General features: G+C 52.8%; 2 protein-coding genes and 1 long non-coding RNA gene across 3 annotated transcripts; 1 reads left to right on the top strand and 2 right to left on the bottom strand.

The window, feature by feature from the left end:
* Window positions 1–16697: 16697 nt before the first annotated feature.
* LOC119093524 (sequestosome-1) lies at window positions 16698–27132 on the bottom strand. The gene is made up of 5 exons (XM_037216482.1): window positions 27028–27132; window positions 25816–26461; window positions 25500–25746; window positions 24808–24935; window positions 16698–16754 (listed from the first exon to the last, which is right to left on the bottom strand). The coding sequence occupies exons 1-5, from the start codon at window positions 27039–27041 to the stop codon at window positions 16698–16700; spliced, it is 1092 nt and encodes a 363-aa protein (XP_037072377.1). The 5' UTR covers window positions 27042–27132.
* Window positions 27133–30001: 2869 nt separating this feature from the next.
* Window positions 30002–31678, bottom strand: LOC119093359 (uncharacterized). The gene is made up of 2 exons (XR_005093633.1): window positions 31020–31678; window positions 30002–30778 (listed from the first exon to the last, which is right to left on the bottom strand). It is a non-coding gene; the product is annotated as an uncharacterized LOC119093359 (long non-coding RNA).
* Window positions 31679–40448: 8770 nt separating this feature from the next.
* Window positions 40449–53836, top strand: LOC119093358 (putative methylmalonate-semialdehyde dehydrogenase [acylating], mitochondrial). The gene is made up of 11 exons (XM_037216315.1): window positions 40449–40587; window positions 41072–41203; window positions 46787–47015; window positions 47628–47782; window positions 49519–49614; window positions 49938–50054; window positions 50414–50660; window positions 50859–51040; window positions 52023–52202; window positions 52785–52883; window positions 53562–53836. Exons 1-11 carry the CDS (start codon window positions 40558–40560, stop codon window positions 53661–53663), a joined length of 1569 nt encoding a protein of 522 aa, XP_037072210.1. The 5' UTR covers window positions 40449–40557; the 3' UTR covers window positions 53664–53836.
* The last annotated feature ends 582 nt before the right edge of the window (window positions 53837–54418 follow it).

Genomic DNA, 54418 nt, shown 5'->3' with positions numbered 1-54418 from the left:
TTTACCAACCGTGACCTGATGTGACCTTGTGAGATTTTTTATTCACAATACTTTATCTGACCCAAAATTTTACTGCCGTCAAAATCGTTCAATGGCCCACTATCGACACCATTCAACTTTGATTTTGGTTGCGAACACGGTTCGGAAGTTATCAAGGACAGACGGAGAGGTCGTGCTTCCTCTAAGCTCCCCCCCGCTCAATGTTTTGGATTTCGTTACTTCTAACAATTGTAAGCCTGGATTTAGATCAAGGTTTTGGTTTAATCATGTCGTTTTCTATTTTTCCCTTTTAGTGCTTCAAGTGAAGAGCAGTGATGTTCCGATGACAAGCAGATAAACTGCAAACAGGGCCGAAGTTGTGGAGCGCTTTTTTGTTGTTGGTAGGTGGGTGTGCTGTACTCATGTCCAATAAACGGTCACATTCTCCACTTTGTCGTGATATGTTTCGAGACAACGAAGTGGCTTACATATCATCTTTTTCAAATACGTTCTGGTGGCAGCTTGAATAAGATGCCCTCTGGTAGTCAATCAACCCCGTGAAATACTAAAAATTAATGAACATAGCAACACCAATATGGTGGGCAAGGCCCCATGTGAACTCGTTCCTGAATATATTTTACATCTCTAGATCGTGACGTTCGGTTTCACTGATGTCACGCAATGTCAAACTTGAAACAAGTACCTGAAATGACCCTGGGTATCCCCATGTAACCAACAGCCCTGTAACCACCGTACCCCCTCCAAGAAAATCTGTAGGTATACGATTTGACCGACAGGTAACATACTGAATGCACACAAAAGCCTCCGCGACGAATGTTTAAAATCCCTTAACACCTTAGCGTCCATGGGACGTACGTCATACGGTGTTTATAGGAGTACGCTCTCACCTCCGTCGTTCCCTCATTCTTTAAAAACTTGGCTACGACTGCTTTATTTATGACGGTACAACAGACCTGCAAGCGCACTTTGAACACGGTGCACTACGTCGCACTACGCATGACCACAGGGGCTTTTCGAACGTCGTCCATGTCGTCTGGTAGAAGCGCACGAGCCCCCATTAGCATTGCGAAGCATTCACGTGAACCTTCTACTGTATTCACGCATTCTCATGAATACAGGTCAGAGGGTTTGGACGTCCATGCGTCCAAGCCTTTCACGTTCACAGCCATGTGAAATAGATCACGTGGCATAGATTGAAGCGTCTTGTGTTCGCGAGTCAGGAGAACTGATTTGGCCGCTACCGACCGTTTGTCAGTGTTCGATACAATACAATGTTGTTTAATACAACGGCAGTGCGTCCTGCCATCATTCAAAGGCGACATTTGATGCAAGGCGTAGAAATAACCGGTCACGTCCCACGATCAATCGCCAGTTCCGTGGAATAGGTTTGTCTGTTTTGCGGAAACCGCAGGCGAATATCATATAAAGTCATGATCATTCACATGATAGTCTCCTGGTAGAGGCTCAGGAGCACCCCACTAGCATTGCGAAGGCAGGTGCTGGGACTGAGCCACACGTGCAAGCTAGCGCAGTTCCCAGATTATTCCATCTACAAAGCAGTATTTTCGTGCGGCTTACGAAGGCCACTCCAACAGTCACGACAATGTGGCGGCTTCAACTTACGAGGTGTAATCAGATCTAAAGAAAGGAATTGCCCCTTGGAAGTAAGCGCCGCCAAAAGTGGACGTTCCTTATCAAACACGAAAACAACGTAACCGCGATAGAACTTGGAAACACGGCCTTAAAGTGCATGGTCTTCTTTGACGGATATTTGACGACTTACACGGATTGTGTTACGACGCATGCAGGTATAGGGAGCGCTGTTGTATGTGGCTATAAAACACGGCCATTTGCGCGGGCTACACACGCGTCAGTTTTCACTTCCGAGCTGACAGCCATCATCAAAACTTTGTTTTAAAAACTTGGCGGTAGCGATCTTCATTTGGCTCTTTCCGACGCCATGAGCAGCCTCCTGGCTGTTTGCGGCTTCTCCACGTCGAATCTACGGGTCCAGGACATTCAGACACGTCTTACCCCTCTGGTTGGAACAGGAAAAACGGTCCGCTACTGTGTTGCGTCCCAAGTCACGCGGGGATCTAAGGAAATGATCTTGCTGATGCCGCGGCAAATCGCACTACGATTGGGACACACACTCCTGTAATACCACAACCAACTCAGGACACGTACGCCGTGGTGTCGTCTTTTATGCAGGAGCGATGGCGGCGCACCACTGGGACAGCGCCAACAAGCTGAACTCAGTGAAACCCGGTATCGGAAGTTGCAGTTGCGTTTCCGCAACATTACGAGGGAGGAACTTGCCCTGTGCCAACAACGCATATGACACACATATGTTACACACCGCCATAGCATTGGCTGGCGACAGACCGCCTTGCGGTCGATGCTGTGACCTATTGACTGCGCATCACCTGCTTGTCGCTTGCCACCAACTTGCTGCAACGCAAGTGCGGATTGTCGGACACATGTCCAGAGTCGCCCATTGCACAAAACATACTCTTCTGTTGTCATGCGCAATGCGATAATCACCGAACTATTCAACGAATGCCATGCGTTGCCGTTGTTGCAGTCGTCAGCGCAGTGTTCCGTGCCGTCGTCGCGGTCTCTCCAGCGGAAACCATTTTCCTGCTACCTATTTCGTTTTGTTGCGGGAGACACCGTAGCGCGGTGTGCTGCGCAGGATGGCCCCTGAAAATAACGATCTTTGGTTCCTCAGATTACTGCTCCACAACGTGAGCGACGATGATTTTTCATATAAACAGAGTTTACTACTCAAAAGAACTGATTTTATGTTAAGTCATTTGCCGAGGTTGATAATAACGAACGCAGCTATGCCGAATAGCACTGCAGAAATGCACTACACACGCACTTGCTCGGGGTACTTGTATGGGAAACGTTTACGTAAGGCCTCTTGCATGGAGTGCTTGCCTGAAAGCAGACTTGACTTAGTCTTCATACGGTCACAATAACGACACCAAACCATCCACGGTGCCATTTATGAGATGACGGCATAATCCATAAAAAGAAATGAAGCGTTGTAGTTTAATTCACCAGGACGATGCTAGCAAGCTTATCATTGTCATGATCAGACAGACTGGAGCATAGTGGCTGTCATCGGTCGATGTGAGAATACGATATTATCTCGATAGTAATTTCTTATTCTAAAGCGGTTGGTTTCCGATCCACTTCAATCATTAAAGGGTGAGTTTGGGTCGTTTAAGGCACTCGCTGTGTGCCCCCGGAATGAATGGATTGTGGCTGATGGCAACGAAAGCAGCCAAGGACGAAAAGGTGCACTTAATAAAAATGCATGCAATAAAGAAAAAAAAACAGCAGATCCTGGCAAACACTGCCAGCCCAGTTTGAAAAAGACTGCTGTGAGAATGCTGTGTGTGAAAAAGAGTGCCAATTTCCTTTTTTATGACACAATTCGAAAACTTGGTTTGCTACTGTTGCCTGCGAAAGTGCTCAGAGAAATAAAGCAGATTTTATCTTTGCCATGCCCATCGTATGGAGTTACCAATAATCGTGGCAAGGAAATCATCGACATAGATTTTGGCAGAATTGTTCGTGAAGCACGAACTGAGCTTTACGGGCCCATATGGCACAATGCCTACTTTCCTAAAAATGATGATTCTGGAGCAGCACCAGATGACTGACAGAAGCCTCTGATTGCTGTGCCAGCTTGCTGGCAGACTTAATGCTTCCGGGCGGCCAGCAGCACTCCTCAAACAGCCATCCAGAGCAGAGTAGCTGCGTTCTCAGCAGCAGCTCATCAGTTCAACAGCGGAGCACCTCCCCAGCTAACGAAGGGCTGAAGTTGATGTCCATCCCGCTGCCATCAATATCCGCAACAGCGAGCTTCATCCTGCCGGAGAAAATACGCAAAAAGGGCCGCAAGCCGAAAACACCAACAACGCATCGTTCGCGTATTGCAAGCAAGTACATCAAAAGAAACAGGCGAGAGATATCGCAAATGTATTGTTGCACAAGAAAAAAATCACGCGGCCCAGGACCTCGTCTAAAGCCTTCTTCAATGAGGGGAGAGAGATTTCTTACCCATACATAAATAAGCCTTATATGACGCTGTACACAATGACTAGAACCGACTTTTTAATTGAGGCTCATGTTACTATAGGAGGGGTTTCCACATCACTAAGTCGGCAAGGATGCACAATATTGGAGGGCTTTTCGCTCTCCAAGCAACATGGCGCGGCCCTGCCAGTGGGCCGGTGTTATCAAAGACAACAAGTCAATATAAAAGAGTCCTGCCACACGACAGCACAATGAACGAAACGGAAATGATATTGCACAATGCACACTCACCGATACGCCCAGCACGCTCACCAAAACACTTCCAGGAGGCGTCCTCCCCACGCGCCAACTTGTCTGGGTGGGGGGGGGGGGGGGGAGCAGCCACCCCTCCGCAACGGGACGGGCCAAACAACCCCCGGCCGCCAGCCGCCAGCATAACAACCGGGAAGCCGGGGTGGGGACGATATGACCAAGCATAGGCGAGGTAACGATGGCGTTATTGGGAGGGGGGGGGGGAGGACCTTGGGGGATATATTCCACTTCCCAGCAACTGAGATAATTCAGCACTAGGCTTGCGGCGGTACATGGAAAGAAACGACTCAAATGCCTCTGACCCCCTCCCACATTCTTGACAACTTCCCTCGCTCCTGCGACCAAGAAGATTTTTAGGTGATATTTTCACGATGACATAATGCCTGGCCAAGACCAAACAAGATTTTTTTGATACTCCTGTTTAGTTTACAGCCCTGTAGAATATGATAGTTGTGGGTGCTGCATGACCACCTACAGTCGATTCGCCCAAAAAGCTCAGATAGGCATCATCATCATTTTCCAAGGAAAGGATCACTCGTGAGCATTTCAGGTTACTTACCATTACGACGGTTGGAACGACGAAATGATAAAAAGCGCTCGAAATAATTTTGTAAATGATAATATGAAGTCCGTGTCAACATCTACCATACGCGGCATGTTTTTGCGAAGCGAAACGTTAGCCAGGTTATGCTAGATCAGTGTCGTCATTCAAGTCAGTTTTCACATGCCGGTACTAGAAGTCAGGGAATAAACTTGAAAATATGTTTATGAGAAGCAACGCAGCGACGCGGAGGACACCAAGACACGCCAACAACGTTCAAGACATGCGGCATATGCTGGTCGGAATCGTATCGGGCAAAACTGCGAAAGAACACGCTGCGAACCTAGCGGCGTGTTTGCTGCGATTCGAGCTACGCAGTCGGTACAGTGTCTTGGGGAGTGTCGCATTGCACAATGCTGGCTCGAAAACCACGCCGCCGGCACGGATGTGCGAGTACCCCTTTGTGGTCGGCCGAATCGGACGCGACTCCCAGACGCATGGGGACGTCGCCTGGGTGTCTTCAAAGGGAAAGCCATTTTTCGCCGGCGTGTCATAAAAGGGTGACCCTGCGCCAGTGCGCTCGCGGCACTATCGCGCCAGTTGTGATCGCGCCATCACACGGTCCTGGTTGTGGTACGCCTTGCCCTCAAGACTATCATGGAGTATGAGGTGCGGGAAGGTAGGCGACGGGGCAGCCGCGTCTACGCATGTGCTGACGGCCATATCTACGTTTCGAAAACCAAGATTGGACTCAGCACATATCTCCAGTGAGTACCCGAATCATTCACCTTATAGCAGTGTTTTATTCGCCCGGGCGTGGCTGGGGTTGCGCATGCGCTGATGCGATGATGCGTTGCTGCGCTGTTAACATTTTCACCGCGAAGCAACGAAACATTTACTCTATTACACTTAAATTCTGCATCTAAGAGTGTGCCGATCCAATTTACTCATGCGACAACCCACGCCCGGTCGTGATGGGAAGTTGACTTCCCTTACTGTTCTTGGAGCACAGGCCAAAAAGAACGCTCGCAGCAACGCGAAGTTCTGAATACCTCTTCATCTATCAATTTGGCATTCTTTCAACAAATTTGAAATTATGATGTTCTAAGATCAGTGACGTTGGTCAGGTGAAAGAGGCCAATTGGTAATAACACGCTGGCAGACGGCCGGGAAACGACCCATTGCGGTTTTTTCCAAGCTAATATTACATACATGACACTGAAGCCTAAACGGTACGAGCCCGGGCTGTAAAAATGATACAGGCGCATAGCCCGGTTTACGGTGATCAGTGTTCACCCAATTTTTTCATTTCGCCATGGTTTGGTTGCAATTACCACAAACATCCGCCATTGCACAGGTCATGCAAATTGCCGCCAAGATTTGCCGACATATCGTCGACTGCGCATTGGCCTTGAAATCACGAGTTTCTGCCCGTCCTCCGCGCGGAAGATATTCAGGCGCATCAATGGGCATGCCGCGGTTGTAGCTAAACACGGCGAAAAGGATTCTCTGAGACAACAGGAAGCAAACGCGGTAGCGTTAATGTCCGTTTCTGTGTGCAGCCGGCTTAACGTCTTTGAACGATTAATTTGGACTGTCTACCGCACATATGCCGTATGTCACATTCAAGCGCGGAAAATATTTAGACATGCCAGTGGCCATTCGGCTGCCTGGACCATGGCGATGCGGGACGAAAACAACAGTGAGACTAAAGCACAAGAGCCTGTGCGCACACATTTCTAGTGCACACTATTCTGCAGCAGTCCGACAGCGCATGGTCAGCGCGTTCAGTTGGCGCGAGCTGTCGTTCACAATGCATAAGCCGGCTAATTTTATGAAGTGTTGTTTGTGAAAGGTGTCCCTAGGGGAACACTCAGATTTGTCGTGCGGTAGCTGACATTGAGTCATCCGGAACTCTTGGGTAAATGATGTCCTGATATATTTTAGAATATCCCAATGCAATGGGAGGGGAGGGGCCAGGCCTGAAGCAGGTGCGGGGAGAACGCTGAGATACATGCTGTTAACAATTCCTTTTGGTCATTTTGAGTAGCATTCTTTGTGCAGTAAGGCTAAGTTGGTCCTATCATTGTATCAAATTTTTGGCATGGTCAGATCCGGCCGTAAAAGTGTTTGATGTAATCAAAGGACGAGACCCCTTAGCGGTCAGATCATAAGCGACCACACCGAATAAAACGGTACACAATACGCAAATCGCGCATCGCGCAATGACGCTCCTCTGGTTCCAGTCAGGACATGTAGTAGTAATATCATTCCAATGCATGAGGTCGCAATAGGTCATGTGAGGCCATGCAAGGAAACATGAGGCCATGCTCAATCTTTTACCATGATGCTAGTAGCGTATATGCTAGATGAACGACTGTGACGCGTGTAACCACTTATTTAACGTATTTGTTTGCTTTTTTACTTTCCTTGATCTTTCCAGCCCACGACACACGAGTAGTGAACAGATTATCCCATTTTGTGTTCCAGTATGAAAGCATTATAACAGATGCCATTTTGTTTTTGTGTCTTTTACGCTCTGCTTGCCATCCATTATGAAGCACACAATGTGGCGTGTGACAGCTATCTCGTGTATGTCACCAGGTGCCACCAGCGTGAGAACACTGCAGAGAGATGCTTGGGGACGGCCGTTTTGAACGGTGGGCGCATCCGCCTAAACCGGCCGCATACTCATGCTCCACTTCACCTGGATAACGAGGTATGTGATGAGGACACCTATCCCCATTGAGGACACCCATCCAGTGCTGAGGACTCGCGCTGTATGTATGTGTGGGTACCCCTATTCGCAGGATACTGTAGATTCACGCCTGGGTGACGAAATGGATCTATGAGACACCCTCAACGTGTTTTTTTTCGTGGGTAGGTACGCCAGCGATATTTGATTGTCGAACAGCTCGCAGCGGTAATATGACACATTTTGCAATAGCTACACTTTTGAAATAATTTCAATGAAGAACGCAAGTCTGTCTACCGTTTTCTTTTACCCAGATGCGCAGCACAGGTCGCTGCACATATACCCCTTTTACAAATTCGCGCTCGGGCCATACCGGCGGCTTTTCGACCACATGCGAGAGGGCATGCTCCGGCGTTTTGCACAAAGAACTTTTACTAATATGCAGGAGAAACTTGATCTGAATGCACCTCCTCTTTTCAGATGTTGAGCGTGACGTCGGCAATTAGGACTGCTGTCCAAAACGATGTAGAGGGGAGGACAAACCGCCAAATTTCCAATCACCTGGCGCAAGGCGAGGCGAGAGCCGCGCTCAGTTACCAAGGAATGCGGCAGATTATGCTACGACAGAGGCGGGTCAATCAGCCCGCCGTGCCGGAGACCGCCGTCGCAGCAGTCGCCGCGATCGACGCAGCCGGGCCGGGACTGTCAGCACACCACTGCTTCAGTTCTGTCGTCAATGGGGACGAGGCAAATGCGAATGGAGGCCAGATGCCAGCATCCGTTTATGACATGCAGCACTCACTACCATCAAGTGCGGCTGTGGTACATCACTTCTCGTCCTGAATGTGCAATTTCGGGGCACGCAACCTTCCAGAGCCGACGCGGGGAACTAGGTTAGAATAGTATGGATGTGATAAATCGATGCAAAACGATTATGTACACGTAGCGTTTTCCTTTACTAAAATATGTAACAACTGGAAAATGCACATTTCAACAACAAGGAGACAACAAGAAGCAAAGAATCACCCCTGCCTTGTTCGCACAAGCAGGGATACGCATACATTGCTGCTTCGAAAATGTGGCTTAGTGCATTAAATACCCATTGGTATATCAAGTCTCAGCCTTCGGGACGGAAGATAATAGGCAAGATGATCACAGGTCATGTCAGGATTATGATTAAAAGCCAACTATTTACTATCATGTTTGCCCTCTGATGTCACGTAGTCTTATGCGCGGCCGCCTGTCACCGGACGCAGGCCATGCCAGTAATGGGCAAGTAGCGAGCGCCGAAAGCGACTCGAGTCCATCCCGCTACGGGTGAGCAACTGGGGGGAACGGAAGGCAGGTGCTCTAACGAACTGCGCCTTCGGTACAGCCCGTATACTGGGCTAGAACGGTACGTTAGGAGATGAGGACATCATTAAAGATGCCAGTTAAACGTTTGTTTTTGATTTCATTACTGCTGTGTGGTGTCACAATGTTTATTGGTTGAAATTCAAGGAAGGCTAGTGATTAATCTATATCCGGCAGCACGTGGATACTTTGATATCAGAAATGGGTAAAACAGCAGAGAAACTGTCGAATTCAGGCAAATTCACCACCACTATCCCAGCGCAGCCACGCCCAACAAATGGCGCATGCACTGAATCCACCAGCCCTACCTTTCTTTGCGTGCTTGCTGTGCAACGCTCGTTTCCTTTCAGTAGAGCCTCGTTTAGCTTGCCATTATCTCGCGGCGGGTGACAGCAGCTCGGCTACCACTGCCAGGTGTCTGTGGCTCATTGCAAATCCAAAAGATGGCTGAATTAATTTCCATGCAATAATCTGCAGTGTTTGCCGAGGTGAAATACCAACGCTCTTTTGGAAAATCGTATCATTACATGGTGTGATTATTTGTATTTCAGGTGGCCACCGGCTTCAAGACGAACGTGGTGGCACACGCTGCCACAAACGACCATGTCAACGTGCAGGCCGATGGGACCTTCCGTGTGGTGCCTCACCAGTTTCACCAGTTACTGGTGGTTTTCATGGGAGTCAGCGGTACCATGCTTCCCGCCGTCTTCGTTTTAATGTCGTGCAGGACCCGGCGGCTCTACCATGCAGTTTTCGGTGAGATCCGTCGGGTCCTCGGCGCCCCAGTGCGCCGTTCCCTTTCGGGCTGGGAGCGAGCGCTGCAGGGAGCCGCCGCCGCGGCGTGGCCAGCAGCCGCGCAGAGTGGCTGCTGGTTCCACTATGCTCAGGCCATCATTCGTCAGGTTAGTCATGAGCAGAAAAGAGCATGCTATTTACAGTCATGTTTGGACAAAGTTCAGTGAGTTTGTCCATTGTGACGCGCTTTTCGATAGGACTGATGACGACATTGTGCGGAGTTGTTCTGCCGTGTCATTGGGTGCGCCCTTCCGTCTTGTATATCTGGCTAAAACTGGCCGAGGCATGTATGCAACATGCCAATTTCTGATGGTTATATCCACTTAAAATTAGTGTTCCCCATGTCTATGAGGTTATGAACTGAGATAGCCATGTTGACTATCCTTCAGTGCAGTTCACACCCATGCCCCCTAACACTTAAACCTTCTTGTCACCGCGCTTGACATCCGCGAACTTGTGTAGACAATTCCGTGTGATTGGTTCAGGGTCACCCAGGCGTGCACGGCGCCGTAGAAACACGCGCATGCCGACACCTTAATGGGTTTGTGGTGCCTAAGGTATGTTAGATTTCCTCCAAAATCCTGCGTATTTGGACTACATTCTGGCGAAATCGCCTAGTGCCTATTGTAAACCTTTCGGCTTAATGTGCTACATTCTCCTCTGCCCCAGCCTTAGCCACGTCCCAAAATTTCCTTAATTTGTGTTGCATATCGTCCGACAAAATCAAACGGCATGTTTCCAGATACGGCGCCTCGGGCTGCGCGCCGAGTACACCATGGAGGCGTCAGCCTTTTCAAGATGGGCTCGGAAGATTGTCATTCTTCCCCTCGTGCCAGCCGACCGGCTCCACGAGGCGTGGACCCTGCTCTTGGAGCGCCAGGTGCCCGAGGTACGAGAAAAGCCAGCTAGCTAGTCGGTGGATGTGATGAGCTGGTGTTTAATGGCTAATGCAGAGTTCTTGCCTCAACGGATTAATTGCTTCACAATGGCGCATACAAATTCATGGCCACATATCTACCTGCTACTCTAAGGCTAAGGCACCAAGACTAACATGGCGGGCAGTTGGGCGCTCAGGAGTGCACCGGCAGGTTGAAATATAGGACCCCAGTTAGAGCACAGAACCCTCTGAGCGAAGGGAAATTACCCAAGGCCAGTGTACGTGAATACATGTCTCGGGAGTGAAGGGTCCTCCGCAGACGAAATCGGAGGGAAAGAGCGCTAGATCAATAAAGTCGGTCCATGAGCATCGAGCGGCTCGGTGCCTCACCTTATATGGACCTTAGCAACAGCACAAGCCCCCCCCCCCCCCAGCAACATAATCTAAGACCAATTTGAATGGCACATGAGCGACTGAGTGTACCGAGTCCCTGGCACTCCGGGAAAAGCGCATAGAGCCCTTACAGGCAAATAGGAAGAATCCGTGGAGGCCGTCTAATCGATCAAGAGTGCCCAGGCATGTTAGCAGGTTGTGCCTAGACAGCGTAGGGCCATGCAAGAAAATACAAAGAGATCAAGGCATCGTGAATAGCTCCTTAGGCTCCCTGCCTCCCCCCCCCCCCCTGCCCCCGCCGCGCCGGCCCTGGTAAGCCGTCAGACCTGAGCGCGTTCAGCGACGCGACACGCCCTTAGATACAATATCTTACAAGTCGTGTTCAGGGTGCATTCAGTGCAATCGTGTACATTCTTTAGGTGCTCCCAATCGCGTTGTTGTACCTATATCATAGTGTCATGGTCCAAACAAGCAACAGCCGCACTGGGTTAGCATAGACCGCTCACCAGGTCCGCCGAAGTGTGGAAAACGATGTGCGGAACGGAAAACTCACAGGCTATGTTTTCAGGTGCGTATGGAGCTGGCGGCGCCCCTGGCCCGGCTCGTCCAGTACTTGACGAGGCAGTGGCGGCGGGTGGAGCCAGCAAACCTGTCCGTCTTCGGATTGGTTCGGCGCACCAACAATGACGCCGAGTCATTTTTCAACACCCTGGAAAGCAGCTTCCCAGACGCCCACCCCAGCTTCTGGCTGTTTGTGACGAAAATGAACGAGGTATGTCTCATTACACCGTGCGTGCGGCGCAACCAGTGCATTGTATCCTCGTAATGCTATAATGCTGACTAAATATTTCTCGTCTAGGACCAGCGCCTTAGGAATTCCTCAGAGGCGTGCAAGCACTCTTTACGCTGCACTCTTTATCTGTTTGAGGCTGCTCCACGTCGAAGACAGAATGTGCGTACGGTATTTTTTGCATTACTCCGCCCATGAAAATAAGTTTGTTAGGTCGTGCATGACAATTCCAGTCCCAAAACAATGTAATATTAGCAACTCCCAATGTTTTATGAAATGGGTATCACACATAGCTCTACACGCAGAAAATAAACCAAAGTCATTTTAGTCCACAGAACGTTCATATATGCCCAACTCCTGTCATGTCCAGGTGATCGCGGCAGCTAACAGAGACTGCCGAGCTGCGGAGCTGGGCACGCTCCAGCGGACTGCGCGCTCCACGAGACGCTCCCACTGGATACGCGGCCGTCTTCCGAGCTCTGCAGCAAGAGACGGTGGAGGGCGGCCGGTCCCTGTCCGAATACCTAGAGGCGGCCAAGCACCTATTCAGGCAGCGAACGGCAAACCAGGTAGGCGTTCCGGAGGAGGTACGCCAAACTAATATGGAACAAACCTGACTCAAAGCCACATCAAGTAACTTTGTTCACATGCGCGAAAACACATCGCGCCCAGGACGCACAATTCTTGCTGACTTCAGGAGGCACCGCTATTCTGATGCAAATGCAAAGAAACCAGGGGCAACGTAGACGGCTCCTTGACGATTAGGTCGACCCTACAAGTGAACACATAGGGTCACCGGAAACAGCGTAGGGCCTCTGGACAGCGTAAGCATTATTAAGGCCTCTCAATCACTACCATCTCAGCCCGTGAACAAGTTTCTCCTGCCCGTGGGTCCTCCACTTCCCTTAAAACTGTTATCGGTCGCCTGAAAGCCCAGAGACGTCCGATATTGTTGCCTTCTGTGTAAATAACTGCGTCTGTTCGACTGGCTATTGGGCCCCTTGAAACCGATGGGTCCCTTCGGGGCCCAAGGGGCACGACGCCGTGCCCCCCCCCCTTCCCTCTAGATCCACCCCTGGGTACACTAATTCACGCCGAATTCAACCAAAGCTTCGTTCTTGCCGTGACGTTTTGTTATTCTGAATGTTATCATCAAATGACTCAATTTGAGAAGATACGTTTTATCAAAACATTTCCGGCCGTTCCAATGTTTTAATTAGCCGGCGATAATGCAAGCAGAAAGTGCGCAGTTTAAATCTTCCACTGATACGAGGTCCTGGAGAGCGATATGGAACAAGCTCCGTCATTCGAGATAAGTGCCACTATTGCAGCTAAATGGCACTGGAATAGCTAAGCATCGCTCCCGCATGTGTAATGTGGATGTATCCGGTACAAAACTCAAGACAGCTGCGCACTGGAAGTCCTTAACACCGGCCACTGCCTGAAAGCTCGGCACCAGCGCCCAGAGCGCCATGGGGTGTCATCCGTGTTTACATGCATCACGCGTTTAAGCGCTAGCCTCTCGGAAACTGGTCATCAAGAACTCGAGATAATGACATGAATGCTCAGCAGTAACAGCCACCGTATTGTGTCGCCGCTGTGGACGACCAGATGCGGAGAAAAATCGACAGGCGCTGCCAACTCTCGCTGCTGCTAACTGCTGCAGGTGACACGTACGAAGTATCTTGCCGACACCTTTTCTGATTATGGATCCGAGGGGTCCTTCCAGGCCCTCCTCCGACGCTCTTGTAATCTCATCTCTCCCATTTGGCACGTCGTGACGGTCCCCTTAGACTGGCGAGGAGAGGGGACTGGTTGGACTGGACCTCGTTGTCTGCGCCCCTGCTCCCTCGTCGCGTTAATGGACGGGTAAACATGAACTGCGTCCGACCTCGGGTCCTCGGGCTGGGTTGGATCTAGCAGACCTGGTGCCATTGCACGCGGTCGACGCAGTTCAGAGGTCTGGCCTAGACTCCTGAGTTGGCACTCTCTGCCCTCGACCCACAGTTCGGCCAGAGGCGACCTATCGGAAGTCACGACTTATGAAGTTGCCGATGATGCCACAGGTCACCAATGATACAAACGCCTAACAATCCAGCCCGTTCCGTGCCCAATTCAAGCAAACGGGCAACCTTTCCGATAAAGTCAGCCATGAAGACTGAAGAAAATCGAAAAGCAAGCATTCCGAAATGTACAGCGCCACTAGGGTGGCCCAAGAAGCACATGATTGTGTCAGGGACCGTGTTCAACGCCAGGAAGTGGTCCAGAACCGCCCCAAGGCTGACATCAGTGTAATTCACGTCCATCGATGATATATTAGTGCACTGTGTTTTAAACTGCGAGCCCGTGCGTGCCTTTTGGCGCAAGACATCAGCTACTGTAAACCAATATGTTAGATCCTCTCGAATCAGGCTCGGCGCGAGCGCTGTGCTATTTGGTGATCCGAACTTCCCATGTGCTGAAAATATCGTGATGTTGCCAGCTAAAAGATATATACGCATGCGATGAAGAAAGAAGAAAGCTCCTCTTATGAAGCATTTCGAGTGCATGTCGAACAATCCTTTCAAACCGAACGAGTAACAGCTTACAGAAGCAAGCGGAATAATCAGCGGTCCATGGAGAATGGCGAGTGTTTTGTGATGGCGATATGATCATGTTCTGAGCAGTGAAGCCCAGCAGTGGCAGTGACTGTCACACATGTATGATGATCTGAAATTGCGTTTTGTTGTTTCACCGACATGTTCGTTGCTTCTCTGGAAGATGCACTGTCGGGATGGATTGATAAGTGTCAAGATAGCCACGCGCAGCTGACCGCCGCTGCGGCCTCTTGGTCCTGAGGGCGGTCGCATCATAGTTCAGTGTATGTTTACGTGAGTTTGTATGTACGTGAGTGTTTACGACAAATGCTTTTTTGGGAATGTTGATGAATTGCGAAGAAGGCATGTCCTTCAAACCTGTTGCTATAACACAAGATTGCAGGTGCGCATGTGTCCCGTGACCTAATCACAAAATCGTGTGACCTCAATGAGAGTAACGCGGGAGAGCATTTTCGAAAGGTGGTTTATGTGCACCGAAAACATTGATGCCCCTAATGGTGCAAGAGGTTTGGCAATCAGTTATGGGGTGTGTGCGATGGCTGTGGCCATGGAAGCACCCAGACGCCTTCGCGTTATGTACGCAAACACAACTAGGAAGGTTGATAAGTCAGTTGCTGTTGCGCCACTCTTTCTGTCGATCAAATTGCAGTGTCAGTTACGCCTCTTCCAGCACTCCCGCTGCAAGGTCTTGGCTGGTTGCGACGATCGGTAGTCGGTGCCGGTCAGCTCCTGACCAGAACCTCCCCGGCAAGCCGGACCAGGGCGGGACCGCGGCGTGTGCCGCGGCGCACAGGGTCAGCACCTCATACGGACCAAGTGTTCGCTCGCTTCGCTGGCTCATGGCTCGTCCACCGCGCTCGGCATAACGCCGCTCCCACCAGCGCGGACGCTCGCGGGATGCCCGGCCGCGGCGTCGGGCAGCGCTACCGCTGAGACTGCTATCTAGCGGTATGCCTCATGTACTAAGCCATCGCGTCCGAGCCTCCTATGCAGAGCGTTGGCGACACGACGCTATTGCCCGGCACGTGAAGAAGGCGGCCGCCGGGCGGTAGAAGGCGGCGGTCTCTAGCGGGCCGGCCCCTCGACTGACGTCACAGCTCCAGCGGGCCGGCCCCTCGACTGACGTCACAGCTCCAGCGGGCCGGCCCCTCGACTGACGTCACAGCTCCAGCGGGCCGGCCCCTCGACTGACGTCACAGCTCTAGCGGGCCGGCCCCAGTCGACTGACGTTACCAGTCCTACCATCCAGGGGACCTTTCTCCTGCCTCCAGAAGCTGAGACCGTCTCCGGGTGCCCCGCTGCGGACAGGCCGATCTCCCGGCGCCCCCTGACGCTCGTCCCAGGAGGCAGAAGTGCGCGGAACTTGCGGGCTGTCGGGGGCGCCGCCGCCGTGTCCGGGTGGAGGCGCCAGTGGTGCGGACGTTCGGCACGTGACTCCCCGCCGGGGGCAGATTACAAAAGGGTTGACTTGTGACTTAGTTGACTTGTGTGAGTCAAACTTCAAAGTTCATACCGGCTTTCACAACATGTTTTGATCTTGCTGTCTTTCGCTGCGATGAGCGTTCTCAAATAGCTTTGCCCCCGTCAAATATTCTTGGATATACCATTAAAGCCAAAATCATGCCGATTTCGTGGCCAATTTTCCGCATCTTTAGGGGGGTTGTGGTCGTTGTCCCTTCCCCCCCCCCCCGGATCCATTATGCACTCCGCCAACCAAAAGTTGACGTAGCGTCTGTACCCGCCGTCGTGGTCACGATCCAGTGAAGGCCGGTGATGAGTCAGACGCCCAAGCTGCTCCTCAGACCCGTACGTGGAGCTCTCCATGGGACCTGGACAGTGCTGCAGATTAATGTCCTTTAGCGTTACTTAGACATTTATTTTTGATCACGCTCTGATGTCTCCTGCTGTGAGCTTGTTGACACTGTATTACCACTCCTAGCGTGTATCTATGTTGTTCATTGCTGTACTTATATCACTCGGCCCGGCTACACAGCGGCCCGTTTGTAAGGCTCCAGTTTAAAAGTCATTTTCCGCCTCCAAACGTGGCTCTAGATTGGCCAAGTGTGGTGGTGGGATTCGGTTTAAGCAGCGCAGAACGGAGCGAGTGACATTATGTGCGGCGAAACTCAGATACCCGTGGCCGCATCTTCTGTCTGATATGGTGCTACGACGGCCACCTAGCAGCCAAGTGTCCTTGTCGCCCTGCCTGTCCTTCGATGTTGGCGGTCGGCGGGACAGCGGTCGGTCTACGCCGCATCCTGTTGACATCTCCACAGCTTTTGATAGTGGCGAGCTCAGTCGACTTCCTGAGCCTGAAGCAGTCCGGGTGGAATGGCGCCGATCCCCACCGACTGCGGGACCGGCTCAGCGGACGTGAGCAGCGCGTGACGGTGTGCTGTCGGATGACTCACGACATGGTCCCGGGGCCATTGCGGGGGGGGGGGGGAGGCTGGTATTGTTTGCATCTTTTACTGACGGCGTTCTATCTCATATCAGGGACGGCAAAATTTTCGAGCATGAAGACGATGTTCGGCTCATCAATGCCTGTGACGCAAACTCTTGGCTTCAGCTGAAGGAAGCGAACAAATTAACTCTGGCTATAGCCAACTTTTAACCTGACATAGTAGTTTGAAGACAAAAATGACAAAAGCCGTTGGCATAATGCCAGCTCCTGTCTGCGACGCTCGGCGGGCTCGTTGCCTGGAGTTTCGACGGTCCGATATTCAAACTTCTGACCTGAATGCAAAACGTAGATATGGCCCTGGAGTGGCCCTGGAATGGCCATGCTGTTGAAAAGCGCCTAACTAAAAAGTTGGCATGTTTTGTTATTGAGTGATATCATGCCCGCACTGGTGACATTGTAAATTCTTGCAAATTTTAACGGGATATAGAAGGAAGACTCGACTGGTGTTGTTCTCCGCCTGTAGTGCCGTTGGACGGACTGAGGAAGCCGCAATCATGTTCAGCGGCGCCGCAGTCAAAAAGCTGATAACCGTGGTATGCGCATAGTTCAGGCTTTCTGTATATATGAGCACGTTTTACTGCTCTGGCTGAAGTGAAATGACAAAGATTTGATGTGTTATTAGTCGCGCGTCGCGTGGCAGCAGTGTTCCATTCTGTATGCATGTGCGCCTGCAGCAGGAAAGCGGTGCCCATGGTTGCCTGATGCGGTATCTGCTCGCAATGCTGGAGGGGCCGCCGAGAGCCTCCAGTAGCTCTGAGCTACGGCGGCATGGGACAGCATCCGTGTCGAGGTGTGCGAGCCAGCAAGCCTCGGTGGTTGCTGGAGGGACTGCCGAGAGCCTCCAGTAGCTCTGAGCTGCGGCGGCATGGGACAGCATCCGTGTCGAGGTGTGCGAGCCAGCAAGCCTCGGTGGTTGCTGGAGGGACTGCCGAGAGCCTCCAGTAGCTCTGAGCTGTGGAGGTATGGGACAACATTCGTGTCGAGGTGTGCGAACCAGCAAGCCTCGGTGGTTGCTGGAGGGACTGCCGAGAGCCTCCAGTAGCTCTGAGCTGCGGAGGTATGGGACAGCATCCGTGTCGAGGTGTGCGAGCCAGCAAGCTTCGGTGGTTGCGTCCTTTGCTGGAACAGTCCAGTGCGTAAACAGTCCAGTTCATGACATGTAAATGCATCTGTCCATATAAACAGTCATGTCATGTTCTGTGTCGCATCACCCGCCTTCCAGATGAATGAAGAGCTCCGCTAGCAAGCCAAGGGAATGGTTATGGGACCACCTCTGCCATCGGCGATTGCCAACATGTACATTGATCCGCAAACAGACACATATTTCTTTAGCCAGTCAACGCGCGCGCTGCTATTTTGTTGTCAGATATGTGACACAACACTAAAAATATTTCAACCACCTTGTACCGTATTCGCTATCAATGCCGTTCCAGCTGAGATCCATGCAAGCGAATGTGGCCAGATTCAGGGCACGATATAAAACTGCGGAGCCGAAACAACCCACCTGAGATCGAACATTGACAACGACAAGCCAAAAGGTGAAGGACTCAGCGCCAACATCGCGTGACCTATCGTGACCTGACATGACCTGACCGTGTCAGAATGTAGCTCTTGCTAGGTACAGGCAAAAGGTCATATAGCTTTCAAAGGGAACAGTGATACGATAACCCACTGCCTGCATGTTTGCTCTTAATCTAAATATGAATGAAGACATTAATTCCGAAACTTTGCAAAGTTGACGTCCAAGCTGACATAGAAAGAAGACATAGAAAAAAGACATAGAAAGACAAAGAAAAAAAGAAAGCGTGGGCCTATCAATTAAATGGGCATAACATGTCTCCCAACATTTACAACCTGGTGTGACTTGTGATGGAGCTGGCAAAGAGAGCCAAAGGGAATCTTCGGCATCTGACGATATTGATGCAAGCATCAGACATGATGAGATAAGCTCACTCATAACGACTGGCAAACTTTTAAGTGAAAAAGATGTTCTCGACAACACTGGTTCTTTGTTTAGTAAATATGCTCCTCAATATGTCATTGTTTGGTTACATCATCGTACCTTGTACAACATTGATTAAGAGCCAGTTGACGGCCGTTATATGCGGAGACGGTGCTCACGAACGGAAGATGTGAACGACTCGATAAATATATTTTTGTTGGCCTTGATCACAGCATGGATAATAAAATGGCTGGATCTGAAAAGCGTTTTATGTTGTTATGGATGCCTGAGTGACCTTGAAATGGTATCCCGAAAAGTCTTCACGTTTTCGCGGGCGCGTAGCTCAGAAACTAGAGAAGTCTGAATCTTAAAGAGAGAGCTGTAAACTGCACCGAATTATCTTCAATATGGCTGTCTCAGATCAAAACCCCGTATAAATGCGGAACACTCTCCAGAACATTCCCTTTAACCACAGCATTATAAGGAGGCGCCCTAGTTGGGTACCATACCTGAAACGAATGAAAACTGGATATACAGGTAGAAAGTCCATCACTTGTCGTCAGGTTTATCAAAATGCGCTGTAAGTGTTACTCCGAAAGTCATTCTTAGGTTGGATTTCATGCTACGACCAACGAGCACTCCCGTCACAGCGATGCGTTTCTTATCGGATGTCATTCATACGCTGTCTGCGGATGCGACCAGGTCGTATGCCGTCCCTTACTCAGTCGCGGCAGTCGCTGGAGCGGCAGGGTCTAGCTGACCAGGCGCCGGTCAGGCGCGGGTGGGGGGGGGGGGGGGGAGGCACATCAGCCATGTGTCACCGGTCGGGGACTGGCCCTGTGGTGTCACCGGTCGGGTGCTGGCCCTGGGGTGTCACCGGTCGGGTGCTGGCCCTGGGGTGTCACCGGTCGGGTGCTGGCCCTGGGGTGTCACCGGTCGGGTGCTGGCCCTGGGGTGTTATCGGTCGGGTGCTGGCCCTGGGGTGCCACCGGTCGGGTGCTGGCCCTGTGGTGTCACCGGTTGGGGACTGGCCCTGTGGTGACGTTACGTCCGGCAGAGCGCCGGTGTTTTGCAGCGGAGGCAGAAGTCAAGCCACAGCAGGCACGGGTGTGCATATTATGGTACATTCATGTACTATGGTGCATCATTTCAAAGTTCAAAAGTGTCCGTTTGGCTCTATTATTTACATCTGGAGCATACAACCTGCACTTATTTTAAGATGCGTCGATTTTCAGTCATACTGCGTCAAGCAAGCTACTATCCGATCCGATAGTCAGACACCTCCGTCACCGATTCCCCAACAGGCCGACTGCTCGCGACACCGGCCGACTCCCTAACAGGCCGACTGCTCGCGACGCCGGCCGACTCCCTAACAGGCCAACTGCTCGCGACACCGACCGACTCCCTAACAGGCCGACTGCTCGCGACGCCGGCCGACCCCCTAATAGGCCAACTGCTCGCGACACCGGCCGACTCCCTAACAGGCCAACTGCTCGCGACACCGGATTGTCAGCCATTGCAACGAACAATATCCGTTTAATCCATCGCTGATACGGTGACCAAATCAGGCTTCACGAAAGCGAGACTTCTCGTTATGGTCAAAGGGATCGTGCTGAAAGGATCTCAAAAGTTGTCTTACCAACAGTTATTTTGAGTTTCATATGCCAACAGTTGTTCCGTACTCCGCTGTACTCTACTCTAGTACTGGACTCACTAGTGCTGGGCTCATCATGCTGCATGACTCTTTAAAATGCTTAGCCTATTATATGGCTCAATCAGGGACGTAGTTTCTCAAAATGAGTGGGGGGCTGATCCATGAAAAACTCTGAAGCCTTTCACAAAAATTTGCCAGCAAACAAGTTATCTTCAAATTTGACTCTATTCTCCCAAAGCTGGGGGCGCTAAAACCCAAGTTGGGGGAGAGCTGAAGAGCCCCGCAACTGAATAGGAATCTGCATCCCTGGCTAGCATTATTGGGTAAAGCCAAGGCTTAGGTAAAGCCAAGGCTTGGGTAAAGCTGAAGAGCACAAAAGCTAGTATTGCAGGAGTGGAACCATTGTAATATGATATTGCTCACTGTACTAAATTTGTTAATGTGAAAAGATGAACAGTACATGCACAAAGACGATACAAGTGCGTTTCCGCAGCGTCACTCACTGGCTGTTTTGATAAACCTGACGACAGTGATAGACTTCGTTTCTGTTTGTCCCTAATTTGCGCACATTTCAGGTTTGGCACCGAATCGCATGCGTGCCTGAGAAGATATTCAGACAAATAACCGATATGTATTTGGCTCAATGTTTTCATGCATGCAATTAACCGAATGCTGTTTGGTCGATGTGTGCTTTTTGCTGCCGAGTCAAGGCGAAATGCCAAAAGCTGGAACACAATTTGTAATCATGCCTATTCATGGACATTGCCAACTTGGAAAGATGTTATTGCGTCGAAATCCATGGTGAACAGCTGCCGGGATATCCTTTTTGCATTGGCTTCTGTGTGTGGTATAACATTTGGCATCAGTGCTTTTTGGTCTCGGAGAACATTTTTGACCGCGGGCCGATAAGTTTAGCTAATTTCTTCACGAACAATTATTTGAATAAAAATGCGATTGTAATTTCTAGACATTGTGTTGACTGCAGCTATTGCTGTTGAAGCTATGGAACCACTCAGAGTAGCCTTTGGTAATAAATGGCATTCGTGGTAGAACTGGATATTTACGCAAAGTTTCGATGTTAACACGCGCCCAGATGGCCGGTTAGATACCCTTCGCTCGGGTGGGGAGTCAATTTGAGCCCCCTGAGATCTCAGAAACCAGGGAAGCTAGAAACACCAAACTCACGGGGTGTGTTGACCTGTACGTGGGCTCACTTAAATCAAAAGTTTGAGATTCCTGGGTGATGGCCTTCGGGTCTGATAAGGTCAAACAAGGTCAAATTCCAGGTTGGTCTCCAAAGGCCCGCTGGAACCTAGATAACTTTTCTAAGCAAAAGGTCACATGCTCATCTAAGGTTAGTGAACTCGTTTGAACTTTTGAAGGTCGTGGCGACCAAAATCATACAAGACCACTTGAGGTTTGCTTTTGGATATGCGACAAAGATTACGCTAGGCAGTATGCTCCTAAAAAATAAATGTTTATTTAGGTCATTCTAGGTCAGTGACCTATTCTGACCTTTAAGAAATCCATGGAAGGTGTATAATGCGGCTCCTGTTATCATACAATTCGAAATGAGCACCAGCAACTACCCCGTACGGCAAGCCCTGGAGTAATAAAAGAGGTCGGTTTTTATCTTGGTCTGACCTTCATAACTGACCTTAGGTCAATGCCATTTGTTCATTCAGTTGTTGTGTTGCCTAAGAAAGTGTCTCAGAGATGTGTGCTTTTGTCTAACACTCCGTCGTTGGATCAGGTTGAACGATTCCCTAAAAATTGTATTCGCTGAAACCATGGCCTGACTTTGGCCTGCCATAGGTCAGTGACCGCACAAGGTATATATAATTTTTTATTCCAGACAATCCGCTATTCCATGGTCTATAGCTATGCAAAATTTGACGCAGCTACGCCGCGACGCTCGGAAACCATTCCGGAAAAACCGAGTGCGTGTTAATGACGGCGATAGTTGTAGGTGGTGGCCCCTTTCTGCAGCTTGACTGAATAAACTTTGTACTGTCTCCTCATGGTCGTTTTTTATGATATCTTGATACACTCATGATGGGAAAAGACTTAACAAGAGCGTTTGGTATTATATGCTACGAAATGTGCGGATATCCCTACAGCATAAGCTTTTGGTGTGCGTATAGCATCTTGCGTGTGGTGTGGGTAATGCTTCTTGCTCTGGTACTTGTGGTAGAACAGTGCATTTCCGAAAAGTTTCCATGTTGATAACGACGATGCTCGTAGGTGGCCGATCCTTACCACGGCTAGACTGAATAAACTCTTTGATTATCTCATAATGGCTCTGTCTGATATCATAACCCAAGGGTAGTGGGAGCGAAGCCTTAAAATTTATCTGCATAATTCGTCTAGACCCCAGTTTATTCACCCACATTTCAGGAAAGAGAACTGGCAAATTTTGCACCATGTCTCGTACGTTGCGTACGCCGTGTCTTGTTCAGTATTTGATCTGTGTCGAATATTGGCAAAACGCTGCAGGGAAGGAGAGAATTAATGACAGCATCAATGCAAAAAGGAATTATGGTCTTATGAACTTGTACTGATCCAGTCTATTCGCAAAAAACAAGGGTTGAGTTAAGCACACCTAATCAGCACATAGTAATTTAACCCTTTTGTCATTCGGGACGGGGTAGAGATTCGAGTATTTTTTTCCCCTGCTAGATCCCCAGATAACTCAAGCCAGAGGGCTGAAATTCGATGACCTGTCCTAACCATCCATTTGTATAGTGGCCGTTATTCATCATCCTGGGAGGAAATGGACCACCTTGCGTTACTTGGCAGCACCAGACTTAATTTGCGTGCGGGCGTGCTTGCGTGCGTGCGTGCGCGCGTGCGAACGTGTGTGCACGCGCACGCGCTAGTGTGTGCGTGGTATTGCAATGTTGCAGCAAAAACGCACGACCAAATCACTTGCATTTCAATGCCGCACAGTTTATGCGGAATGCATGCTATACAACAATATTCATGTTGTTGAAAGTTGCATGAGCCCGCAAGCAGTGTTTGCAAAGATGTTGGTTTTTCCCAGTCAAGTCCAGCCCGGCGTGACAGCTGGGCTAGGCTGGACCAGCCGGCCGAGTTACACACTACAATTTGAACGACACAGCGTTATGAACTAAGACCTGAGGTATAAGTCGGCGGCTAATTCGCAGCGTTTTGTAAAGGATGGATTGTTTTCGCGCACTGCTCTCTGTAGCACATTTTTAGACCAGCCTTTCTTGTGCAGTTCTGGCTGGCCCAAGCATCCCACAAATATTTGCTTACGAACGTTTCAGATAGCGAACTCACGTTGCCAAGCCCCGGTCCAGAGTACCCACCTCCCGCATGCACTCTAGCGCCACCTATACTAGAGCGACAGTATAGCACCTGTCGGCATTTCGCGAGTTCTGCTTGTGTGACACACAAGCCTGATGCCCGCTCGGCACTGACCATCTGACCATGTTACTCTTGAAACGGATCTTCGGAGGGCAGTGTGAGCTCGACATGGCAGCGAAGCGCCTCATCCCCAAACGTGCGGCTTGAACCGGTTGCCGGATTACCCCAGTACCCGTGTCAGGTGCCTCCCGACCACACCATCGGTCGTCCGGCTCCGGTGTCGTAGACAGCATTCCACTCATGATACCCCCCGCCCCCCACCTACACCTCCAACTACACCTACACCGTTACCCCTTCAAAAGGTCACGCCGACCATCCTGCTTCAGCTTCAGGTCCGGCTCCGTACTCTTGGCTGTGAGGTGAAGTTGGTCACGTTCCTCAAACATGACACAGAAGTTCTCCGTGTTGAGGATTGACTGGCGTCGAATTGCAGCCAGGCACCCGTCATTTTCTACTCAGGCCTCTTTACGCCGATTTTTGCGGTTCTGTTCGACAACATAATGTGCTGAAGGCTTTTATTTATTGTGATCCACTCAGCGATTAACACAACGGGGAACATCGAATCGCGTAGTCATCTCCCTCGTTCGTTGCAAGTCTTTGGATAAACTTGGCATATCAATTAACAGCCTACCACCGGCGTGCAGCCCGATCCGTAAGAGTCTATGTCAGGGAATAAACGACGTAACTTCCTGCGGCGATACATTGAGAAAAAAAATGGTCACGTAGTGTGCTAACCTGTCCACCTGCTATAACCTGGAGACCACGCCTCGCATCAGCAGTCTGTTACATAGACATCAAGCTTGACATACCACAAACTCTGTGGCAGCCAGTAACACGGCAGCGGTACAACTTGACCGACATCTAAAGCGATGCACACCTCTCGTGGGGCGGAGGCCTCGAGTGGCGGTCGACGGGACTCTACTGGCCGGGGCGGGGGCGAACAGGTTGCAGCACGTCCAGCACGGCGCCGATATCGCCCTGCTTGGCCTGCAGCAGCTGCGTCAGCCACCCGCCGTCGTTGGAGAAGCCCATGGCGGACATGATGTCAAGCGCGCGCTGGATGCGCGGGTCCAGCGGGCCAGCTGAGTCGGACGCGACCGGCGCGGATGGGGCGTGCGAGACGACGGCGGCCGGGGCCGGAGCCGGAGCCGGAGCCGGAGCCGGAGCCGGAGCCGGAGCCGGAGCCGGAGCCGGAGCCGGAGCCGGGGCCGGGGCCGGGGCCGGGGCCGGGGCCGGGGCCGGGGCCGGGGCCGGGGCCGGGGCCGGGGCCGGGGCCGGGGCCGGAGTCACAGTGGGAGCGGCGATCCGCGCCGTGTCGGCTGCGGCCTGCGCTAGGTCCGGGTAAACGCGGACGCGGGATCCACTCGCCTCAGACGGCGTGCTGCTGCCGCTCACCACCGTCCAGTCGTCGTGCGGATCACTGTCAACGATGAACTGGGTGATGTCGACCGGAGCGGTAGGCGTCTCGCCAGTGCGGGTGGCCGCCGCAGCCGGCTCCGTCTCCATCTGCTCGGCTCCGCCGACGCTGGCCGCCGCCGGCCGGGAGACAGGAGCCGGATCGCTCGCCGCGGTTTCGGCGCGCGGCGCCTGCTGCTGCGGCGGCGGCGGTTGCGGGGCGGCATCGGCGCCGCCAGCCGCCGCTTCACGCCGCTTCTGGCGCGACTCCACCCCGACGTCGACGTCGATGCCGAACGGGTCGAGCACGGCCGCGATGGTCTGGCCGAGCTCCTCCAGGCTCTTCTCCGTCCAGCGGCCGGCCGCGGCGGCGCCGGCGGGGTCCGCCTCAGGCCCGAAGCCCCCTAGTGCCGACATGGCCGAGTGGATTGCCTCGAAGAAGTTGCTGGGCTGCTTCTGTTGCTGCTGCTGCTGCTGTTCAGCGCCGGACGCGGGCGCCTCTCCGGATGGGGGCGGCGCCGCCGCAGACGGAGGCACCGCAGCGCGCTCCTCGGGGGCGCGCCCGGCCCTGCGACCGCCCGGGCAGCTCATGCCGGCCGGCCAGCCGCATCTGCCGCCGCCCCAGGCGGTGCAGTGGCCGGCGCGGCGGCCGCTGCGCCGTCCGTGTCGGAACACCGGCTGCCACACCTGCTCTGGGCTGGGGATGCGCAGCATCAGGTGCTCCTTGTGCATGCCACGCGCCTCGCAGCCAGCGCACAAGTCATAGTCGTCGCAGCTCATGCACTTGTAACGGTGGCCGCAGATGGTCTGCTCGCAGCCGTCGCAGCACACGCCGCGGTGGATGGGGCCGTCGGCTGCGTCAGTGTCAGCAGCAGCAGCGGCGGTGGCGGCAGCAGCAGCATGCCGGCTCCGGCCGGTGGGTACCACGTGCAGGCGCAGTGTCTGCTGGCCTGCCACCTGCAGGCAGCTGACCAGCGCCACCAGCAGCTCCTCGTCAGAACTGATTGTGATGGCGTCACCATCAGCATCTTCCCAGCGGATGTTGAACTGCTGGCGCAGTAGGCTCGGAAACACCACTTGCAGCTTGCCTTGCAGATAGGAGAAGCTGGTGGCAGCTGAGCTGTCCAGGCCAAACCGGCGGATCTCCTGGTTGCCATCTTCCAGTGCCAGATAGGCCTTTACTGAGATGTTCTTACCATCCATTGTGGGAAACCTGAGAAAAACAAGAGACTTGTCATTACATAATGTCATCCCAAATCTATGTCTTAGATAACAAAATGACAACTATAATGACAAAAATTAACATCACATAATGACAATACACATTCAGTGCAAACCTTTATGGTCTTTATCACACAAAGACAAATTGAAATTACCAGAAATGCACATGTAATGATAAATGGCAAACCCTCCATTCTACCATATATGCATGTGCACACATGCATGTGTATGTATAGTATTTTCAATTTGTCTCTAAAAATGTGTGCATGTAGCCTGCACAAAGTATAACCACAACTTTTTTTGTAAACAGTGTAAGCTGTGACACTAGGTAGACATCCTGAATTTGAGACAACTACATTGTGCTGATCATGTGGCGATCCAAATTCAGGCCAACCAGACTACGGATCTATTTACAAGATGGCCTACTTATCCCAGGAAAATGAAAGCAGACCTTTTTTCAGCTTGAAATCTCCTGCAGCACACACGGACACTCCAGCCGTCGCAACGTGAATGAGAGGAGTGAGGGCTCGCACAGCGGTGACCAGATTATATACCCACCCTTCCTGAGTCATGGCGACCAGCCGTCAGCAGCGCACCAACCCGATTGTTCCCGAGAGCACCACCGACACGAAGCGACCTGAATCGGCAAGTCACCATCCAACAACGCAGTAGACGACGATACGTGATTCATGCCGTGACTCAGCTGACTCAGCTGCTCTATTTTGTATTGTAGAGCCAGAAAGTAACACGTCTAACGAAAAAGTTGCACAAATCTGGAGACTATTCGGAGAGATGACGGGCGCGGCTAGTCTTGTAATTTCTCAGGACCCAAGAGTGTTTTAATGGCTGTGTGAGAATATAAAAACAGGTGATATCACTGGGAAGGTTTGACAATGGCTTAAATCTGGCGCTTTATTTACGCTTTTTCAGTGATTCTTGGCGAAAACAGCGTTTAAGCGTACTTGCGGGGAATGTGTGCGTGCAAGGTGTCAGAGGGTACCTGCTGCTGCGAAAGTTTGCGTAGTGTGGTGAGCGCCGCTTCGAGCCGCTCGCGTTAACCCCCCCCCCCCCCCCCCCTCCTCCTGCCCCAGGCGCCTCGTGCGAGGGACGCGGCTGCGGGGGCCAGGAGAGGGGAGTAACAAAGGAGAAGACTCGGAGAGCCGCCGGCGCGATGGACCGTGTGGAGTGCCTGTGACGAGTGTGAAATACAGAAGTGGCTTTGAACGTACCGTGTGTACCGGTGAGCCGGAGGCGAGACACCAGAACAGCAGAACTTGCATATGGGGCCTTAGCGTTTTTGTCGCAGCCAGGTTGTTGAAAAGTGCACCAATAACGATTAACAAGTTAATCAGGCATAGACTATTGTTCAAAAGTAACAACAAACGATTTGTATCATCAGAAGCTGATTGAACTAACACAATGGACAGAAACATGGAGAAGCCCTGTCCGATCTGCACTTTGAATGTCTAGTTTCGTTTGCAAAATAGTCTGGGTCAATTTCATGGTGACAACGATTTTGTGGGACTACGCTCTCTGTTGCACATTTGCCTTGTGATATATGCGCGCTCTCGCCGGTATCAGTAGATAGGTATCAGTAGATAGGTATCAGTAGATAGGTATCAGTATCAGTATCCCGGTGACCGCTGGCCGCGGCGGCCGGCCAGCCGCACAGGCGCGCGCACTAGTACTGCAATACACCGCACTATCCGCTCTCCAGCTTACGAGTCCATCGGTATCCACCTCCCCCCCCCCCCCCCCCCCACCCCCACCGTGCAGACTTCACGGTCCATTCGCCGTGCCGCATCGCTCAAGAGGACGGCCTCGCTTCTCACTGCGGCGGCGGTGGGGGATTGCTCGCGCTTCAGTGGAGCGATCAACCATCACCTGTTTCTTCAACATGTCTCTCGGCATTTTCAGGCTCGGCATTTTCAGACTCAGTCATTTTCTGAGTCCCACATCTCTTGGTTCCACGTCAACGCTGGCCATCTGTCCGCGTCATTTGTCACATTCTCATCTGCCTTTGTCCCCTGGTCCCTGTCATCCTGGCTCGTCAGATGCGGCTGCCTTCTTCTCACAGGTTTCAACTGATCGAAATGACGTATGACACGATGCCTGAAGTTGTCCTATCTTTTGATGCGGTGTGTGTTCCCTTGCCGGCAGCTGATCACTACAAAGGGGCCATCCGAACGGGGTTGAACTTTTTCTGGCATTCCTGGCTTTTGTGGAAGCTTCATAAACAACCGATCCCAACGATAAGGGACCATATTTGCCGTCTTTCTACTAGTATCCAATCTTTCCTGTTTTGTCTTGTGCTCCCGTCTGACTACCTCCTCGTGAGCTCTCACCAACGTTTTCACCAGGTTTCTGGCCCAAGACTGCTCTGTGCCGAAACGGCTTGAAGAACTTTCCTCCGTTCGAGCTATCCCAGGAGTGCGTGGGTGGCGACCAAACTGGAGGAAAAGGGAGACCCACCAGTGGCGTTGTGCGGAGCTGACATGTACTGGAATCTGACAACACCCAGACACTTGTCCCATTCGAATCCGGACTCCTGCACATTGCGACGGATCAGGGCACCGATTGTCTGGTTTGCCCTTTCCACGGCCCCATTCGACTGTGGATGCAATGCACTAACCCTTGTTTTGTGTATGCCCACCGATTGGGCCAACACCGCCAGATGATGCTTGTTAAATTCCAGATCACGATCTGTCAGTATGGATTCCGGGAGACCGTGACGGTACACGACACTCTCGATCAGCGAGCTGGCGACGGCTTCAGCCGATTTGTCTGGAATGGCGGCCAACTCGACAGTCTTGGTCAGAAGCTCCAGTGCGCCTAGAACGTACCGATCACCCCGTCCTGTGGTTCCCCGTCCGAGCGGCCCTATCAGGTCAACACCGACGTGCTGCCAAGGCGCTGTGGCCTGCGTCGTCATTTCCAACCGCGCGGTGAAACGACGTTGCGTATTGTTTGAATGTGCACGCACCAAACAGCTCCTACAGTAGTTCCTGACATCGTGATCTATTTCCCACCAAATATATCCAGCATGCTTCAGCAGCTGGCAGGTTCTTCCAGCACCGAAATGTCCGAACTCGTCATGCTTGAGGCTAAAAACACGTGTAATGAGGCCTTTCGGGACCAACCTCATACCTGCTTTGACGACGCTTAACAGACCGCTGCCATTATCAATGTCCGGTTCAAAACCACACTGTCGCTACCGATGGCTGTGTGGACCCTGCACTCTGTTGAGACGTGCTTCCATGCGCAGTGCCCTGAACGCCTCGTCCTGCTCCTGAGCACCTCGCATTCCCTCCTCGACCAGGCGGATCAGATCGCGTAGCTGAGACTGTGGCGCTGGCTGCGCTGCGGAGATCATCACGCGAGACAGGGCATTAGCATGTTGGCTTTTCTCGGCGCGACGGAAATGTATGAAAAAATTGAACTCCTCAATCTATTCAACCCAGCATGCGTACCACCCTCTCGGATATTTGGTGTTATTCAAAGCGTGCGAGCACAACCAGTGTCAAAAAACATCAATAACAACCATGGCTGAGAATTGTTGAGCGCACTAAGCAGTTATATAACAGCGGCCCGACACATTGAATGAGTAGCCAAAGCAATACTCTCATGTTGGTATTTTTAAAAACACATTCTCCCTAGCGGTCACTGGTTAAACTAGCACAAAACAAACTTGTACATACTTTTGTATGCGTCTTCCTCGCATGGGGAAGTGTATAACTACCCACTCAGTTCTCGCATATGTGGAACTGTCGACGAAGAACGCATCAGACAGTTGACGAGGCTACTTAGTTCACTTCTGCTACTTAGTTCAGGTACACGACAGATCTAAGCTCGCTCAACGTTCATCTCGACTAGTGAGGAGATAGTGCAAGGACATCCAGGGACGCAGCAGGTTGGACGTAAGCAACCATTGCTTGGTGAGCGGTGATATTTAACAAAGCTTATCCAGTTTGGAAACAATCAACACAGATAGTCGGAAACGCTTTCAGCCTTTCAGAGTCTCTGGATGGGCTTGCAATACTCATATATGTACATGAAGATGTACCTTGGCAAACTAGCTATTCACATCATGACATGCAAACGAATATAGATATCGAGCCTGTTCTCTACAATAGAAGAAGCCTAAGAGCTCTATAGGTATCCGGGAAGTCAAGGCGTTTCCGATGAACGAAGCTATGTCAAATTCATGGAACACCGTGACCACGCGGTGCATGATGATGGCGGGTTTAAAGCCGGGTACGTGGACGGTGTAATCCAGCGCTCCCACCATCCACCGCTGCTGTTTAGTACTCTGAAGAAAAAAAAGAAACACGTTAAGAAAAACTTACATCAAGACATGGTACGCACTGATCAGAAACATTATGACCTAGTATTACGCCGTACCATGTGTTATTGATCGATACAAGTTAGTCATGACCGGAAACGCACCGCATATGAGCCGGTCATATTTCCCAACTCATTACTGTTCGAGACGTGGTTTTACTAACAATTGTCAATGAAAGGTCGTATCAATTCACAACAAGCAAGATTACCTTATTTCTTTGCTGATCCCACGACTGTGGTGACGCTGCCTTTAGGACGCAGGCAGGCGACGATTTTCTGGCTGCAGCAGAAAGCTTGCCTTCGACACCGAGTGGGAATGCTCCAGTGAGATGTCCCTAATCTCCAAACGCAATGACTTTTCCAGAAACACTAGGATGCTTACGGGACAGCCGACTTTTTTGGTTCTCGTGTTTCGGACACGACGATCACCAGCTTTGCTTTCGTACTGGCGCCCACCATGAGTGCATGAAAATTTAACGAGACGGTACTTTTTCTGCTGCAAAAGCGCCTCCTTGTCAGCACGGTCAGCGATCAACTTTGAAATAAAGTGCCCAGGATTTGTCTGAAGAAATTTACCAAGAGTGACAGAGCACGACTTGAAAAACTTCACATTCGTCTCGGCCTCCAATTCACGGATATGGGCATCTAGCTCATTAAAGGAATGAAAACAGTCACCTTTCCTCAACACCGGCATCTTCTATCTTTTGTTGAGATGCTATACGTCTGAAACATAGCGAAGTATGTTAGCTAAGTGCACTGCCCAGTAATGTCCACAGACATTATGCACAAAGCACAACCAGCTAGTTTGCCAGCTGGCATACCAAGAACCACAAGGAGGCAGGAATATTAGGTCAGACCAGCAGGGATCCCAGGTCAGATCATGAGGAGTCACAGGTCAGATCATGAGGAGTCACAGGTCAGATCATCAGGATTCACAGGTCAGATCATCAGGAGTCACAGGTCAGATCATCAGGGGTGCCAGGTCAGATCATCAGGGGTACCAGATCAGATCATCAGGGGTAAGAGGTCAAATCATCAGGGGTACCAGGTCAAATCATCATGGTACCAGGTCAAATCATCAGGGTACCAGGTCAGATCATCAGGGGTAGGTCTGGTACCCACCTCCTGATGGCCTGACCTGGTAATTCTAACTCCAGTAGTCTGATCTGGTGACCCCACACACTGATGGTCTGATCATCAGTAGCACCAGGTCAGACCATCAGGCACAAGGCACCATGCCAAACAAGCAGGGGGCATGGGTACCAGGTCAGACCAGCTGGCAGCAGCAGTGTCAGGTCAGACCATCAATAGTGGGGGTACCCTATCAGGTGGCAGGAATACCAGGCCTGACCACTAAGCACAGGGGTACCAGATAAGACCATCAGGGGCAGAGGTATCAAGTCCTTCTACCATGTGGCACAAGTACCATGTCAGATCACCATGGGACAGCAGTATTATGCTACCAGGAGCACTGGTACCAATTCACACCATCAAGTTGTGGTGCTGGGTAAGGCCACCAGGAGGAAGTAGTACCAGGTCAGACCATGGGGGGCAGGAGTGCCAGGTCTGGCCACCAAGGGCCAGAGTACCAGGAGGTAGGAGTAACTCGCCAGACTCTCAAGGGCAGTAATATCAGGTTGGGAAGCCTGACCTTGAACTGCTGCTATCTGATGCATCAAAGGGGCCTCTTGAATAGAGTGCCTCTTAATCCAGTACAGGGCTTTCTGGCTTGTAACACAGCCTGCCAAGCCAGCAAAGGGCTCACCATAACACAACATTGGGCCTTCTGATCTAGAACATCAGGGGCCAGGGTGCCAGATTGCAGGAGTACTACATTAGACTATCAGGGGCAGAGGCAAGAGCCAGACCATTAGTGCTATATGAAAAAGTTATCAAGGCTGTATACCACATGAAATGTTTAAAGCCTAGTTTGGCTCAACAACTGATGCATAATGCAGGGATCACTCAGCATACACTCAGCTTTTTTTACCACTGCGGAGGATGATCAAGCCATTAAGTAATGATATTAGACAAACAAGGGCAATGAGGAGAGTCAATCCAATTTGCAACCTTGATAGGTTATGAAAACAAACTGAAAAAGCCAGCATGTTTGCTAGCATATGGAAGCTGCACAGAAACTGGTCGCAGTCCGGGAAGACCTCTGTGATGGCGAACTTCTCAGTGTGATTCTTGTCAGTCAGCCACACCTACAGCTTTCTTACATATATATATATATATATATATATATATATATATATATATATATATATATATATATATGATCTAAACACTGCTTTTGAATAAGTTTACATACATGCAAAGAGTATGTGAACAGTTGTGGACAACAACAATCAAGTTTATTGTTTGCATTCTAACCTTAGTGGGTCCTAAAATGCATGCTGATGAAGCTAAGATCTCCAGTAACATCTTTCCTTGCCTCACCAGATCCAAATTTGCTTTTCAAACACAGCTGCTGTTTTCCCAAAGTTTTTAAAATAGATAAATACCTGTTTTAGGCCACTCGTTTTGTTACAATTGCGTACCTCGCTCACAAGATATCTCCCTGTCAATGCTAGATTTTGAAAAAAACTTAATCATTCCCAGCTGTTACTTTACAGCTTTCAATACATTTTGTTAGAAGCATATATGTACTGGTCAAATCTTTTCTTAAATTAATACCACCTGATGTAAAATACTTTCCAGCATTTCACCAAAATCCACAGATTTTGATGAAAACACCTACCCAATCTTGCTTTCAGCCAGGATGGGCCAATTCCTTTTCAAACCAGAAGACAGGCATTCAAAGAATCAGGTGAAGATCACCATTATCATATACATAAGAACTGTAACATTCAATCAGCTGACAAAACCTGCTTCCATTTATGACAAAATGTATAGGTACAAAGTATGCACTACTTTTAATGAATTACCTAAACACAAAGTAGAAACAAGTGAGGGAAAATCAGTCCAGCCTGCTCATGCTGACAGAGGGAATGGCACCATGGATTTTTGGTTTTGGGGGGAAGGATATCCAAGGGGCCTCCTAAGCAAAATGGGACTGCCTCACAGGGGGCCTCATGGGCAATGTTGTCTCGAAAGTTGAAGGGAAAGGAAAATTGCAGGCATATGTTCTTTTACCAAACTGTTATAAGCATTATATCCAGGTAGATACATGTTGACAATAAAACAAACAGGACCTTATAATTTTGCAACAAAGGGCACTGGTACCATACAACATGGCCTCCTGGCACATGAAAGGGCTTTGCCACCAAGAACAGCATACTTTCAATCCACAAAAGGGGCCTTCAATGTTTAAGGAAATCCTGATTTTGAACTGCTGCCATCTAACCGTCTGCCGGCAATGGGAGGGGGGGGGGGCGGGGACAGCCCCTATGCCATTGCTGCGTCGTCCCTGGTTGAAAGCACCCTGATTTTGACCTACGCCTCGTCTCTGGCCAAGTGTACCTATTTAATGAAATTACTTTCATTGATCTGTGACTCGATTCGATATGCACATACCGGTAATTTTTTACTTTGGTACCTGTATGGCCGACGGAGGGAAGAGCTACGCTAGCTGCAGGGTTTCGAGTATTGTCGTCCGGGGGAAAAGCTGTGAGGCATCGGCTGACATTGTGACGTCACTGAAAATGGTTTTGCATCGATCGGGATGGGGGTCCTTTCGGGCCGACTGAAGGCCATAAGGCTTTTGAATGTGACATGTCACTGGTATTCGGCTGGGTATGTGACGTCACGGGTCGTGAGTTTGTAAGGCTCTTTTGGGTCCACCGAATGCCGTAATGCATCAGCTGGCCATGTGTCGTCACTGTTATTCGATTAAACATCAGGCGCGACCGGCCTCGTTCCATCTTTACTTTTCGTACCTGACTGCTGCAAGCATTTGCGTGCCGCATAAAGGTTTGACCGAATCACCTCAATGTGTGACGTCCCTAATCATCACTTCATACGGGTGCACTTAGGCCCCACGACCACGGTGTGTCATGGTCTACGAAGTATCACCGGATAGCGTGACGCCACTGGTATTCGAATAAATACTGAGCGCAACAGGCCGTGCTTTATTTTTACCTTTGTATCTGACTACTGCAAGCATTGGCGTGCTGGATGAAAGCTGCCGAACCACCTGAGTGTGTGACGTCACTGGTCACGAGTTTCACCGGTGCTTTTCGGCCAACTGAAGACCACAAGGTGTCAGCTAACGACGTCACTGCTATACGACCGATTGTAAGACGTCAATGGTCGTGGGTTTCCACGTGTCCTCTAGGACCGACGAAATGCCGTAAGGCATCAGCTGGCGATATGACGTCACTGGTATTTGGCTGAACATCAGCCAACAGGTCATGCTCCATTTATACCTTTCGTACATGTCTGCTGCAAGTATTGGCGGATTTTTTGCGGCCAACTGAAGGCCATAAAGCATCAGCTAGCGATGTGACGTCACTGGCATTCGACCGTGCGTGTCGCTGGTCATGAGATTTTACGGCCTCTTTTGGGCCGACGAAAGGTCATACGGCACTGACTGACGATGTGACGTCACTGGTATTCGAATGAACTTCGGGCGCGACAGGCCATGTTCCACCTTTATCTTTGGTACCTGTCCATTGCAAGCATTGCCGTGGAAGGCTCTGCCAAATTACCTGAGTGTGTACGTCACTGACCATTAATTTGTATACTCTTCTGAACCTACTATAGGCCACAAAGCATCAGCTGACGATATGATGACACTAGGTCTCGACTAGACATCATGCGCAACAGGCCATGCTCTATCTAAGCCATGTTTCGTCTGTACCTTTCGCACCTATCTACTGCAAGTATTCGCGCGACACATAGGGGCTCTGCCGAATTACCTGAGCGTGTGGTGTAACTAGTCATGAGTTTACGCGGGTTTACTCTGGCTGACCGAAGGACATCAAGCATCAGCTGACGATATGACGTCACTGGTATTCGACTATACTCCAGGCGCGACAGGCCATGTTCCATCTCTACCTTTCGTACCTGTCTCTTGGAAGTATTGGCGTGCTGAATGAAGGCTCTGTCGAGTCTCCTGAGTAAGTAACGTCACTGGTCAAGAGCTTTTTACGGGACCTTTTGTACCCCCAAACGGTATAATGTATCAGCTGACGATATGACGTCACTGATGTCCGACTTAACATCAGGCGCGACAGGCCATGTTCTATCTTTACCTTTCGTACCCGTCTATTACAAGTACTGACGTGCTGAATGAAGGCTCTGTCGAGTCTCCTGGGTGTGTAACGTTACTGGTCATGAGTTTTTTCTGGCTCCTTGGAACCCTCTATAGGGAAAAATGCATCAGTTGACGACGTGATGCCAATGGTGTTTGACTTAACATGAGGCGTAACAGGTCATGTTCCATCTTTGCCTTTCGTACCTGTAAAGTATTGGTGCGTTAAATGATGGCTCTGCCGAGTCACTTGAGTGTGCGACGTCACTGGTCATGAATTTTTACGACTATTTTTGGCTGAGCGAAAGCCATAAGGCATCAGCTAACGAAATGACTTCACTGGTAGTCCACTGAGTGTGTGACGTCACTGGTCATGAGCTTTTACGGGCCTTTTTTGGCCGAGTTCAGGCCATTAGGCATCAGATAACGTTATGGCGTCACTTGTATTCGAATTAACATCAATTGCAATAAGCCATGTTTCATCTTTACCTTTCGCATCTGCCTACTGCAGGTATTCGTGCGCTACAAAAAGGCTCTGTCGATTCGCCTGAGCGTGTGGTGTAACTGGTCATGAGTTTGTGCAGGTTTACTCGGGCTGACTGAAGGACATCAAGCATCAGCTGACGATATGACGTCACTGGTAATCGACTAAACTCCAGACGAATCATCTGAGTGGGTGACGTCGCTGGTCATGAGTTTATACGGATTCACTTGGGCCGCCCAAGGCCACAAAGCAACACCTCCCGTGAAGCATCACAGGATGATATGTCGTCACTGTTATTCGACTTAACATCAGGTCCAGCATGCCACGTACTTTCTTTACCTTTCGTACCTGTCTATTAAAGGTATTGACGTGCTGAATAAAGGCTCCGTCGAATCTCCTGAGTTTGTGACGTCACTGGTCACGAGTTTTTATGGGCTCTTTTGAACCCATTATAGGTTGTAATGCATCGGCTGACGGCATGACGTTACTGGTGCTCGACTAAACATCAGGCGCAACAGGTCATGTTCCATATTTGCCTTTCGTACCTGGCTGCTGCAAATATTCGCGTGCTATATGAAGGCTCCGCCGAATCACCTGAGTACGTGACGTCACTGATCATCAGTTGGTAGGAGGTCACTTGGCCACCTATGGCTACGAAATTCCGCAGCAGAGGCGGGAGATGCACCATAGTTAAGCACACTAATTTTATTGTGCGCACCATTAAATAGCAGCTTCAAACGCAACGGGCTGTTTCAACGACTAAAATTTTGAACAAACGTAAACACAAAACAAAGGTGATCCCAGCCCACAAACCGACGTATATGCAAAGCTATTCCGCCCGACATCACAGGATGCGCCCCTGAGCAGCTACGGTCCGGAATGCCCTGATGGCTAAATAATAAAGGGCGCCGCCTAGCGGTCATAAGTCTGGGCCACAGACCGAATATCAGTGACGTCATATGGTCAGATGATGCTTGATGTCCTTCCGTCAGTCCGAGTAAGCCCGCGTAAACTCATGACCAGTTACACCACATGCTCAGGTGATTCGGCAGAGCCTTTATGTAGCGCGCGAATACTTGCAGTATAGAGGTGCGAAAGGCAAAGATGGAACATGGCCTGTTGCGCCTGAGATTAAGTCAAACACCAGTGACGTCATATCGTCAACTGATGTCTTGTACCCTATAGGTACAAAAAAGCGGCCCATAAAGGACTCATGACCAGTGACATTACACACTCAGGAGATTTCACAGAGCTTTCCTTACGCATGTCAATGCTTACAATAGACAGGTACGAAAGATAAAGACGAACATGGCCTGTCGCGCCTGGTGTTAAGTTGAATACCAGTGACGTCACATCGCCAGATGATGCTTGATGTCCTTCAGTCAGCCCGAGTAAACCCGCGTAAACTCATAACCAGTCACACCACACGCTCAGGTGATTGGGCAGAGCCTTTATGTGGCGCGCGAATACTTGCAGTAGATATGTGCTGAAGGTAAAGATGAAACTTGACATATTGTACCTGATGCTTAATTGAATACCAATGACGCCATATCGTTGCCTGATGCCTAATGGCCTTAAGTCGGCCGAAAAAGGCCCGGGAAAACTCATGACCAATGGCGTCACACACTTAGTGGATTACCAGTGACGACACATCATTAGATGATGCCTTATGGCTTTCACTCGGCCAACAATAGCCTGTAAAAACTCATGACGACGCACTCAGGTGATTCGACAGAGCCATCATTAGGCTCGCCGATACTTTAACAGGTGCGAAAGGCAAAGATGGAACATGACATGTTGTGCCTGATGTTAAGTCGAACACCAGTGACATCATATCGTCAGCTGAAGCATTATACCATATAGGGGGTTGAAAAGAGCCCGTAAGAGCTCTTGACCATTGACGTCATATAACACGCGAATGCTTGCAGTAGGCAGGTACGAAAGGTAAAGATGGAACATGGCCTGTTGCGCTTGATGTTGAGTCGAATACCAGTGACGTCATATCATCCCGCGATGCTTCACAGGATATGATGCTTTGTTGCATTGGGGTGCCCAAGTGAGCCTGTATGAACTCATGACCAGCGACGTCACGCACTCAGATGGTTCGGCACCACCTCGATATAGCGCGCGAATGCTTGCAGTGAACAGGTACGAAAGGCAAAGATAGAGCATGGCCTGTTGCGCATGACATCTAGACGAAAACCGGTGACGTCATATGGTCAGCTGATGTGTGGCTTACGGTAGGTTCAAAGCAGTCTATATAAATTAATGGTTAGTGACGTTACACACTCAGGTAGTTCGGCAAAGCCTTCCTTCAGCATTCAAATGCTTGCAATGGACAGGTACCAAAGGTAAAGATGAAGCATGGCCTGTCCCGCCTGAATTTTATTCGGATACCAGTGACGTCACATCTTCAGTTAATGTCGTATGACCTTCCGTCGGCCCAAAAGAGGCCGTAAAATCTGATCACAAGTGACATCACACACAGTCGAATGCCAGTGACGTCACATCATTAGGTCATGCTTTACTGCTCTCAGTTGGCCCCCAAAGATCCATAAAAATGCATGACCAGTGACGTCACACACTCACGTGATTTGGTAGCTTTTATTCATCATGCCAGTGCTTGCGGTAGACAGGTACGAAGGTAAAAATGAAGCATGACCTGTTGCGACCAACATTTAGTCGAATATCAGTGACGTCACGATACCTGGTGATATTTCACGGAACATGATACACCGCGGCCGTGGGGCCTAAGTGCACTCGTATCAAGTGATGATTAGTGACGTCACGCATTCAGGTGATTCGGTCAAGCTTTTATTCGACACGCAAATGCTTGCAGCAGACAGGTACGAAAGGTAAAGATGGAATAAGGCCTGTTGCGCCTGATGTTTCATTGAATGCCAGCGACGACATATCGTCAGGTGATGCTTTACGGCATTCATTACACCCAAAAGATCCCTAAAGCCTCACAACCAGTGACGTCACACATCCAGTCGAATACCAGTGACATCATATCGCTAGCAAATGCCTTGTAGCCTTCAGTTGGCCCAAAAGAACCCCGATCGATGGAAACCCATTTTCAGTGACGTCACTACGTCGGCTGATACCTGACAGCATTTCTCCATCACGGCAGTACAGGAACCCTGCAGCCAGCGTAGCTCTCCCCACCGTCGGCAATACAGGTACCCAAGTAAAAAAAAGCCTACATACCTTCATGCACGCACAATATGCACATACCTTAATCTTCATTTGTGGCGCACCACATCCACCCTCACCCGCACCTCGGCACGCCCGGCGTTCAAAACCGCGCGTCGGTGCGGACACGGTCGCAAACGCAGGCGAGTGCGCATGCGCAAACGTGACGTCATGAATCTGACTCGATTTAGTGGTGCAGCTGTTTTGCATTGCACTTCATTTTGCAGCCTGCGTGAGTCGTGAGTTAGGTGATTCAATGTAAGCATAGTCTGTACTGAGTCAAATGAAAATGGAACAGCTGAGTCACAAGGCGAATCAGATTCTACAATCTATTGTGTGTAAATCGACTCGGATCCGACGTGATTTACACAGAAGGGCCGTTTTCAGCAAATCGACTCATGGGTCGATATACACGCTCCCACAAATGTTCAGGCACATTGGCTACAACAAATACGGCGCGAGTACTAAAGCTAGAAAACGTGGTTTAGTAGGATTTAATTTTGGAAGCAGATCAAAGTATTTGTTTTTCTGGAAGGTTTTAAATGCAAAATTCACGCTATCTATTCACAAAACACTGGAAAAAATGAAGAACAGGATTCTTGCTCGATATATTCTCGAAATCTCCATTCGTAATCATGTTACTAGTATCTCCCAACCTTCGTGTAGTGTCAGCCAAAAACCATACTACGAGCTCCCAAATTTTATTTCCATTGTGACGTCACGTCTGCGCAGCCTTCTGTAGTAGCTTTGGTTAAACGGCCCCGTGGTTGGCGCCCTACTAGCCGGCGCTGTTCCCGCGAGTATTCCTCGGCGGTAGTTTCGCGATACTGAAACGGTTTTGCTGTGTGGCTTTGTTGTAGACTCTTTAAGAATGTTTCGAATCTCTCTGGCCAGCTGCAAGGTGAGTCTGTGGGATCTACGGGGACGCAGCCAGGGTTTTCTCAAGGTGACGGCGGTCCGAACTTGCATGAAAAACGTGTACGTGTCACGCCGATGTTGGAATTATCTGTCAGGAGCCACTTATGAGGGAAAATGACAAATACGAGCTTAACGAGAGGCCCAGGCCTCCGCCGCCTCCCACCCCCATGGCTGCACTTTGGGAAGTTAAAGGATGTCGTCATTAGTGTGCCATTGGCCATTTCGGCCAATCATTTTACAAGCTAGAATAGATGGATGTTGATTATGATTTTGACATCAGCACGGGGCAGGGAAATGATCAAGAATTTAGTAGACTTGAAAAATGTTAACTTTTTCCCTTTTGGCTCTGCTGTAAATTATGCAACATCCTTTACTTTCAAATGTTCATCATCTCACTACCTGTCTGTCAAGCACCATGCCAGATGAGACACATGCTCAGCATATCAGCTGTCTTTGGTGATCAACAGGCAGGACTGTCTGGACTGCGCTCTGGTCACCGGTATGCCTCAGTAGCCACCACCAAGCTATTCATCAATGGACAATTTGTGGAAAGCTCCACATCTGATTGGATTGACTTGCATAACCCAGCCACCAATGAGGTGAGTGTGTGGTTTTGGTGAAATTGTGCATGCAGTTGATGGAAAAGTTGTACTAGTTATGTGTAGTGTGCACACATCAAATGTTGCAACAAATAGCAGATGTGGTGTCCGTTGTCTCAATTATGTGAATCTAGATTAATTATATTGTTTTGACATGGTTGCTTTCCATGGCCCTTAAACATAGCACATGCAGGGTTGACTTAAAGCTGTTGATACCTTACTGAGGTAACTTCATCTGCAGTGTGAAGCATATAATATGATGCTGTTCAGTGTGGCACTCTTCAATCTCATAGCTTCATGGTGATTTTTAAGTGTGGATGTGGGTTGAAGCCAAATCAAGCAATTTTTGCTTTAATTAGTTTAAACCATGTGGAGTACATTTTGTACATGCTGTGATATGTCAAGCCTAGCCTGGCCCAGTCCAACCAGTACAGTCCAGCCCAGTCAGAAAGTGATCTTTTTTGGCTGTGTCTGTTAAGTGTTTAGACTGTCTGAACCTGATTAAAGTTGACAGAATAATGCTGCCAGTTGACACTGCTCATGAAGACATTTTCAGAGACCACCAGGGTGCAAATTTGATATTTCCTCCAAATTCAGGAGCTCATTTGCCTTATTTCCCAGTCTTCTGCAGCTTGCCAGGCTGGCCAGCTGTGGGCCCCTTCCCCGGCCACCCCACCTGCGATGTGGCTGTGTGGCTGCCTGCATTCCCCTCAAATCCCTGTGCTGGGGTGGCTGTGCCGGAGTTGCAAGTCTGTGTGACCAGATGAGCCAGGTTCGGCTGCCCAAGGCTTTGGCACGTCCACTGGCGAGCGGTCCGTGGCGGGGCGCTGGTTCTGGTGCGTGCACTGGCGAGCGGTTCCGTGGGGGGGGGGGGGGGGGCGCTGGCTTCGGAACATCCACTGGCGAGCGGTCCCGTGGTGGGGCGCTGGCTTCGGAGCGTCCACTGGCGAGCGGTCCCGTGGTGGGGCGCTGGCTTCGGAGCGTCCACTGGGGAGCGGTCCCGTGGTGGAGCGCTGGCTTCGGAGCGTCCACTGGGGAGCGGTCCCGTGGTGGGGCGCTGGCTTCGGAGCGTCCACTGGCGAGCGGTCCCGTGGTGGGGCGCTGGCTTCGGAGCGTCCACTGGGGAGCGGTCCCGTGGTGGAGCGCTGGCTTCGGAGCGTCCACTGGGGAGCGGTCCCGTGGCGGGGCGCTGGCTTCGGAGCATCCGCTGGCGAGCGGTCCCGTGGTGGGGCGCTGGCTTCGGAGCGTCCACTGGGGAGCGGTCCCGTGGTGGGGCGCTGGCTTCGGAGCGTCCACTGGGGAGCGGTCCCGTGGTGGGGCGCTGGCTTCGGAGCGTCCACTGGCGAGCGGTCCCGTGGTGGGGCGCTGGCTTCGGAGCGTCCACTGGGGAGCGGTCCCGTGGTGGGGCGCTGGCTTCGGAGCGTCCACTGGCGAGCGGTCCCGTGGTGGGGCGCTGGCTTCGGAGCGTCCACTGGCGAGCGGTCCCGTGGTGGGGCGCTGGCTTCGGAGCGTCCACTGGCGAGCGGTCCCGTGGTGGGGCGCTGGCTTCGGAGCGTCCACTGGGGAGCGGTCCCGTGGTGGGGCGCTGGCTTCGGAGCGTCCACTGGCGAGCGGTCCCGTGGTGGGGCGCTGGCTTCGGAGCGTCCACTGGGGAGCGGTCCCGTGGTGGGGCGCTGGCTTCGGAGCGTCCACTGGCGAGCGGTCCCGTGGTGGGGCGCTGCCGTCCGCCCACTGGGACTGGTGCCATGCCAATGCACCAGGGGCCAGGCCTGTAACGTTAGGCCCTGACAGTTTATTGGCCCTTGCCTCACGCTGTTGGGTGGTTAGATGTTCGGCTCCTACCCACACCCATGGGCTTTCAGGCACTAATTGGCGAACAGCTGATGCAAGGTGCTTAAAGTTTTCTCCATCCTCTCATTCATCAATCTCACATTTTCCCTGGTATTTTAAAGTCATGTCTGGAATGTAGATAGGCTTGATGTATCCCGCGAATGTGTTGTAGGGTAGTCTTCCCTTGTGTGTGTGTGTGCACGTGGGCGTGCGTCCGTGCATGCATGTGTGGGTGCATGTGGGTGTTTGTGTATATGTGTGTGCATGTGTGTGTCAACTGCAAAATTTGTTTTGTAGTGCATAATTCACCTGGCCTGCTTCAACCCCTGCCCCTGGTAACATCTGCTTTAGTAATTTAAGCTGTCATTTTTATTGACTTCTTAGCCTACAGTATCACTTGATCACCTGCTAGTGATATTATAATTCTGAATGTCATGATAGGTCACTAACATAGCCTGACCTCGGGCTTCACAGTTTGAAACATTGTACCCCATTGCTGGGACGTGTTGGTCCTGTTTGCCCCATGACTCTTTGTCACTCATGCATCTTAAAGTGGTAGTGATAAACTGGACATACCACAGCAATGTAATAGTGACCTTACTGATCTTACTTGACATTGGCACCTGAAATTGTGTGGATGTGTGTTTCTTTTTTGATGACTTTTAACCCAACTTCGATTCATGACCACATTCTGATTCTTATTCTTACATATTAGATCATTACCACATTCTTGCTCAGGCATGGAAATCATTGGCTTTGTTGACACTGGATCTTAGGTTTCGTCCAATTGGTTCTAATACGACCAACGGCTGGCGCCAGTAAGAAAGAAATATATAAAAGATGGAAGCCTTGTTTTGGAACCAGCACTATTTCCAGGGGTGCTTTGGAGGAAGCAATTAGCATGAATCTCACGGCGTAAGTTGCACAACATTTTGCGTCAGACTGAATGAAGTCGCATCCAATGATCATAATAGGTCACTAAATATTTTATAATATTATCAAACGCCATTTTGCATTCGTTTATGAACATAAGTTAAGACAACGGTTGTTTACCGATGGGGCCCCTTCATCTGATTGTGTCGGTCCCTTGGTCAGGGTTTTTGCCCAGCTATCTCCCGTCACTAATACATTACCTAGTGCGTTCGAGCCAGTTGGCAGAGTTCTTGTGTTCTGGAAGGCAGTATCAGATAGCCATTGTGTTGGGCAGCAAAATTCGAACAGGGCAGCTCTCGAGCCACGGCGAAACGACTGCTCATAGCGCAACCGAGACGCCCCGGACACCGTCGTCCTGATGATGGACTGAGGCGCTGCCCCGGACACCGGCGTCCTGATGGCGGGTTGAGGCGCTGCCCCGGACACCGGCGTCCTGATGATGGGCTGAAGCGCCGTCCCTGACACCGGCACCCTGATGATGGGCTGAGGCGCTGCCCCGGACACCGGCGTCCTGATGATGGGCTGAGGCGCTGCCCCGGACACCGGCGTCCTGATGGCGGGTTGAGGCGCTGCCCCGGACACCGACGTCCTGATGATGGGCTGAAGCGCTGTCCCTGACACCGGCGCCCTGATGATGGGCTGAGGCGCTGCCCCGGACACCGGCGTCCTGATGATGGGCTGAGGCGCTGCCCCGGACACCGACGTCATGATGAGGGGCTGAGGCGCTGCCCCGGACACCGGCGTCATGATGATGGGCTGAAGCGTTGCCCCGGACACCGGTGTCCTTATGAGGGGCTGAGGCGCTGCCCCGGACACCGGCGTCCTGATGATGGGCTGAAGCGTTGCCCCGGACACCAGCGTCCTGATGATGGGCTGAGGCGCTGCCCCGGACACCGACGTCATGATGAGGGGCTGAGGCGCTGCCCCGGACACCGGCGTCCTGATGATGGGCTGAAGCGTTGCTCCGGACACCGGCGTCCCTATGAGGGGCTGAGGCGCTGCCCCGGATACCGGCGTCCTGATGATGGGCTGAGGCGCTGTCCCTGACACCGGCGTCCCTATGAGGGGCTGAGGCGCTGCCCCGGACACCGGCGTCCTGATGATGGGCTGAAGCGTTGCCCCGGACACCGGCGTCATGATGAGGAGCTGGGGCGCTGCCCCGGACACCGGCGTCCTGATGATGGGCTGAGGCGCTGCCCCGGACACCGGCGTCCCTATGAGGGGCTGAGGCGCTGCCCCGGACACCGGCGTCCCTATGAAGGGCTGAGGCACTGCCCGGACAACGGCGTCCTTATGAGGGGCTGAAGCGCTGCCGCGGGCCGCTTCCCCAACTGGCATGCCATGGCCGTTTGCCCGTCGTCTCGGCCGGGAGCCGTGGGTTTTGTCGGGCGGCGAATGTGTATTTTAAGCCCTGTCACATGGCCGTGATTTGGCCTTGGTGCTGACCGTCGTCATATGGGATGAGGCCTGGCAACCGAGCTTTGCGGCGACCTTTGGACAGAGGCGGAGAGTATGCGGGCAGGTCACGTGGAGTGCCCACTGATCACTGCCATATGGCCTTGCGGCGTTATCCGTTGGCTGAGGATGTGGCATCGTCATGCAGTACCGAAGGAGAGTCTCAAGGCCAAACCAGTGTGCGAGAACGATGGCGTGGTGTAACGAATTCAGGAAAAGGCTGTTCTTATATACTGTTTTGATGTGGATAGCGCATGTGTAAGGGCCATTCAGTGCTCTGTATTTTTTAATTGTTAAGCCCAAGAAGAAAATGAAAGGTTAGGGTCACAATGGACGAACAAGGGCTAAGCCTTACAATGTGAGGTAGCGCTTGCTGCCTTCCCGAGACAGAAAGTATGTGCAATGCACCCGATGTAAACAATAAAATGTGGATATTTTAGCTTTGCGATATTGTTAATTCATATGCTGGAATGAAGTGCCGTCATTGCACCGGAGGCTCTGGTTGATATAAGTTGTCAAGCGCATTTGCGAGGAACATAATGCATATAAAGAGGACAGTAATGATAAATGATTGAATTATTCCTCGTAGAATAAGCAGGAGAATGGACATACACACACACGCACGCACGCACGCACGCACGCACGCACGCACGCACGCACGCATGCATGCACGCACGCACGCACACACGCACGCACGCACACACGCACACACGCTTATGTATGTATGTGTATATATATATATATATATATATATATATGTATATATATATATATATATATATATATATATATATATATATATATATATATCTATAGATAGATAGATAGATAGATAGATAGATAGAGAGATAGAGAGATAGAGAGATAGAGAGATAGAGAGAGAGAGAGAGAGAGAGAGAGAGAGAGAGAGAGAGAGAGAGAGAGAGAGAGAGAGAGAGAGAGAGAGAGAGATATATATATATATATATATATATATATATTGATATTGATATTGATATTGATATTGATATTGATATTGATATTGATGTTTCGGCTACATGCGTTTATCGAAATGAGTATCAGTAGTCATTTAACATTGTCTGCCCATCCTACTCGATTTTTCAGTTTTGTTTTGAAATCGCGAGAAACAGTTTTTTTTTTGTCCTGGTGACACGTCACGCGATGCAGCTTGACCGATTGTTTTGGACGTTGCTATCATGCGTGAGTGCACTCCGGCCCTGGTCATGGCAGCACGCGCCGCGTTGCACAGGTGGCTTTAGAGCCGGAGTAAAGGAGGCCTTGACTGCCTGTGCGCGGCGCCGGTGGTTTTGGGGAGCGACGTCCGACCCCGCCATGACCCGCTGGCCGTCCCGCTGTGCCCGGCAGGTGGTCACGCGTGTGCCCAAGGCCACCCAGGCCGAGATGAACTCGGCGGTGGACGCGGCCAAGGAGGCGTTCAAGACCTGGTCGCAGACATCCATCCTGACGCGGCAGCAGATCATGTTCAACTACCAGAACCTGATCAAGCAGAACATGCGCCGGCTGGCGGAGAGCATCACCCAGGAGCAGGGCAAGACGCTGGTGGACGCCGAGGGCGACGTACTGCGCGGCCTGCGTGAGTCACCCGGCCCGCCGCGGCGCGCCCCGGTGCGCCCAATCTGATCACCGACAGCTGGTGACGGTTACAAGGGGGGGGGGGGGGGGGGGGGGGGGGGGCAGCTGTCACCGCATGGAGACACGAAGGCGGCTGGGCTCGATCAGACTTCAGTTTGGTTCGGGCCGATAGCTGTGTGATGTGGAGGAATGTCCGTGCAGCGTGATGTGTTTTATTATTATGTTTAATTATGCCTAATTCCGGGTGGAGACGTTTACCGGGTGGAGACGTATATGCAGGATGACGGAGTTGGATCGGATACGCACGATACATGCATGCTGCGATGCTGCTGGCTGATAGAGCCTTGCCTCATAGGTATGTCCTGCTAGAGATTGCATAAGGTGCTATGCTGCCCCTTTTTGAGGGTGATCGGAGGTGTTCTTGCTGCGTTTCTCGCACTTGTGTGCGAGAAACACAGCAAGTGTGTGCACTTGTGTTACGATGTGTAGTAGGCTGGCATGTAACACTGTTCAACACACACATAAGATGCATCGCATGTGTCGTGTGAGGATGACGCCGGGGGTTTCGCCAAGTGATCGCGTCGATTTTCACGTCTTCTGCGTGCCGTTGCAGAGGTGGTGGAGCACTGCTGCAGCATCACGAGTCTGCAGCTGGGCGAGACGATGCCGGGCGTCTCCAAAGACATGGACACGCTGTCGTACCGTATCCCCTTGGGCGTGTGCGCCGGCATCACGCCCTTCAACTTCCCCGCCATGATCCCGCTCTGGGTGAGTCGTCCGGACGCGCCGCCCGGCCGTCTGCCGCTCGGAGGCGGGGTGCCGCAGGCGGGTCGTCCGGTCCCTGTGTCTGGCATGAAAAAGTACGTCATATGCTCCGGCTGTTGCGTGTGTTTCTGAAGTCCATGCTGCGTGGTTCGTGGCGTATCGCAAATGTTGTCTTTTAGAGACTGGTGAAAGGATCAGGGCAGTCGCGGTGCAGCAGACGCACGCTGCGCTCTGCGGTACGTGTTTTGGTCAAGGCTGCTCGCTCAGCCAGTCGTCCGCAAGCTAAGTTAATCAGACCTGGGTAACCCGGCCCGGGTCGATATATCCCTCTACAAACTTACAAGAGCACCCTTCATGGAAACGCTGCGCCGATCAGCTGGCGAGCTGACGATCGGGCGGCGCCGTGTCTTAGTCAGCTGGGCGGTCGGCCTGGCCACTGATCGCTGATGTGACCCTGGCCTGACCCTGACCCCCACTGTCCGGCTCTGACCGCCACTGTCCCGTTCCGCCCCTGACCGCCGCTGTCCCACCCCGGCCCTGACCGCCGCTGTCCACCCCGGGACCGCCGCTGTCCCACCCCGGCCCTGACCGCCGCTGTCCCACCCCGGCCCTGACCGCCGCTGTCCCACCCCGGCCCTGACCGCCGCTGTCCCACCCCGGCCCTGACCGCCGCTGTCCCACCCCGGCCCTGACCGCCGCTGTCCCACCCCGGCCCTGACCGCCGCTGTCCCACCCCGGCCCTGACCGCCGCTGTCCCACCCCGGCCGTGACCGCCGCTGTCCCACCCCGGCCCTGACCGCCGCTGTCCCACCCCGGCCCTGACCGCCGCTGTCCCACCCCGGCCGTGACCGCCGCTGTCCCAATCCGGCTCTGACCGCCGCTGTCCCACCCCGGCCGTGACCGCCGCTGTCCCACCCCGGCCCTGACCGCCGCTGTCCGACCCCGGCCGTGACCGCCGCTGTCCCACCCCGGCCCTGACCGCCGCTGTCCCACCCCGGCCGTGACCGCCGCTGTCCCGCCCCGGCCCTGACCGCCGCTGTCCCACCCCGGCCGTGACCGCCGCTGTCCCACCCCGGCTCTGACCGCCGCTGTCCCGTCCCCGGCCCTGACCGCCACTGTCCCACCCCGGCCCCGACCGCCGCTGTCCCGTCCCGTGCCTGACCGCCGCTGTCCCGCCCCGGCCGTGACCGCCGCTGTCCCACACCGGCCCTGACCGCCGCTGCCCCGTCTCCGGCCCTGACCGCCGCTGTCCCGTCCCCGGCCCTGACCGCCGCTGTCCCGTCCCCGCCCCCGACCGCCACTGTCCCGTCCCGTCCCTGACCACCACTGTCCCACCCCGGCCCTGACCGCCGCTGTCCCGTCTCCGGCCCTGACCGCCGCTGTCCCACCCCGGCCCTCACCGCCACTGTTCCGTCCCCGCCCCTGACCGCCGCTGTCCCGTCCCGTCCCTGACCGCCGCTGTCCCGTCTCCGGCCCTGACCGCCACTGCCCCGTCCCGTCCCTGACCGCCGCTGTCCCACCCCGTCCCTGACCGCCGCTGTCCGCCCTGGCCCTGACCGCCGCTGTCCCATCTCCGACCCCGACCGCCGCTGTCCCATCTCCGAACCTGACCGCCGCTGTCCCGTCCCCGTCCCTGACCGCCGCTGTCCCGTTCCGTCCCTGACCGCCGCTGTCCCACCCCGTCCCTGACCGCCGCTGTCCCGCCCTGGCCCTGACCGCCGCTGTCCCTTCCCCGGCAGATGTTCCCCACGGCTGCCGTGTGCGGCAACACGTCCATCGTCAAGCCGTCCGAGCGTGACCCGGGCGCCTGCATGCTGCTGGTGGAGCTGTTAAAGGTGGGAGAGCCGCGCCTGACCTCGAGGTCAGCTCAGGTGCCCGGTCACGCGCCCGGTCACGGCCCGAGCGGCGCTCACCGGCCTTCAGTGTGGGGTCCGTGGGGAGCGCTCACTGCCGAGGGGATTGTCGCCAGGCGTTACGCCTGTGGACTAGACTGGTGTAGCGTAATTCATCATTGTTTTGTGCGTGTTTTAGTGTGCAGTGAGAGCGATCTCAAGCAGCGATCTCTAGTCATCGCGCTCTCACGTTCAGACAGCGGGGCGATTGATATTGCCCCCTTTCGGTGGTGGCAGCCATCACTGTTTCTTTTCGCCGTCGCCAGGAGGCGGGCATGCCGGACGGTGTTGTGAACGTGATCCACGGCGAGCACGAGGCGGTCAACTTCATCTGTGACAACCCCGACATCCGCGCCATCTCCTTCGTCGGCTCGGACGTGGCTGTGAGTGAAGCCGGGAATGGAGTACCTGATGGGTATGCAAGGAGCCTCTATTATTGCTCTCTAGTTGGTGACAGGTGGGAATCTAGGAACAGAATGGTTTTTGAACGTGGCACAGGGACATCGCAATGCACATGACCTTGGCATCCTTAACGATAGAGGGCGTCACTTACTGCCTCAGAAACTCAACCGACGTTACGACATGCGACAGTGACGCCTGTCAAGTTAAAAGGTTTGTCATGAGCCTCCAGAAGGTCGTGATCCGAGACCCCTGTGGGGCGCCGCGTCTTGAAAGAGGGAACTCTGCCCCCCCCCCCCCCCCCCCTCTCGCGGCCGCCACCTCATACGGCGCTACCACCCAGGGCAAGCACATCTACGAACGCGGCAGCCGCAATGGCAAGCGTGTGCAGTGCAACATGGGCGCCAAGAACCACGGCGTCATCATGCCGGACGCCAACAAGGAGAACATGCTGAACCAGCTGGTGGGCGCGGCGTTCGGTGCTGCCGGCCAGCGCTGCATGGCGCTCAGCACGGCAGTGCTGGTCGGCGACGCCAAGAACTGGCTGCCCGAGCTGGTGGAGCGCAGCAGCAAGCTGCGCGTCAACGCCGGTAGGTGGCCTGCCCTGGCGCCGGCGCGTGCGCACCGCTGCGAGCGGTGAGGGTGTATGTGCTGGCTGTGTGGTGTGTGTAGTGGAGGGCCGCACTTGTGCTCTGCGTGTCGGCCGATTGAACCGCTGCGCTGGACGGCCGACCGGAGGTCACCGACGCTCGTCGGCGGGCCGGTGACCCGGGCTCGCCCGTCGTCAGGTCACGAGCCGGACGCCGACCTGGGCCCGGTCATCTCGCCCAAGGCCAAACAGCGCATCGAGCAGTTGGTGGAGTCGGGCATTAAGGAGGGCGCCTCGTGCCCGCTGGACGGCCGCAGCGTCAAGGTGCCCGGCTACGAGCGTGGCAACTTCGTGGGTCCGACCATCCTCACCAACGTCACGGTGAGAGCGGGGGCTGGGCGGTGCAGGCGGCGGCGAGGGGCGCGGGACTGCGCCGGCCGGGGCCACGGTGCGGATGCGTTGGGTCCGGGGATGGTCGGGGTGACTGGAAGGAGCTGTGCTCGTCGGAGGCGTGGTGACGGGCGCCATTGTGTTGACAAAGGTCAGGTGGGAGCTCAAAGAGGATATGTTTGCTAATTAGGTACGCTCAGCCTTTTGTGATGGGCTGGCCGTGAGCTGCATGGAGAAGAGGTTGGAGAAGTCGCACATGCAGAACCCATACACAACTTTGAGCCTTGCGGAAGAGAGCTAGTCAGGGGCTTACCGTCTGCTACGTTGGAAAGGCATCATCCCAGGCAGTATTTTTATGGTGCTTAAGTTGGTCTTTACTACTCGAAATGTCGCGCTCACTCACACGTTAAAGACATGAGCGCAAAAACGAATGCAAATGGAGTAACTGCGCACCGGTTGCGCGTTTCGTCTGTGGTAGTTAAGGATGCTCAACACGCATATGGGCTATTTCTGTGATATGTGTACCGATGACTGGCGTGCTGATTGGCCAGTGGCCTTCCCCTGGTGATGATATTTAACAGTGATTTGCGCTTCCTTATTGGCCTGTGCACACCCGAGGGTGGTCTGGAGTGAAATGTGTGGCGTATTCTTAGTATTTATGTTAGGTGATAGCGAAAATGGATATGGATTTTACAGTTAAAATGGTATTAGCAATAATCAATAGTGCTATGTTCCATGCGTCGTGATGTGTACAAATGCGCAGCAATCGTTGACGAAGGTATCGTAAAGCGGTGAAGCGACGCAGGCGAGACTGCCAAGACCTGTACCAGTTTCGTGTCTGGAGACCTCTGCCAGGCGCGCCGCTCCCGGGAGCCGGCGCGGCGTCTCACTCGGCGTCGGCCTGAGCCGCGCTGCTCCCGCGAGCCGACGCGGTGTCGGCGTCTCACTCGGCGTCGGTCCGCACCGCCGGCAGCCCGAGATGGAGTGCTACCGCGAGGAGATCTTCGGCCCCGTGCTCTGCGTGCTGACCGTGGACACGTTGGACGACGCCATCCGGCTCATCAACAGCAATCCGTACGGCAACGGCACGGCCATCTTCACCACCAATGGCGCCACGGCCCGCAAGTTCACGCATGAGATCGACGTTGGACAGGTAGGAACGCGGCCGGCCGGCTCCGGGGACAAGCTCCGGGGGCGGGGGGGGGGGGGGGGTGGCGGCGTCGCCTGAGTTGGGACGTTGGACAGGTGGGAACGCGGCCGGCCGGCTCCGGGGTGGAGCTCCGGGGGCGGGCGGTGTCGCCCGGGCGGGGTGACCGTAAGTGGCGTACCGGGCCCCGTGAGGGGGTCAGACGCAGTTGTGACGGGGCGGGGATGGTGGTGGGGGGGGGGGGGGGGGGGGGGGGGCGGCAGTGTCGACGTCCGGCGTACTCAGCTGGCCTGACTTGGGCTGTCTCTCGGATTGTGTTTGTCTCGAGTCGTGCGTGTGATCGGTATGCGCGCCTGGCCGTGGCGTCTGTCTGTGAGCCGCGTGTCGGCTTTCGACCATGGATAGTTCGTGTGCTCGTACAGAGCTATCGCACATTCCACTGGGCGGGTGCGCACTTAAATGCGGGTCAACGTGTCCCAGGCCGGCGTTTCTGACCATGCGCCGCTGCCGGCCGCAGCCCACCGTGTTGGGCTGCGGCCGGCGCATCTCGCGGCCAGCGGGGTGTGTGACCGCGCTCCGTGCTCCCAGGTTGGCATCAACGTGCCCATCCCGGTGCCGCTGCCCATGTTCTCGTTCACGGGCTCGCGTGGCTCCTTCCTCGGCGACGCCAACTTCTACGGCAAGGCGGTGAGTGTGGTGCGGCGCGTTTGGCCCGGTGGTGGCGGACTGCTCCCCTCCGTCCCTGCTCGAGCACTCCGGTTCTCCGCAGCGGTCCCACAGCGGTGCGTAGCGCGCCCTGTCTGCTGTGAGTGTCCTGCTGTCGGGCCTGTGTCTGGCTGAGGTGTTCCACGTAGTGGTAAACATGCGCGCTCTTACGTTTTAGTGGCTGAAGAGCGGTGTTTGTGATTGGTTGTGCAGAACTTGATACTGGCATTAACACATCACTAGGGCTGAGTGCTTCAGGGACAGGTGGGCTGGTGCTCGGGGGCATCGCCGATGAGAGGGGATGTAGACTCCTGGGCGTCTCGCGTCTCCCCCCCCCCCCCCCCCACACACCCCTTGTCAAAACGATTGCTTGTCGCATGTCAGCTGCATTCCCAAATCGGTTTTGCCCCATCTCCCTGACCGGGACTGCCCTCCATGGTGTTAATTGTATCAGTGCACTGCTGGTTGTCAGTACGTTGACCACGGAGCCCCCCCCCCCCCCCGCCGCGGGTTTTAGACAGACACTAGCCAAAGAAGGCCAGTGCGGACGGCCGTGTGCATCACACCTCGCAGTGAGCGTGACGCGCCTCCGGACCTCAACCCGCTCAACACCTCTACGTTGTCCTCCGGCGTCTAACCCGACCGGCGCGCTCCCTCCAGGGGATGAACTTCTACACCCAGGTGAAGACGGTGACGCAGATGTGGCGGGCTGATGACGTCACCCACAGCCGGGCCGCCACGGCCATGCCGGTGATGCGCTGATGACCGCCGATGTCGGCCGGGCGGGCGCCGGACGGAAGCAGCACCACTCTGCGCTCCGTGATCGGGTGCCCCGATATTGGACCTGTGTGTGGGTGGCGCCTGGAGGGCGATAGTGTTGAAGTTTATTTTGGGTACACGATAGTATACATGACCACGGTGGTACGCCAAATGAAATGGTTTAATTACGTTTTGTATTGCTTTGAAGGGTACGTAGATGCCGCCTTGCGTTTGAAGCGGATCGCCTAGTAGTTTGCAGCAGTTTTGAGAGGAAGATGGGCGCCTGGTGGCGGCTCTTTAGTACTGATCGCAGACGGGTCATACCTACAAAAGTAAATGTGTCGTCTCCCGTGTCAGTGCTCACACACATGTGCAATAAACATGCGCAGACCAGCCGCGGTTCTGTCGCATCAGCTCCCCCGGTGCTGGTCGTTTGTCTGGCTGTGAGAACGGCCCTGGACCACAGTGCGCGTCGCTGGACATTTCACGGCCGGTGACGGCGTGTAGTCTGTTCTTCAAGTCGCGGTGCGCACAGCCAGCACGTGGCGACGCCTGGCCTCGCAGCTTGGAAATTCCTGGGATGGCGACAGACGAGACTCGGGTGTGACCCGCGGCTGGATCCGCGCAAGGTCGCCGTCGCTTGGGCCCGGCGTGCCGGGGCGGGGAGAGGCGGCGTCCATGTGGGCCGACGCGAGAGTCGCCGGCAGCGTCCACCGACCCAGGTCTGTCGCGCAACGGCTTCTCTGCTGCAACGAAAT

This window comes from Pollicipes pollicipes, unplaced genomic scaffold, assembly GCF_011947565.3.
Source record: "Pollicipes pollicipes isolate AB1234 unplaced genomic scaffold, Ppol_2.1 Scaffold_4002;HRSCAF=4701_pilon_pilon_pilon, whole genome shotgun sequence".
NCBI lineage: Eukaryota > Metazoa > Arthropoda > Thecostraca > Pollicipedomorpha > Pollicipedidae > Pollicipes > Pollicipes pollicipes.
The sequence above is the reverse complement of the archived record's forward strand: the minus strand, read 5'-3'. Positions and strand labels throughout refer to the sequence as shown.

What these genes read in the sequence shown, in the direction of transcription:
- LOC119093524 (XM_037216482.1), bottom strand. An exon ending in GCTGCCCGGGCGGTCGCAGG is followed by an intron (nt 25,747 to 25,815) that starts GCCGGGCGCGCC and finishes CCATCCGGAGAG; the next exon opens with GCGCCCGCGTCCGGCGCTGA. An exon ending in GGAGTCGCGCCAGAAGCGGC is followed by an intron (nt 24,936 to 25,499) that starts GTGAAGCGGCGG and finishes CGTCCGACTCAG; the next exon opens with CTGGCCCGCTGGACCCGCGC.
- LOC119093358 (XM_037216315.1), top strand. Translation starts at nt 40,558, where the DNA reads ATGTTTCGAATCTCTCTGGCCAGCTGCAAG. An exon ending in TCTCTCTGGCCAGCTGCAAG is followed by an intron (nt 40,588 to 41,071) that starts GTGAGTCTGTGG and finishes GGTGATCAACAG; the next exon opens with GCAGGACTGTCTGGACTGCG. An exon ending in TGCTGGTGGAGCTGTTAAAG is followed by an intron (nt 49,615 to 49,937) that starts GTGGGAGAGCCG and finishes CGCCGTCGCCAG; the next exon opens with GAGGCGGGCATGCCGGACGG.